Raw genomic sequence first — 53,724 nt, forward strand, 5'->3', positions numbered from 1 at the left:
ATGTACCGATCCTTGTTTCACATGGTCTGCCACTGCGAGGACAATCAGCTGTCCGTCCTGTCTCCCTGTAGGACACCCCCGGACAGGGCCAAACAGAGGACACCCCCGGACAGGGCCAAACAGGAAGGATATAACCCCACCCACTTTGCCAAAGCACAGCCCCCACACCACTAGAGGGATATCTTCAACCACCAACTTACCATCCTGAGATAAGGCCGAGTATAGCCCACAAAGATCTCCGTCACGGCACAACCCAAGGGGGGCGCCAACCCAGACAGGAAGATCACATCAGTGACTCAACCCACTCAAGTGACGCACACACACTTGCATACTGTCCTACATGTGCTAATTAGAGTTGATTTATTCATGTTCTTCATGTTCTTGTTTTGTATCTATTATCTTATTTTATTCTTATTTATTGTTGTTGTTTATACACCTTGTGGGAGGGGGCAATGGTTAAAAAATGGGAGAAGTATTTTGTAGTTGAATTCCTCATTGTACAGTATATAAGAATATATCAATATGTTGCCAAAAAAGTTCAAGACTTATTGTTTCCCTTCAATAAAATGCATTCAAAACTACTTTCTGCACATTTCTTCTCCTTTGTTAGACTATACAAGTGCCATCTCTTGCTCAAGAATGTATGTTTACACCTACACAGTACCTTTAGAAATACTAATAATAAGAATAAATCTAGACTTGTGTCCACTGATTAAATGCAGTCTTTATGCATTGTGAAGAGGGAAAACACAGATATTCACAAAGTTTGTGATGAATGACAGGTTGTTTCTTCATGCAAAATAGATTTGGGGTTTAAAATTCAATTAAGCTGCTTTATTTTAGGAGTTTAGTGAAGGCGCGTCATTTTTGACCCTTAGGACAAGGGCAGTATACAGAATGTTAAGACTACACAAGGGTTAATACATTTGGAAAATGTTCTAAAAACCTGTTTTCGCTTTGTCATTATGGGGTATTGTGTGTAGATTGCTGAAAAAAATACATATTTAATACATTTTAGAATAAGGCTGTAACTTAACAAAATGTGGAAAAAGTCAAGGGGTCTGAATCATTTCCGAGGGTACTGTCATTGTTTAAATCTATTTCACATTAAAACTCAACTACACCTAAATTCACAGTTTTGATCTGTTTTCAATACCGTAACCAATATTTGTCATGTCTTGAATGAACAAGTCTCAATAATCAGCCTAAAATAAGTTGTATCCACCACAAGACCCAGCACCTGAAGAGATAAAAAACACATTAATAAATAGAACATTATTAAAGGATATCCATGTATTAAACAATGTCAAGTTTGCAGAACTATGGAGTAGGGTCTAGTTTTAGAGGATGCTGTACATGCTGCTTCATACAACCTCCCTAGTTGGTCAACTGAAAACCAATTACTTCTGGACATGAGGAAGCACAGCTAAGATAAACGAAACCTTCACATTCAAAATGATCTCCAATAGAAATGGATCATTCGAGTAGAGATCTGAGGTGAATTTTGAAATTGGTTTACAAAATCATCAGTATATACATGTATAAATTCAAATAAATTGTAAAATCATGGAAAATAATGTAAATCGTGTCATTTCAATTTTGGAGCTCAACTGTTTGGAATGTGTTTAGCTCCCATATCAATCCATGCATTCATTTCGAGGTACATGTAGGCTGTAGAACGTCACAATAATTATATTCCATAATAATCAATAAATAATCATTAATTTACATCCATCACCACTCAGAATGGTCTCCAACGCAGTTGGGACATTCCAATAGATCTCTGAGCTGGGGTTCTAGTAGCCTCTAGCCAGGACCTAACTGCCCTCCTTAAGCTTCTTACCAAGTCATGCCACCCAAAAGCTAGCTATTCGGCAGCACAAGCAGGGTCACTTCAGGCTGAGGAGTGAGTTTCACACACGCCCTTCTGCTACAGAAGCACTTCAAAAGAACTCTGACTTGCCAAAAGCTCTGAGGTGGGATTCTGAGGTGTGGCTGTACTGTCCTGTCTACATTAGTCACCCAGTCGACACAAAACACAAAACAAAACAGGATACTTACTCTTAGAATACTTGAGGGTTTTGGGGAAAAGTGAGAATTATATATATACCAACAGTCTCTCTCTCTCTCTGTTTTCATAAAAGCATATTGGGTTGCAATGTTTTGATTTACAGGGTTTTTTATAGCAGCATGACGCCACAGTCGGGTCAGGGTGGGGCATTGGAGCATGAACGCGGACACACACACTGTTCAACTCTCCAACAAAGCCTACTGTTCACCCTCTGAATGGAGAGGTGTTTTGAACTAAGCAGAGTAACTCGACCCTGTGAGAGCCCATAGATATGATATTATTAATGTAGTATGGAGCTCACCTATTTGGTCAGTTTTTTTTTTGCAAAGAATTCCAGTTGCCTAAAACTGATATATCTGGTTCTACTTCTTTCTAAGTGAAAGACAGACAATTTATGGCATTTATTGTAGCCGGGCAAGTTGAGCCTGCTACATGTGTATGTTGTGTACATTGCCTAGTGAAAGTCTAAACAACTATTGCACAGGTTCTTCATGATGATACCACTACCAAGAACCTCTATCACCCCTCAGAACATCTCTCACCCCTTGCTGACCCCTCAGAACCTCTCCCACCCCTCTCTCAACGCCAGAGGAGGCTGGTGGGAGGAGCTATAAGAAGATGGGCTCATTGTAATGGCTGGAATAGAATAAATAGAGCATTTTCAAACACATCAAACATATGAAAACCACATTTGACTCCATTCCATTTATTCCAGCCATTACAATGAGCCCGTCCTCATATTGCTCCTCCCACCAGCCTCCTCTGCTTACCCCTCAGATGGAGACATATTCCACTTTAAAGGAGGCAGTGAGAATGAACAGTTGATTGGGGGAAATGTCCATGGCTAGGGCCCACAAATAACTCCTGTTTGACCAGTCTTTCAACAGCTATAACGTGATTAACTGGTACAGTTTCTGGAATTAGGTGAAGAGGTATTAACATAGTTTCATGATGTATGTGATGGCATCTCTCTTCACAGGTACCAGCCTTTCTCACATCAAGATTAGCCTCCTTGTCAACATGTTTTAGGTAAGTGAGGAACATAAAATAAGATAAAATCAGTAAGGAAAGTGAAGGTACAAAGGAGAGGATCAAATTTTTTTAAAAGCCCTTTTTACATCAGCAGATATCACAAAGTGCTTATGCAGAAACCCAGCCTAAAACCCCAAATAACAAGCAATGCAGATGTAGATGTATGGTGGCTAGGAAAAACTCCCTATAAAGGCAGGAACCTAGGTAGAAACCTAGAGAGGAACCAGGCTCTTCGGGGTGGCCAGTCTTCTTCGGGCTGTGTCGGGTGGAGATGATAAAATATTCTATGTTCGTCAAAAGAGATGAGAAGGTTGATCTGGGGAAATACCCAGCAGGCATAACAAAGGATGGATGTACTTCCTTTGAAGATGAATGACGGACACAGTTACTGACATCATTTTTTCACTACTATTTTTAAATATAACCAGGCAAGACAGTTAAGAACAAATTATTATTTACAATGACTGCCTAGGTAACAATGGGTTATCTGCCTCTTTCAGGGGCGGAACTACAGATTTTTACCTTGGGGATTCGATCCAGCAACCTTTCGGTTACTCGGCACAACGCTCTAACCACCAGGCTACCTGTCGCCCCTCAAGTAATTATTCTTCCCCATCCTAATCCTCTCTACTTGGGACTCAACTTGAGACTGACCTTGCAACTTGAGACTTACTTGTGACTCGAATAAGAGTGACTTGGTTCCACCTCTGCCTCCCTCACACCTCAGACTCTCTCACTCCTCTCTCACCCCTCTGATGAAGATTCCAGATAACAGAGGCTGTAAGGAATATAAGGACTGAGTAGAGCTGTAAGGAAACATTTAGGAGAGAATGAAAAGTGAATCTGGGGAAATGGCCATGTTCAACAAAGAACTCCTCTTTTGTGTGCTTAACCAGTCTTCACATGGGTAGAGTAGAACAGGTAGAGTAAAGCTAACAAAGAACTCCTCTTCTGTGTGCTTAACCATTCTTCACAAGGTTAGAGTAGAACAGGTAGAGTAAAGCCAACAAAGAACTCCTCTTCTGTGTGCTTAACCAGTCTTCACAAGGGTAGAGTAGAACAGGTAGAGTAAAGCTAACAAAGAACTCCTCTTCTGTGTGCTTAACCATTCTTCACAAGGTTAGAGTAGAACAGGTAGAGTAAAGCCAACAAAGAACTCCTCTTCTGTGTGCTTAACCAGTCTTCACAAGGGTAGAGTAGAACAGGTAGAGTAAAGCTAACAAAGAACTCCTCTTCTGTGTGCTTAACCATTCTTCACAAGGTTAGAGTAGAACAGGTAGAGTAAAGCCAACAAAGAACTCCTCTTCTGTGTGCTTAACCAGTCTTCACAAGGGTAGAGTAGAACAGGTAGAGTAAAGCCAACAAAGGACGTTGTTAAAGATGTTTAACCAGCCTTAACTGATACCACAGTTTCATGATGAGTTTACCTGATAGATGTACTTCCTTATATTATAAGTGATGTCACTGTTACACTATACACTGGCATCTATCTTCTCCCTCCATTCTGAGCATCAAGAATGCCCATCAAAATGCTTTACGTCTGTTTAACGTCACAAAAGCCAACCATTCGACTTGTTTCCTTGTCATCATTTCGCAGGTACCAATCTCCCGCTCATCACAATTCACCTACTTCTCAAATGTTTTATATACGTTTTACGTGAAGATACTATTCCCGAGAGCCTCTCTCATTGCCAACAATGTCAATCATGAAAAAATAATTATAGATGCATGGGAGCATGAAAATATGACTGCAATTTCCTGGCTCATGATAGGCCCATCTCAGTTTACTGCTTCTGGACCTATCAGTTAGGTAATAACCAGTAAGTCAGTGGCCTGTTTGTTTCTAGATGTAATTTACAGTCACATGAAATGATTTCAATAAAGCAAATCTAAAACACAGCTACAGACATTCTGTTCATCTGGAGCCTAATGAACATGTCTGAGTATGAAGTCTTTGAGGCGATCAGTTCAGGTCAACACCACTGAGTGACCTTTTAGAACGATCAAATACACTAAGGCATGAGTCACAAGCAACACAATGTAATAAAACGCATGATCAAATAGACTCTAGCCCTGGTTAGATGATACCTTGAATCAGGGCCATATATTTACAAAGCTAGGACATTGAGTCTTCTACATTATTACACATTTACATTACATAACACTACAACATTTTATGACATCCATGTTAGCTCCCCATGAACATTACATGAAAATATGACTGCAATATTTAAACAGTGCTACTGTACGTAACTCAATGTTTAGAAGTATGACAATATTCTAAATGCTAAAAGTTGTTGCAACATTCTAAAACATAAACTCAACATGCAATAATTTCAAAGATTTTACTTAGTTAGAGTTCATAAAGGAAATCAGTCAAGTTAAATAAATGAATTAGGCCCTGATCTATGGATTTCACTTGTCTGAGAATACAGACATTGCCACAGATACCTTTAAAAAAAGACAGGGGCGTGGATCTGAAAAACAGTCAGTATCTGGTGTGAACACCATTTGCCTCATGGACATCTCCTTCGCATAGGCTGTTGATCGTGACCTGTGGAATGTTGTCCCACTCCTCTTAAATGGCTGTGTGATGTTGCTGGATATTGTCGGGAACTGGAACACCCTGTCATACACGCTCAATGGGTGACATGTCTGGTGAGTATGCAGGCCATGAAAAAACTGGAACATTTTCAGCTTCCAAGAATTGTGTACATGATGATATCATGATGAAACATGAGGTGATGGCGGCAGATGAATGGCACAAGAATGGGACTCAGGATCCCGTCACGGTATCTCTGTGCATTCAAATGGCCATGTATGAAATGCAATTGTGTTTCTTGTCTGTAGTTCATATGGCATTGTGTTGTGTGACAAAACTGCACATTTTAGAGTGGCCTTTTATTGTCCCCAGCACAAGGTTCACCGGTGTAAGTATCATGCTGTTTAATCAGCTTCTTGATATGCCACACCTGACAGGTGGATGGATTATCTTGGCAAAGGATAAATGGACCTGGTCAGTCCTGGGATGGGAGACCACATGTTGCTGGAAGTGGTGTTGGAGGGCCAGATTGGGGACACTGCCCTGTGTAGAGTGCCGTCTTTCAGATGGGACGTTAAACGGGTGTCCTGACTCCCTGAGGTCATTAAAGATCCCATGGCACTTATTGTAAGAGTAGGGGTGTTAACCCCGGTGTCTTGGCTAAATTCCCAATCTGGCCCTCAAACCATCAACGTCACCTAATAATCCTCAGTTTACAATTGGCTCATTCATCCCCCTCCTCTCCCCTGTAACTATTCCCCAGGTCGTTGCTGTAAATGAGAATGTGTTCTCAGTCAACTTACCTGGTAAAATAATGGATAAATACAAAAAATACAAAAATGCTCACTAACAAATTACTGCAAAAATGTAAGAGAAAGAAGCTTTTTGTGCATATGGAATATTACTGGGATTTTTATTTCAGCTCATGAAACATGGGACCAACACTTTACATGTTGTGTTTATATTTTTGTTCAGTGTATATGGCTCTGACTTGAACTGTGTTAAACATGACCACACTGTTCTGATGGCAGCTGTCTGATGCGCTTTTGAGTCATTTCTTATTGTCATTTCTTATTGATACAGATCTTCAACAACAGGATCTACAGATCTACAACAACAGGAAATGTGGATTATTGTGTAGATTATAATTAATGGTCATTCCTATGGGGTGAATCAAGTCTGACAATTTAAAGTGGAAATTAGAAGCCTTTTTATACCTTGAATGCAGTACAAGTTAGCATTTCCTGCTGTGCCTGAAATGTACTGCAACAAAATGGTAAGCAAATTAAGATCCTACATCTCTACAGTACATACACATGTAAAAAATGCCCTTTAATTATCTACATGCACTGACAATAGCTTGTGGTGGTGATCCATTCCAAAAGGTGAATAGGTTCCAAGAGGTGTTATTAAGACGGTGCTATCACTGTTCAGCATCACTGCCATCACCCCCTTGCACAAGAAACCATTCCTTGATCAAGACCTCTCAAACCACAGCCTTTTTACAAACTCCCGTTTCTACAGTGCCTTGCGAAAGTATTCGGCCAATTTTTCAGTTTTTGATTTGTTAAAAAAGTTTGAAGTATCCAATAAATGTCGTTCCACTTCATGATTGTGTCCCACTTGTTGTTGATTCTTCACAAAAAAATACAGTTTTATATCTTTATGTTTGAAGCCTGAAATGTGGCAAAAGGTCGCAAAGTTCAAGGGGGCCGAATACTTTCGCAAGGCACTGTACACTAGATGACTGATTAAGGGCGCTGTGTTGAAGCCACTGTGCCTCCATCTTGGCACTCCCCACCATTGTAAAAAATATTTTGGAAGTTATAGAAATGCATTTATTAATGTCTACATTAGTTTTAGCCACATTTATTCTATTACAGACACATTCATGAGTACTTTTAAATGATATTATGTGAGCTAAAAATTAAACAGAAAACATCTCTCATACATACAAACAAGAATAATTTTTTGAGAATACAAATATTACTGTCCCAACTACAACAAAAATGTCCTTGAAACATTTTATATAAATAGTGTAGAATTCCATTAATTCCTATGGAGGACTGCTCCTACTGGGGAGTGCCAATATGACCAACCGGTGGCTTCAAAGCCTCTCAATGGCCAATACATACTGTAGCATCAGCAATCCAGGGTTTATATACATCATTCGTTATTTTATATTTCATCAAATCTGACTAACCCAGTGCACTGACTGCTATCAATTCTATCTGACGGTGTTTGCATCTTTAGGAAAAATACAAATAATGTTCCATTTGGAACACTGACAAGTAGAGAGCATGTCAAATATCAAACTCAAAACAAATTTTGGGGGAGCTTAGTCTTAGTCCTCTCAGGCCCACCCGTGCCTGCTCCCCTGCTGTAGCTACTGTATGTAAACAGGAAGCAGATGAGCGACACATGACAGTGTGGTTTCGTGAGGCGGTGATTAAGTAAAACATAGATCATGATTCATTCAATTTCAAACATGGGATATCCAACCAGCTGCCTTGAAGTCTGAGGGCACATCCCCTTCATTATCAACACATCGTGACAACAACATCAAAAGAACCTTTCCAGACTATGAAGTCTGGAGGATTTTGAGAGTTACAGTATGTGTTAGCCAGACTAGTTGTAGCTTGGGCAGTCTCATGGTTGTGTTGTTAGTGTAGAGGTGTCCATGTTGGCAGGAGACTGGGTAGGTGGTGGAACAGTTGAGGACTCTGTAGACTCTGTGTTGTCTTCTTCTGTGTTCCTCTGAGGGTCTGTGAGGTTAGGGTTAGGGTCAGGCTCTGTGAGGTCTGCTTCAAACCCTGGGTTAATCTGACCGTGAGAATGCCTCTTCTGGACCTCCTCAAAGATCTGGAGCACCTGGCAGAGACACACACACAGAATATTACAGACATTATACACACAGACACACAGAACATTACAGACATTATACAGACAGACACACACATAAGCGACACAGGCAGAACACGACCCCCCCCCCCCCCCCCCCAAAAAAAAAATGGGAGGTCTCAATTTAGAATAGTCGAAAACAAGGTGCAATTTCGAAATGTGTTTGTTCATCAGCAGTTTTCCTCTTGTTATATCCAGTCACTGACAGTCACTCCATTAACACATGTCAGCAAGCAATTATTAGATTGGTAAGTTAGTCTAGCCGACTATCTAAACTTGTAGTAATCATGTCCCAATTACAGACCGAGCCCAAAGTGCACGTTCCCAGGGGCCCTGACCTCCAGAGGGCCCCCATTGATTGTGTTAGTCACTCTCACTCAGATTTCATATTAACATGGCGTAAGTCATGGCAAAATGTGTAGAATTGCAGGAAATTTACTTCTTTCCCCCGACAATAAAGGGGGGCCCACTAAAATGTTTTGCACTCGAGGGTTTGGCGGGGGCCCCCAACCAAGAGCCGGCCCAGCATGCACGCCCATACACACACACACACACCACAACAACCATTACATACAGGACATGAGGTGGTGTTACTGTCATGTCATGTTAACGGTCGGTGCTAGTATTGAGGTTCTTGTCATGTTAGCCGCCTTGTTTTTACCTGAGACTTGGGAATGAGGCCCACTCGGAAGAATCCAATATGGCCGCTGTCTATCTTGGTGCAGTCAACCACAGTGGAGGCGATGTTCTCTGGGGAAGGGCCGTCACACAACACACCATCCACCTAGACAGACAGACAGACAGACAGACAGACAGACAGACAGACAGACAGACAGACAGACAGACAGACAGACAGACAGACAGACAGACAGACAGTGAGTGAGTGAGTGAGTGAGTGAGTGAGTGAGTGAGTGAGTGAGTGAGTGAGTGAGTGAGTGAGTGAGTGAGTGAGAAAATCACAATCTTTTTTTACATTTCCGATTGTAGTTTTGACTCAATTGAACTATGACATGTCTGTGTGCCTATTTCACCTTGTCTCCCAGCTTGGCATACACCTGGTTGTGGTGTGTGGTGTCTGCTTCTCCTGTGGGGTTGGCTGACGTCACAGCAATGGGACCCACCTACAGAACAGAACATAATATTATCTGGCAACAATGGCAAGCATCCATTTAGATGCTGTATAATGTATGTAGCGGTTCCCAAGTGGCGCAGTGGTCTAAGCCACTGCATCTTAGTGCAAGAGGCATCACTGCAGTCCCTGGTTCGTTTCCAGCCTGCATCACATCCGGCCGTGATTGGGAGTCCCATAGGGCGGCGCACAATTGGCCCAGCGTTGTCCGGGTATGGCCGGGGTAGGCCGTCATTGTAAATAATAATTTGTTCTTAACTGACTTGCCTATATAAAATAAAGGTTAAATAAAAAATAAAAATACATTTTATGTACTATATTTTGTATCTTTTGTAATTAATCCGTGATCGTACCAGGTTAATGAGGTGTGTTGCTACAGCACAATCAGGGTCAGGGTTAGAGGTCAGGGGTTAGGGATAGAGGTCATGGTTAGGGTTCATACCAGGTTGATAAGATGAGTAGCCACAGCACAGTTTGGGTTCCTGATAGCAATGCTCTGAGGGGTTCCGATGTGTTTAGCTGATTCCCCCAGACCAAACATCTCCATCCAAGGACCTGGTGAGGGAAGACAGGACATACTCATCATAATAACTAACAGACACGACACGACACCACACGACACCACACCACACGACACCACACGACACCACACGACACCACACGACACGACACGACACGACACCACACCACACCACACGACACCACACCACACCACACCACACCACACCACACCAGACACACACACACACACACACCACACACACACACAGTGTTAATAACCCACCCCTGGCTATGACCATGCTGATAGAGGAGGGCCAAGCTGCGCTCATGAAGTCCCAGAGCAGGGCAGACAGCAGGGATCTGACCGGTTCTAACTGGTTAATAGAGGACACCCACAGAGACATGGGCCGGTCCTGAGCCTGCTGTTTACACCTGCACAGGGAGAGACAAATATAATGTTATTAACATGCTGCTTACACCTGCAACACACAGTTAGAGACGAGTAGAATAAGTTATTAACAGGGTTGGGAAGTAACGCTTTACATATAATCCGTTACATGTAAGGGATTACAACAAAAAAAACAGTTACTGTAATCCATTACATTACCAGCAAAATATATTGTATTCAGATTACAGATACTTTTGATAAACGAAATTATCACTTTGAGGATTACTTTTAAATTCAGAAAGGATGTTTGCGGAAAAAAATCTTTGACATTTTTGTTTTCTCAATGACATTCAAATCAGCATTGAAAAAAGGGGCAAGTTTAAATTTGTTCCACCCGAGTGAGTCTGACCACAAGTCAGAGACCACTATGATGACACACCAAATGTGTTTGATGGATCACAGGAAAAGAGCAGGAATAGGCTTTTGTAGGCTACAGTCCAAGCTATGTCTTCCAATGGTGCCACTGCTGTCGGCATCCAAAGATCATCCAACTTGAATAAACGCTTGGAGGTGAAGATGACAGCAGTGGTGTAGTCTACAGTGATACGAATATCACGTATTATTGATATCTAAATAGTGCATTGATGTGAATCACACTTCTGCTCTCTCATTTAGCTATTTGCATTTTACGGATTGTGGTTGTTGTGGATGGCTATTCACAAATCTTAATGTGTATTTGAACCCAATAATGGTTGAATTCAAGAAGGTTAAGCTGCCTATCAGTCATTGTTTTTGAAACCAGTGGACAGCCAGTGAAAAATGTGCTCTTGCAACAGCTGCATAGTGTGGATCCCAGCCTACGGAACAACAGCTGCATAGTGTGGATCCCAGCCTATGGAACAACAGCTGCATAGTGTGGATCCCAGCCTATGGAACAACAGCTGCATAGTGTGGATCCCAGCCTATGGAACAACAGCTGCATAGTGTGGATCCCAGCCTACGGAACAACAGCTGCATAGTGTGGATCCCAGCCTATGGAACAACAGCTGCATAGTGTGGATCCCAGCCTATGAAACAACAGCTGCATAGTGTGGATCCCAGCCTACGGAACAACAGCTGCATAGCGTGGATCCCAGCCTATGGAACAACAGCTGCATAGTGTGGATCCCAGCCTACGGAACAACAGCTGCATAGTGTGGATCCCAGCCTATGGAACAACAGCTGCATAGTGTGGATCCCAGCCTATGGAACAACAGCTGCATAGTGTGGATCCCAGCCTACGGAGTAAAAGTAGGGCTTTTATTGCTCAATCTAATTCATGCTGATAAAAAAAATCCATAGTCCTAATGGACACATGCTCAAGCTCGCACACTTTTGATAGACTTAAAGGGACAATCTGTTGTTGCTACATTCTTTTTGGACGGCCTAGTACCTAACTGGGGCCAAGCTTCCTGACATCCAAGACCTATAGACTAGGCAGTGTCAGAGGAAAGCCAAAAAATTGTCAAAGACTCCAGTCACCCACGTCATAGACTGTTCTCTCTGCTACCGCACAGCAAGCGGTACCAAAAGGCTCCTTAACAGCTTCTACCCCCAAGCCATGATCAAATGGCCATCCGGACTATTTACATTGATCCCCCCCTCCCCCCTTTTGCTTTTACACTGCTGCTACTCGTGTGTTTATTATCTATACATAGCCACTTTACAAATTACCTCAACTAACCTGTACTCCGCACATTGACTTGGTACCGGTACCCCCTGTATATAGCCCCGTTATTGTTATGTACACTTCCTGTGTTACTTTTTGTTTGATTGATTTTATTATTTTTACTTCAGTTTATTACATGAATATTTTATTAACTCTATTTCTTGAACTGCATTGTTGGTTAAGGCCTTTTCCCAGCATGAAGCATGAGAATGCCAAGAGTGTGCAAAGCTGTCATCAAGGCAAAGAGTGGCTACTTTGAAAAATCTCAAAAAGAAAACTTTTTTTGATTGTTTTAGCACTTTTTTGGTTACTACATGATTCCAAATGTGTTATTTCATAGTAAAAATAATGAAAAACCCTGGAATGAGTAGGTGTGTCCAAACTTTTGACTTGTACTGTATATCCATTGATTCTTAAATAATATAACTTATAACTCTTGAGCTTAGCTCAACTGTCACACTCCATGAGATCCTAAAATATTATCTTGTTTTTCTCCAATGTTTGTAAACATTGTAAACGTAAACAAACCCTGTATAGCCTCATAACATGGTTAAAACAATAATTTGATATCATGGATGGTCAGTCCTTGAATTCATAGCTGTCTATTAATCTGAGAGTGGTTACATTTCTCCAGGCCCATCCCTCTGCTTTTTACCAAAACAGAGGCTGGGTGGTCATATTGTTATCGTTTCATCTGTGGATTTGTCCTTTAAACAGTTGCATGTGACCAAGTTATCAAAGTGTCACCAACAAAAAGGTAAACAATAGGCCTATAGCAAATTCAGTATATACTGACTTGCCTAGTTAAATGAAGGTTAAATAAAAATGTGTTAAAAAAAATGTAATATGGTATTCATTTTTCACATGTAAATAACATTTGCATTTATTTTTCAAATCAATGAGCCCAAGTGCAAGTGCTGGTTAAGTGGTTGGGGAGGAGGATTATCTAAGATACTGTTTGAAGAGGTAGGATTTCAGATGTTTTCGGAAGATGGGAGTTTTGGGTGGAGGACAGAGAAGAGCTTGGCCTGGGCTGAGTGGGAGCTGGGTGGTGGGAGGGCCAACAGACCTGAGGTGGCAGAACGGAGTGCTCAGGTTGGGGTGTAGGGTTTCAGCATAGCGTGAAGGTAGGGAGGGGCATTTCCTCTTGCTGTTCCGTAGGTAAACACTATGGTCTTGTAGAGGATGCAAGCTTTAACTGGAAGCCAGTGGAGTGTGTGGAGGAGCGGGGTGACATGAGAGAACTTGGGAAGGTTGAAAACCAGGCAGGCTGCAGTGTTCTGGATAAGTTGCAGGGGTTTGATGGCACAAGTGGGGAGCTCAGTCAAAAGCGAGTTGCAGTAGTCCAGACGGGAGAGGACAAGTGCCTGGATTAGGACCTGCGCCACTTCCTGTGTAAGGTATGGTGGTATTCTAAGGATGTTGTAGAGCATGAACCTGCAGGAACGGGTCAATATGTTGATGTTTGCAGAGAACGACAGGGTGTTGTCCAGGGTCACGCTAAGGTTCTTTGCACTCTGGGAGGGCGACACCGTGGAGTTGTCAATCGTGATGGAGAGGTCTTTGAGCGGGCAGGACTTCCCAGGGAGGAAGAGCAGGTCCGTCTTGTCAAGGTTGAGCTGGAGGTGGTGGGATAAGTTGAGATATCTGATAGGCACACAGAGATGCGTGTCGCCACCTGGGTGTCAGAAGGGGGGCAAGGAGAAAAGTAGTTGAGGGTCATCCACAACATGCTGCTTACACCTTCAGCACACAGGGAGAGACAAGGAGAATAGTTAGTTTAAATGCAGTATGATAGCCTGGTCCTTGATCTGTTTGAACTGTCTTGGTCGTGACAGAGGAGTTGTCGAGACAACTAAAATTGATCTGGGACCAGTCTACCACTATGAAGCATTGTGAGTACAAAGTTTATTAATTTCATCTAATGAAATGATATTTTACAATGTACGTATAACGACCTAGTATGCAGTGTAATTGAAACTCACTTGTAGGCCTTTTCCACAGCGTCCGGTCTGTTACAAGCTGCCACCAGTACATAGACCGTGTCAGTGGGCATCCCACATATACCTCCACTCTTCATGATCTCTGGAGACACAGAGGGATAGGGAGAGTTGGGTTGAGACACATCAATAACCCAACTAACTAAAGACCTAAAGAATTTGCAATGAAGTGGTCCTGTCAGCCTCAACACACACACACGCACACACACAAATATACACACACAGCCTGTTATTCATAGTGTTTTCATGAGAATGATGCATTAGACTAGACCAATGATTGTCATGGTTCTGAAGAGCTACTGGGTGTGCAGATTTGCTGTTTCAGTCCAGCACTGAGACCCTGCATTCTGCTCACCAGGACATTGAATCAGGTGTGTTAGTACTGGAATGAAGCAAAACCCTGCACCCACAGTATTTCACCAAGAGCAGAGTTGGTGACCAGTTCTTTGTCTCAAATTGCACCTTATGCCCTATAACATAAAGCACTACTTTAAATAAGATAGAGAAAAAGGTGCCTTTTGGGACTGAGCCCAGGAAAGGTACCCCCTTATGTTTCACCTGCTATCTGGTGGACGGCCGTGGCCTTGCGTGCAGGGACATGAAGACAGATGTCCTTCCCTCCTCCTCCCGTCCCACTCAGCCTGACTAACGCCCGTCCCAGGGGCAACTGGGGTGTCAGGAAGGTCAGGCTGAACAGACCAGACAGGAAACAGTAGAATGACATCAGGCCAAACACTATCGACACCCCGATGTCATACCCATAAGGCAGTGCTCCCATGGCGTCCAGGAGGAAGGAGATGATAATGAGGTGAAAGGTCGCGGCATAGACAACCCAGGCTACGCTCAGGAACAGCGCTCCTACCGTCACCAGACTGTTGAACAACAGGAAGCTGATGATGCCCACAGCCAGGTTGAATCCCCGTGTGTCCCCGTAGAGCCCGCCGTACCGCGTCAGCCCCCAGACAGACCACATGACACCATACAGGACAAACGCCATGCTCTCAAGGGTCTTACCTACCGGAAATGTACACATTTGTATTTGTATTTGTTATGGATCCCCATTAGCTGCTGCTTTCCTGGGGTCCAGCAAAACTAAGGCAGTTTATACAATTTTAAAATATTACAATACATTCACAGATTTCACAACACACTGTGTGCCCTCAGGCCCCTACTCCACCACAACCACATATCTACAGTACTAAATCCATGTGTATGTATATGTAACTGATGTGAAATGGCTAGCTAGTTAGCGGGGTGCGCACTAATAGCGTTTCAATCGGTGACGTCACTCGCTCTGAGACATTGAAGTAGTTGTTCCCCTTGCTCTGCAAGGGCCGCGGCTTTTGTGGAGCGATGGGTAATGATGCTTCGAGGGTAGCTGTTGTCGATGTGTGCAGAGGGTCCCTGGTTCGGGCCCAGGAAGGGGCGAGGAGAGGGACGGAAGGTGTACTGTTACATAGAGCGCGTGTGTGCGTGTATTGAGCATGTGTCTGTGCCAATGTTTGTGTTACTTCACAGTCCCCGCTGTTCCATAAGGTGTTTTTTTATCTGTTTTTTTTATCTGATTTTACTGCTTGCGTCAGTTACTTGATGTGAAATAGAGTTCCATGTGGTCATGGCTCTATGTAGTACTGTGTGCCTCCCATAGTCTATTCTGGACTTGGGGACCGTGAAGAGACCTCTTGTGCCATGTCTTGTGGGGTATGCATGGGTGTCCAAGCTGTGTGCCAGTAGTTGAGACAGACAGCTCGGTGCATTCAACATGTCAATACCTCTCAAAAATAAAAGTAGTGATGAAGTCAATCTCTCCTCCACTTTCAGCCAGGAGAGATGGACATGCATATTATTAATTTTAGCTCTCTGTGTACATCTAAGGGCCAGCCGTGCGGCCCTGTTCTGAGCCAATTGCAATTTTCTTAAGTCCTTTTTTGTGGCACCTGACCACACGACTGAACAGTAGTCAAGGTGCGACAAAACTAGTACCTGTAGGACCTGCCTTGTTGATAGGGTTGTTAAGAAGGCAGAGCATTGCTTTATTATCTTAGCTACTACTGCATCAATATGTTTTGACCATGACAGTTTACAATCTAGTATTACTCCAAGCAGTTTAGTCATCTAAGCTTGCTCAATTTCCCCATTATTTATTTCAAGATTGAGTAGCTGCAGGGGCAATATTGAGTAGTTCTCATTTGCAGCAACGACCTGGGGAATAGTTACAGGGGAGAGGAGGGGGATGAATGAGCCAATTGTAAACTGGGGATTATTAGGTGACCGTGATGGCTTGAGGGCCAGATTGGGAATTTAGCCAGGACTCCGGGGTTAACACCCCTACTCTTTCGATAAGTGCCATGGGATCTTTAATGACCTCAGAGAGTCAGGACACCCGTTTAACCAGTTAGAGCTCTAGGGGCGCTATTTCATTTTTGGATAAAAAACGTTCCCGTTTTAAGCGCGATATTTTGTCACGAAAAGATGCTCGACTATGCATTCTTGACAGTTTTGGAAAGAAAACACTCTGAAGTTTCAGAATCTGCAAAGATTTTGTCTGTAAGTGCCCCAGAACTCATTCTACAGGCGAAACCAAGATGATGCATCACCCAGGAATTAGCAGAATTTCTGAAGCTCTGTTTTCCATTCTCTCCTTATATGGCTGTGATTGCGCAACGAATGAGCCTACACTTTCTGTCGTTCGCCCAAGGTCTTAGCAGCATTGTGACGTATTTGTAGGCATATCATTGGAAGATTGACCATAAGAGACTACATTTTCCAAGTGTCCGCCTGGTGTCCTGCGTCGAATTCGGTGCGCAATTGCCAGCTGCTTCTACTTTACCATTTGATTCAGGGGAGAAAGCATGTGTCCAAGAACGATGTATCAATGAAGAGATATGTGAAAAACACCTTGATGATTGATTCTAAACAACGTTTGCCATGTTTTCAGTCGATATTATGTAGTTAATTTGGAAAAAAGTTTGCGTTTTGAGGACTGAATTTATGGATTTTTTTTGGTAGCCAAATGTGATGTATAAAACGGAGCTATTTCTAATACACAAGGAATCTTTTTGGAAAAACTGAGCATCTGCTATCTAACTGAGAGTATCCTCATTGAAAACATCAGAAGTTCTTCAAAGGTAAATTATTTTATTTGAAGGCTTTTATGTTTTTGTTAATGTTGCGTGCTAGATGCTAACGCTAATGCTAACGCTAAATGCTAACGCGAAATGCTAACTCTAGCTAGCTACTTTTACACAAATTATTGTTTTCCTATGGTTGAGAAGCATATTTTGAAAATCTGAGATGACAGTGTTGTTTACAAAAGGCTAAGCTTGAGAGATGGCATATTTATTTCATTTCATTTGCGATTTTCATAAATAGTTAACGTTGTGTTATGCTAATGAGCTTGCTGATAGATTTACACAATCCTGGATACAGGGGTTTTTTCATAGCTAAACGTGACGCAGAAAACGGAGCGATTTGTCCTAAACAAATAATCTTTCAGGAAAAACTGAACATTTGCTATCTGAGAGTCTCCTCATTGAAAACATCTGAAGTTCTTCAAAGGTAAATGATTTTTTTGAATGCTTTTCTGTTTTTTTGTGTAAATGTTGCCAGCTGAATGCTAATGCTAAATGCTACGTTAGCCATCAATACTGTTACACAAATGCTTGTTTTGCAATGGTTGAGAAGCATATTTTGAAAATCTGAGATGACAGTGTTGTTAACAAAAGGCTAAGCTTGAGAGCTAGCATATTTATTTCATTTCATTTGCGATTTTCATGAATAGTTAACGTTGCGTTATGGTAATGAGCTTGAGTCTGTATTCACGAACCCGGATCCGGGATGGGGAGATCAGAAAGGTTAACGTCCCATCCGAAAGACGGCACCCTACACAGGGCAGTGTCCCCAATCATTGCCCTGGGGCATTGGGATATTTTTTTAGACCAGAGGAAAAAGTGCCTACTGGCCCTCCAACACCACTTCCAGCAGCATCTGGTCTTCCATCCAGACACTGACCAGGACCAACCCTGCTTAGCTTCAGAAGCAAGCCAGCAGTGGTATGCAGGGTGGTATGCTGCTGGCATAAAAATGTGCCCAGAGGTGAAAGGTGCCCAGAGGTGCCCAGAGTAAATGGCCTGCTCCTCAGTCCCAGTTGCTAATATATGCATTTTATTATTAGTATTGGATAGAAAACACTCTGAAGTTCAACTAGTGAACGTAACACGCCAATGTATACTGAGAGTTTTTTATATAAATATGAACTTTATCAAACAAAACATACATGTATTGTATAACATGAAGTCCTATGCGTGTCATCTGATGAAGATCATCAAAGGTTAGTGATTAATTTTTATCTCTATTTGTGCTTTTTGTGACTCCTCTCTTTGGCTGGAAACCTGTGGTGACCTAACATAATCGTTTGTGGTGCTTTCGCTGTAAAAGCCTATTTGAAATCGGACACTGTGGTGGGATTAACCTTTTTGGTATAGGGGGCAGCATTTTCACTTTTGGATGCCCAGAGTGAACTGCCCCCTACTCTGTCCCAGATGCTAATATATGCATATTATTATCAGTATTGGATAGAAAACACTCTGACGTTTCTAAAACTGTTTGAATGATGTCTGTGAGTATAACAGAACTCATATGACAGGCGAAAACCTGAGAAAAATCCAACCAGGAAGTGGGACATCTGAGGTTTGTAGTTTTGCAAAGCTTGGCCTAACGAATACACATTGAGATATGGATAAAGTTGCACTTCCTACGGCTTCCACTAGATGTCAACCGTCTTTAGAAACTGGTTTGAGGATTCTACTATAAAGGAGGGGCTCATAAGAGCTCGTTGAGTCAGTGGTCTGGCAGAGAGCCTTGGTCTCATGACGCACGCTCCCGACAGAGTTACCTCTCGTTCCAGTGCTTTTCTGAAGACAAAGTCATTCTCCGGTTGGAACATTATTGATGTTTTATGTTAAAAACATCCTAAAGATTGATTCCATACATCGTTTGACATGTTTCTAAAGGACTGTAACAGAACTTTTCAAGTTTTTGTCTGGATGAAGTGCCTGCGCCTCATGAAGATGGATTACTGGGCTGAACACGCTAACAACAAGTGGCTATTTGGACATAAATGATGGAACTTTATGGAACAAATCCATGATTTATTGTCGAACTGGGATTCCTGGGAGTGCCTTCTGATGAAGATCATCAAAGGTAAGTGAATATTTATGGTGTTGTTTCTAACTTTGTTGATTCCAAAATGGCGGATATTCCTCTGGCTGTTTGAGTTCTGAGCGCCGTTCTCAGATGATGCTTTTTCCGTAAAGTTTTTTTGAAATCTGACACAGCGGTTGCATTAAGGAGAAGTCTATCTTTAATTCTGTGAAAAACACTTGTATCTTTTATCAATGTTTATTATGAGTATTTCTGCAAAATCACAGGATGTTTTGGAATCAAAACGTTACTCCACGTAAGGCGCCAACTGAGCCAACAAAATCACGTAAACTGAGATGTTTGGATATAAATATGAATATTATCAAACAAAACATACATGTATTGTGTAACATGATGTCCTATGAATGTCATCTGATGAAGATCATCAAAGGTTAGTGATTAATTTTATCTATATTTCTGCTTTTTGTGACTCCTATCTTTGGCTGGAAAAAATGGCTGTGTTTTTTCGACTTGGCTATGACCTAACATATGTTGTGCTTTAGCTGTAAAGCATTTTTTAAATTGGACACGATGGGTAGATTAACAAGATGTTTATCTTTCATTTGCTGTATTGGACTTGTTAATGTGTGAAAGTTACATATTTCAAAAAAATATTTTTGAATTTCAGCGGAATGTTGTCGAGGAAGGTTAACAACAAGATTACCTTTAAAACTATATAAGAGACATGTATGTTTTAATTATGAGATTTCTGTTGTTTTGAATTTGGCGCCCTGCACCTTCACTGGCTGTTGTCATATCGATCCCATTAACGGGATTGCAGCCCTAAGAAGTTTTAAGGTCTTACCACGGGAGAAGGCCACGGAGCCGACCAGCAGCTGGAGGACGCCGCCTGCCACCACAGCCCAGGGCAGGACCAGCACGCCCAGCGGGGCCCGGTCCCCCATGGATGCCGTGATAGAGAAGACAGCGAGGACAGAGCAGGCGTGACCTAACACCTCTGCGTCAGCATACCTGGAGTAGCCCAGGTAGGGAGCTTGGCTGTGTCTGTCGTGGGGACGGAGAGTCAGGCTGCTGACACGCGTCACCAGGGCCTTGAACACGCCCTCCCCCGTAGGAATCCTTTTGGCCGAGACGTTGTTGTAGGAGGTGACCAGTAACATCACGGCTGACACAACAAAGATGGCTGCCTGGACGCCCTGCGCCCCAGACTGGAAGGAGAGGGAGGGCTGGGCTGCAAGGGCGATAGTATACGCCACGTAGAACAGCTGGTAGAGACCCTCAGCTAGACTCTTCTGACAGCTGAACAGAGCCAGGATGAAGAATAGAACAGCGAAGACAACGGGAAAGGGGATAGGGGAGGAGGTGTGGATGGAGAAGGCTGTGAGGAGAGCGCTGTAGCCCTCAGCAAAGCGCAGGATGGAGGTGAAGCCGTAGAAGGTGGCGGTCAGGGAGTCCATGGATCTGTAGGAGAGGACACACACAACTAGCTGGAATACAGCAGCCGTCCAAAGCCAGGGGACGTGACCCGGGGCGAGTTGAGGAACCACAGCCAGTAGGGGGCAGGCTATTACACTAGCAGACAGCAGATTCATCACCAGGCCTACAGGCACCACGTCGTTACAGTCCTCTGGAGCTCTGACCCCTGACCCCTGACCCCCTGCCCTTCTTCTCAGCCCTGTACCAGGAGCCTCCACCCTTCCCTGGGTGATAAAGGAGAGCAGGCGGCCACAGCCGAAGTAAGCCCCCACCAGGGTGACCAGCAGGTAGCAGGCGGCCGTGGCAGACTGGCCGAACCCCGGGGAGGAGAGGCCGGCGATCTGGTGCCCACAGGCCAGGCTGATAGACAGGGAGATGATTAACAGGACCACCTACAATACAACAATACAACTTTATTTTCCATATGTTACAGCAAACAATGTAAAATGTGTCTTCTATTCGATTCTCAACTCCATTCAAATTGATAGACAGCTAGCTAGCTAGCTATATAGATAGAAAGATACAGATGTAGGATCCTAATTTATTCACTCTGTTATTGTTGCGAATTTTCCTGCACAACAGGATTCACCTAACTTCACAGAAAACCTGCATCAACACTTGGTTATGTTAGAGTTTTTCTCAATCGCTTTGGCTCAATTTTCGAATGACAATTTTTTTTCTCCAAAACAATAAGTTCAAATCTCTGAACAATTAGTTTCTTGCTCACACCAGATTTGAATTTCTTATTAATTTAAGCAAATTGCATGTTTTTTTGCACGTGTGCACAAGAGTAAGTACAATTGTCTACAATTTGCATAATAACTACATGCACATGACTGATCAAAACCGATGAGTTGATTCTCAGTGAAATTGTCATAATCTTCACAACTTCTAAACATTATTTCATCATGTGAGCCATCACATGCAAAATTATCCATTAAATTATCAAAATCTGTCAGGCATACATGTATATTCCATAAATATCTATGACATGGAATGTTTGTGATAAGAGTCCCTGATGAAATCAGAGTCTCAATTGTAGACCATGTCATAAACCATGGTCTGGCAATGGAAGAGGCTGGTCGGAGAGCACAGGCTAATGTAAACAGGTTCACAGTGTCATCAGTTGTGCAAACATTCCGTAGGGAAAACAGCATCTCATTCACAACAATACAGCAACTATTGTAAAGGTAAATGCAAGTCTGAAAATCACAATGTACCATAAGATATGTATGAGGAATATACAGTAATACAGTACAATTTGAATACAATATACTATCTGTAACATGATCTCTTTGTGAATCCTACATGTCATATATAGGACTGCACAACGACCTCATGCTGATGGCAGAGCAGCTCTACATGTCATATATAGGACTGCACAATGACCTCATGCTGGTGGCAGAGCAGCTCTACATGTCATATATAGGACTGCACAACGACCTCATGTTGGTGGCAGAGCAGCTCTACATGTCATATATAGGACTGCACAACGACCTCATGTTGATGACAGAGCAGCTCTACATGTCATATATAGGACTGCACAATGACCTCATGCTGGTGGCAGAGCAGCTCTACATGTCATATATAGGACTGCACAATGACCTCATGCTGGTGACAGAGCAGCTCTACATGTCATATATAGGACTGCACAATGACCTCATGCTGGTGGCAGAGCAGCTCTACATGTCATATATAGGACTGCACAACAACCTCATGCTGATGGCAGAGCAGCTCTACATGTCATATATAGGACTGCACAACAACCTCATGCTGATGGCAGAGCAGCTCTACATGTCATATATAGGACTGCACAACAACCTCATGCTGGTGACAGAGCAGCTCTACATGTCATATATAGGACTGCACAACAACCTCATGCTGATGGCAGAGCAGCTCTACATGTCGTATATAGGACTGCACAACGACCTCTACATGTCATATATAGGACTGCACAATGACCTCATGCTGGTGACAGAGCAGCTCTACGTATCATATATAGGACTGCACAACAACCTCATGCTGATGGCAGAGCAGCTCTACATGTCGTATATAGGACTGCACAACAACCTCATGCTGATGGCAGAGCAGCTCTACATGTCATATATAGGACTGCACAACAACCTCATGCTGATGGCAGAGCAGCTCTACATGTCATATATAGGACTGCACAACAACCTCATGCTGGTGGCAGAGCAGCAGTATTCAGTCATCAGCAAGAACAAGACATTTGCAACATGGTCATAGTCAACAATTCCATCAGGCTAAGAAATCTAAAGTGCAATCATAAATGACAACAATATCTTCGCAAATATCAATTCTGTCAGCATTTCCACTATAGACCGTTTTGGAAAAAAGTCAAATGACTATGAAACAACTCTACAAGGTGCCATTTGAGAGGAACAGTGACAGAGTGAAGTATGTCCAGGTAAACCATTGGGTTGCACATGGTATATTGTACAGAGAGTTTTACTGTACTTCAATGATGCCTGTACAGTGCATTGTGAAAGTATTCGGCCCCCTTGAACTTTGCGACCTTTTGCCACATTTCAGGCTTCAAACATAAAGATATAAAACTGTATTTTTTTGTGAAGAATCAACAACAAGTGGGACACAATCATGAAGTGGAACGACATTTATTGGATATTTCAAACTTTTTTAACAAATCAAAAACTGAACAATTGGGCGTGCAAAATTATTCAGCCCCCTTAAGTTAATACTTTGTAGCGCCACCTTTTGCTGCGATTACAGCTGTAAGTCGCTTGGGGTATGTCTCTATCAGTTTTGCACATCGAGAGACTGACATTTTTCCCATTCCTCCTTGCAAAACAGCTCGAGCTCAGTGAGGTTGGATGGAGAGCATTTGTGAACAGCAGTTTTCAGTTCTTTCCACAGATTCTCGATTGGATTCAGGTCTGGACTTTGACTTGGCCATTCTAACACCTGGATATGTTTATTTTTGAACCATTCCATTGTAGATTTTGCTTTATGTTTTGGATCATTGTCTTGTTGGAAGACAAATCTCCGTCCCAGTCTCAGGTCTTTTGCAGACTCCATCAGGTTTTCTTCCAGAATGGTCCTGTATTTGGCTCCATCCATCTTCCCATCAATTTTAACCATCTTCCCTGTCCCTGCTGAAGAAAAGCAGGCCCAAACCATGATGCTGCCACCACCATGTTTGACAGTGGGTATGTTGTGTTCAGGGTGATGAGCTGTGTTGCTTTTACGCCAAACATAACATCTTGCATTGTTGCCAAAAAGTTCAATTTTGATTTCATCTGACCAGAGCACCTTCTTCCACATGTTTGGTGTGTCTCCCAGGTGGCTTGTGGCTACCTTTAAACGACACTTTTTATGGATATCTTTAAGAAATGGCTTTCTTCTAGCCACTCTTCCATAAAGGCCAGATTTGTGCAATATACGACTGATTGTTGTCCTATGGACAGAGTCTCCCACCTCAGCTGTAGATCTCTGCAGTTCATCCAGAGTGATCATGGGCCTCTTGGCTGCATCTCTGATCAGTCTTCTCCTTGTATGAGCTGAAAGTTTAGAGGGACGGCCAGGTCTTGGTAGATTTGCAGTGGTCTGATACTCCTTCCATTTCAATATTATCGCTTGCACAGTGCTCCTTGGGATGTTTAAAGCTTGGTAAATCTTTTTGTATCCAAATCCGACTTTAAACTTCTTCACAACAGTATCTCGGACCTGCCTGGTGTGTTCCTTGTTCTTCATGATGCTCTCTGCGCTTTTAACGGACCTCTGAGACTATCACAGTGCAGGTGCATTTATACGGAAACTTGATTACACACAGGTGGATTGTATTTATTATCCTTAGTCATTTAGGTCAACATTGGATCATTTAGAGATCCTCACTGAACTTCTGGAGAGAGTTTTCTGCACTGAAAGTAAAGGGGCTGAATAATTTTGCACGCCCAATTTTTCAGTTTTTGATTTGTTAAAAAAGTTTGAAATATCCAATAAATGTCGTTCCACTTCATGATTGTGTCCCACTTGTTGTTGATTCTTCACAAAAAAATACAGTTTTATATCTTTATGTTTGAAGCCTGAAATGTGACAAAAGGTCGCAAAGTTCAAGGGGGCCAAATACTTTCGCAAGGCACTGTATATACTTCTTGAAATTTGTAGATACCCATAAGAACAGAAAGAATGTCTACTTTACTAAACTGTCTGATTCTAGAATAGGCTATGTAAAACTAACTTTATATTTTGTTTCTGTGTTACTATATAGAGCATAATGGAGCTGGAAGGGCATGAAATTACCCACATTCTTGTTTTTGTGAACGAAGCTGGGTTCAATCTGGCCAAAGGCAGGAGACGTGGCTGCAATCTCATTGGACACCGAGCCCCAATTGCCACACCAGGCCAATATTATAATGTGTGCTGCCATTTCTGAGAATGGTGAGAGCACACATATTCCACACATTGGGCCCTATCACACCCAACTTCTCCTGGCCTTCCTAAATACACTTTACAGAGACCTAATACCAGAACACGAAAGAGGTTTAGCTAGACCAGATTTGCCAAATTATGTAATTGTGTGGAATAATGTCAGCTTCTATCGAACCAACATTGTTAGTGAAAGGTTTGCTGCGCATGAAAGGATAACAATGGAGTTCTTCCACCATCCTCCCCATTCCTGAATCCAATAGAAGAGTTTTGTTCAGCATGGAGGTGGAAAGTATATGCCTATCGGGCACAAGATCAGATGTCTCTGTTAGATGCCATGAATGCTGCTTCTGAGGACATCACAGGCGATCTTTGCAGAGGATGGTTGTGCCACGCAAGGAGATTTTTCCCCCGGTGCATCACAAGGGAAAACATCAGATGTGATGTTGACGAAAATCTCTGGCCAGACCAACAAGAGTGACAGGATGTCCACCAAGAAGATAGGTACTTGTAGTGTTACGTACTGTGAGGAGGTACAATTTATTATTTTTTTACAGAACTACGCAGGTTTTTTCATTGTTGCAGGTTTTTTTTTTGGGGGGGGGGGGGCATTTTGTGGCTAATTTGCTATTCACTATACATGTAAGAAATATGTAAAAATGGACATGCAAATGTGAATTTTCTGTTACAAAAATGTACTGTTTACATACAAATGTGTATATCCTTTAAATTTTGGCGGCATTGGCCAATTTACTGTCACAATAACTAGGTTTTGAAGCATGAGTTAAATGTTTTGGGTGAGTTACACATTTTTCAGACATGCAATAGAGTTGTGATGTCCCATAAAACAGTGGTGGCAATTGCACTTAGAGTTCAGAGAATGTTAAGACTGTTAAAAAAAATGAGCCAAAGCGATTGAGAAAAACAAACAATAATGCACTTTTCATGCAGCCTAATGTTGGCCAGCTAATAGCCTAACCACCGATAAAGGAACATTACATCGGAGGAACTGTTTAAATGGACTGAATGTTAAAATCCTGTTGCTGCAGTTATGAGTCATTTCCCTGCAACAAAACTGGTCAAATTAAGAGTGTACATCTGTAGATATATACAGTGCATTGCGAAAGTATTCGGCCCCCTTGAACTTTGCGACCTTTTGCCACATTTCAGGCTTCAAACATAAAGATATAAAACTGTATTTTTTTGTGAAGAATCAACAACAAGTGGGACACAATCATGAAGTGGAACGACATTTATTGGATATTTCAAACTTTTTTAACAAATCAAAAACTGAAAAATTGGGCGTGCAAAATTATTCAGCCCCCTTAAGTTAATACTTTGTAGCGCCACCTTTTGCTGCGATTACAGCTGTAAGTCGCTTGGGGTATGTCTCTATCAGTTTTGCACATCGAGAGACTGACATTTTTTCCCATTCCTCCTTGCAAAACAGCTCGAGCTCAGTGAGGTTGGATGGAGAGCATTTGTGAACAGCAGTTTTCAGTTCTTTCCACAGATTCTCGATTGGATTCAGGTCTGGACTTTGACTTGGCCATTCTAACACCTGGATATGTTTATTTTTGAACCATTCCATTGTAGATTTTGCTTTATGTTTTGGATCATTGTCTTGTTGGAAGACAAATCTCCGTCCCAGTCTCAGGTCTTTTGCAGACTCCATCAGGTTTTCTTCCAGAATGGTCCTGTATTTGGCTCCATCCATCTTCCCATCAATTTTAACCATCTTCCCTGTCCCTGCTGAAGAAAAGCAGGCCCAAACCATGATGCTGCCACCACCATGTTTCACAGTGGGGATGGTGTGTTCAGGGTGATGAGCAGTGTTGCTTTTACACCAAACATAACATCTTGCATTGTTGCCAAAAAGTTCAATTGTGATTTCATCTGACCAGAGCACCTTCTTCCACATGTTTGGTGTGTCTCCCAGGTGGCTTGTGGCTACCTTTAAACGACACTTTTTATGGATATCTTTAAGAAATGGCTTTCTTCTAGCCACTCTTCCATAAAGGCCAGATTTGTGCAATATACGACTGATTGTTGTCCTATGGACAGAGTCTCCCACCTCAGCTGTAGATCTCTGCAGTTCATCCAGAGTGATCATGGGCCTCTTGGCTGCATCTCTGATCAGTCTTCTCCTTGTATGAGCTGAAAGTTTAGAGGGACGGCCAGGTCTTGGTAGATTTGCAGTGGTCTGATACTCCTTCCATTTCAATATTATCGCTTGCACAGTGCTCCTTGGGATGTTTAAAGCTTGGTAAATCTTTTTGTATCCAAATCCGACTTTAAACTTCTTCACAACAGTATCTCGGACCTGCCTGGTGTGTTCCTTGTTCTTCATGATGCTCTCTGCGCTTTTAACGGACCTCTGAGACTATCACAGTGCAGGTGCATTTATACGGAAACTTGATTACACACAGGTGGATTGTATTTATCATCCTTAGTCATTTAGGTCAACATTGGATCATTTAGAGATCCTCACTGAACTTCTGGAGAGAGTTTGCTGCACTGAAAGTAAAGGGGCTGAATAATTTTGCACGCCCAATTTTTCAGTTTTTGATTTGTTAAAAAAGTTTGAAATATCCAATAAATGTCGTTCCACTTCATGATTGTGTCCCACTTGTTGTTGATTCTTCACAAAAAAATACAGTTTTATATCTTTATGTTTGAAGCCTGAAATGTGACAAAAGGTCGCAAAGTTCAAGGGGGCCGAATACTTTCGCAAGGCACTGTATGTAGATAGATATGATAGATACTGTAGATAATTACACACACCTCTCTCTGGAGGACAGATACTGTAGCCAGTATGAGGAAGGCCAGGGTGAAGGCTGCTAGGCCAGGGACCAAAGAGGACCTCAGCTCTGTAGTCCCCACCAACCCCTCCCCAACGAGCAGGTAGACCAGTCCAGACCCACACCACAAGGCTGACACGGTCAGACACACACTGGAGAACAACTGGGACTGGGACAGGCTGCGACGCACCCCTAGTGGGAGGGAGGGAGGGAGGGAGGGAGGGAGGGAGGGAGGGAGGGAGGGAGGGAGGGAGGGAGGGAGGGAGGGAGGGAGGGAGGGAAAAACATTTATTGATCTCTGGCTAATACCACGTTCAAACACACAGTCAATACAATGAAATCATGAATGCATGCCTTAGTCCACGTTAGCATAGTTAATGGTGCTCCGCCATTTCCTGGATGCTAGAATTCTAATTGTTTGCCTAATATTTGTTTATATGACAAAACAAGAAATGTATAGTGTAGAGAATCATGTGTCCATCTAAACCAATATGTTCAATATATTGCATTTAAAGCTGTTTGACGCTGGTGAACAAAACCGAAAGAAAGAGACGCAACAACAAAACTCAAGAAATGGAAGCATAGAAATAGTGCACATAGAAAGGGTAACAGAGTATGGTTAACATTTATATGAGTAATAAACAGTAGGTAGGCTACCAGAGTATGCCAAAAGGGAAGCGATGATGAGCAGCAGCACCCCCAGTGCAGTATGGGGGATGAAGTCTTTGTCAGGAGAGCTGCCATAGTTATTCACCAACAGCAGCAGAGAACCTGTAGGAGAAACCAACAGAAAAGGTAAAAGTACAGCAGGCTTTAGACCAAACCAACTCAGAAAAAGAGCCAATTGTTTGACAAGAACCCATGAACACAGATCCAAGTTTCTGTACCGCAACTTGACTGAAGCACCTGACCACTTTCACTCAAATCCACAATGGGGGAGCAAACATGTTGCCTCGTGATTGGTCAACATACGCACAATTAGTAGCCTGTGGCCTATGGTCGAATTCCTGTGCGACTATATGCGTGTGCATTGTATTGCATTCAAACTTTGGTTGGCTAGGCTACCTAGGCCTTTTCAATCCAAAATGATTGACAGGAAAAATTAAATCAACTAAAAGTGATGACATACAGTACCAGTCAGAAAGTTTTTCTTTATTTTACTATTTTCTCCATTGTAGAATATTAGTGAAGACATCAAAACTATGAAATCATGTAATTACAAAAATGTGTTAAACAATTCAAAATATATTTTATATTTGAGATTCTTCAAAGTAGCCACAAAGCCACAAAGTAGCCACCTTGATGACAGCTTGCACTCTCTTGGCATTCTTTCAACCAGCTTCTTGAGGAGTGCTTTTCCAACAGTCTTGAATGAGTTCCCACATATACTGAGCACTTGTTGGCTGCTTTCCTTCCCTCTGCAGTCCAACTCATCCCAAACCATCATAATTAGGTTGAGGTTGGGTGATTATGGAGGCCAGGTCATCTGATGCAGCACTACATTCACTCTCCTTCATGGTAAAATAGCCCTTACACAGCCTGGAGGTGTGTTGGGTCATTGTTCTGTTGAAAAATAAATGATAGTCCCACTAAGCGCAAACCAGATGGAATGGCGTATCACTGAAGAATGCTGTGGTAGCCATGCTGCTTAAGTGTGCCTTAAATTGTAAATGAATGTGTCACCAGCAAAGCACTCCCACACCATCACACCACTTCCTCCATGATTCACAGTGAGAACCACACATGCAGAGATCATCCGTTCACCTACTCTGCATCCCACAAAGACACGGCGGTTGGAAAAATAAACTCATCAGACCAAATGACAGATTTCCACCTGTCTAATGTCCATTGCTTGTGTTTCTTTGCCCAAGCAAGTCTCTTCTTATTATTGGTGTCCTTTAGTAGCGGTTTCTTTGCAGCAATTTGACCACAAAGGCCTGATTCATTCAGTCTCCTCTTAACAGTTGATGATGAGATGTGTCTGTTACCAGAACTCTGTGAAGCATTTATTTGGGCTGCAATTTCTGAGGTTGAAAACTTAAATTAACTTATGCTCTGCAGCAGAGGTAACTCTGGGTCTTCCATTCCTGTGGCCGTCCTTATGAGAGACAGTTTCATCATAGTGCTTTGTGGTTTTTGCGCCTGCACTTCAAGAAACTTTCAAAGTTCTTGAAACGTTCCGCATTGACTGACCTTCATGTCTTAAAGTAATGATGGACTGTCATTTCTCTTTGCTTATTTGAGCTGTTCTTGCCATAATATGGACTTTGTCTTTTGCCAAATAGGGCTAGCTTCTGTTAACCAACCCTACCATGTCACAACACAACTGATTGGCTCAAATGCATTAAGAAGGAAAGAAATTCCACAAATTAACTTTTAACAAGATACAACTGTTAATTGAAATGTATTCCTAATAAGATAATTATGTTCTCCAGGTACAGCACCAAATGTAATTATATTACTCTCAGTCTGCAAACCAGAATTTGTAAGATACAGGTCGAATGAAACAGATGGAGGCCCAGCTAAATAGTCAAAAAGGTTTATTCACGGAACGTTCTGAAGTCAAGAATACAAAACAATTCATTTAATACTGACTTCTCACGCCCACACATTCACACAGCCATACGCACACACACACACAAACAGACACACATACACACATACCCACACACACATGCACACAAACCGAGACACACACATGTCCTGCTACACACACTGTCTGTCTCACTACCTAGCCGACAGAGAAAGTGACTTTGTCCTTGAGACGTACTCCCCGTTCTCTCCCAAATCTCTAGTCAGGTCAGCACCGAGCTCAGACAGTCTGTTTAAAATACCAAAGGCATATTGTTTTACCCTAATTCTGACTAGGACTACACATTTATTGATTATGATTTTATACATTCTAATCAATTCCATACAATTATATGTTTCAGGGCGGAATATTCTAATCATTCAATTAACAGACAATTTTCACCTATCAATTCCAGGTGACTACCTCATGAAGCTGCTTGAGAGAATGCCAAGCGTGTGCAAATCTGTTATCAAGGCAAAGGGAGGCTACTTTGAAGAATCTCAAATATAAAATATATTTAGATTTGTTTAACACTTTTTTGGTTACTACATGATTCCATATGTGTTATTTCATAGTTTTGTCTTCACTATTATTCTACAATTTAGAAAATAGTAAGAATAAAGAAAAACCCTGGAATGAGTAGGTGTGTCCAAACTTTTGACTGGTACAGTAGATTAAACTGTGTTAATGCACCAGTAATTGTTTTATTACAGATTTATATAGGCCTATGATGCAGCCCTGTTAGTTGTATTGTCTAATCGCAGTTATCTGTGTAATGGAAACCCCTGTTAGTCTTGCTTTAAAATGTTATACAAATGAACAAGTACATCAAGTAGTTCAGACAGAGTTTTCACTCTCCCTAGGGCCAGGAGTTTTTTCAGGAGTTTTTTTTTATTACTATGTGACCTGGTTAGAACAACTCTGGTCCTATCATTTCCAAAATGAACCCTTTTACAACTGATTACTCACTATGTCATATAGAGGTCGACCGATTAATCGGAATGGGCGATTAATTAGGACCGATTTCAAGTTTTCATAACAATCGTAAATCTGTATTTTTGGACACCGATTTGGCCGATTTTTTAAATGTTTTATATATATATTTTTACACCTTTATTAACTAGGCAAGTCAGTTAAGAACACATTCTTATTTTCAATGATGGCCTAGGAACAGTGGGTTAACTGCCTTGTTCAGGGGCACAACGACAGATTTTTACCTTGTCAGCTCAGGGATTCAATCTTGCAACCTTACAGTTAACTAGTCCAATGCTCTAACCACCTGCCTCTCATTGCACTCCACGAGGAGCGTGCCTGTTACGCAAATTTGGTAAGAAGCTAGGTAAGTTGCTAGCTAGCATTAAACTTACCTTATAAAAAACAATCAATCAATCATAATCACTAGTTAATTACACATGGTTGATGATATTACTAGTTTATCTAGCGTGTCCTGCGTTGCATATAATCGATGTGGTGCGCATTTGTGAAAAAGGACTGTCGTTGCTCCAACATGTACCTAACCATAAACATCAATGCCTTTCTTAAAATCAATACACTAGTATATATTTTTAAACCTGCATATTTAGTTAATATTGCCTGCTAACATGAATTTATTTTAACTAGGTCAATTGTGTCACTTCTCTTGCAACAGAGTCAGAGTATATGCAGCAGTTTGGGCCGCCTGGCTCGTTGCGAACTGTGTGAAGACTATTTATTCCTAACAAAGACAGCCAACTTCGTTAAACAGGGGATGATTTAACAAAAGCATATTTGCGAAAAAAGCACAATCGTTGCACGACTGTACCTAACCATAAACATCAATGCCTTTCTTAAAATCAATACACAGAAGCATATATTTTTAAACCTGCATATTTAGCTAAAAGAAATCCAGGTTATCAGGCAATATTAACCAGGTGAAATTGTGCCACTTCTCTTGCGTTCATTGCACGCAGAGTTAGGGTATATGCAACAGTTTGGGCTGCCTGGCTCGTTGCGAACTACTTTGCCAGAATTTTAAGTAATTATGACATAACATTGAAGGTTGTACAATGTCATCACGTTGGCCTGTGGGTAAGGTTTATGACCCTCCCCATAAATACCTTTCTCCCTTCCCTCTCTCTTGACTCTACAGAGGGACTCTTGAATAGCCTTTGTTAAACATAGAGAGTCTGGGAACATCAAACAAGTGGAGGGAAAGGAACCATATTTTGGTAATAGAACCAGTTGAAAATATGCGTTGTTACTTAATGAATATGATGTCAGTTCGGTTGTCATCTGAGACATTATGACCGATGACAGGACGACCTAAACTGTATCTGGGAAAGTCTACACATTATAGTTATCAGATACACATGGAATTGTTGTGCAATTTAAATGTTTAAATATACAATTATTTGTGAAAAGGTTAAATGTAATTTTAGCTGAGAAATGAGAGATTTGGGTTTTCATAAGGTTAGGGCTCTGCTCAATCAGTGGCCCGCCCCTGTGAAGAGACATGGGTTATAAACTATGAAACACACCCTTCTCCCTCCACTATATAAGCCCTTGATAAAAATGTAACATCTGTTCCGGGTACATTAGGACAACGGTCCAATGTCAGAAGGATTCAGATAATAACTACAGAACGAAGCCAACCTCAGCGTGAGCTTTGGTTGCGAATGGTATGAACTTTGAACTCTTATTCGCTACAGAAGTGATACCTCCTAGCCGTTGAGTTAGCAGCGCCCGCTGTAAACGTGGGCTAGGAGAGGACAGACAGAGTATCCCGTCTACCACACAACGACGACACTACAACATTTCCCGTTCACCACCAGGGACACTCTTCAAAGGACAAATGACTCTGGAAGGCAACATGGCCTTCCATCTACCACCAACCTATTGAAGCGCAGCTCAGAGTAAATACTTATTGCATTTTCCTTTTCCAAATGGGCGGTAATATAGAATGCATAAGATTCCGCTAGGGACGTTTTCCTTTATGACATAATTTGTAATCAAGGTATGATTCAATCTGTGTATATGTAATTCTGTGTGATTAGTTAGGTATTTAGTAAATAAATAATTAAACCTAATTTTGTATTGCTGATTCAACTTGTTAGCCAGGGTTCGTGAAGATAACCAAGAATTTACAAGAATTTATAAGGTGACGATTAATATTGACTGCTATTGATGTAAAATATTACTAGGTCTTTAAGAGTTTTTTCGGAAGATAACTGCTCTATAAATATTATTTTGTGGTGCCCCGACTTTCTAGTTAATTAAATTTACATGATTAGCTCAATCAGGTAATATTAATTACAGGGAAAGGATTTTATAAAATAGCATGTCATATCACTTAATCCGGCATAGCCAAAGACACGACAACAATGTAACTGCAATATTTAGACTTAGGGATGCCACCCCTTAGATAAAATACGGGACGGTTCCGATTTTCACTGAAATAATAAACGTTTTGTTTTCAAAATGATAGTTTCCGAATTCGACCATATTAATGAACAAAGGCTCGTATTTCTGTGTGTTATTATGTTATAATTAAGTCTATGATTTGATAGAGCAGTCTGACTGAGCGATGGTAGGCAGCAGCAGGCTCGTAAGCATTCAGTTAAACAGCACTTTCGTGCATTTTGCCAGCAGCTCTTCGCAATGCTTCAAGCATTGAGCTGTTTATGATTTCAAGCCTATCAACTCCCAAGATTAGGCTGGTGTAACCGATGTGAAATGGCTAGCTAGTTAGCGGGGTCCGCGCTAATAGCGTTTCAAACATAATTCGCTCTGAGACTTGGAGTAGTTGTTCCCCTTGCTCTGCAAGGGCCACGGATTTTGTGGAGCGATGGGTAACGATGCTTCGAGGGTGGCTGGGTTCGAGCCCAGGTAGGGGCGAGGAGAGGGACGGAAGCTATACTGTTACACTGCCAAAAGTAAAGTGCCTATAAGAACATCCAATAGTCAAAGGTATATGAAATACAAATGGTATAGAGAGAAATCGTCCTATAAATACTATATTAACTACAACCTAAAACCTCTTACCTTGGAATATTGAAGTCTCATGTTAAAAGGAACCACCAGCTTTCATATGTTCTCATGTTCTGAGCAAGAAACATAAACGTTAGCTTTTTTTACATGGCACATATTGCACTTTTACTTTCTTCTCCAACACTTTGTTTTTGCATTATTTAAACCAAATTGAACATGTTTCATTATTTATTTGAGGCTAAATTGATGTTTATTGATGTATTGTATTAATTTCAAATAAGTGTTCATTCAGTATTGTTGTAAATGTCATTATTACAAATAAATAAAAATAATCCGCTTTTTTTGGTCCTCCAATAATCGTTATCGGTATCAGCGTTGAAAAATCATAATCGGTCAACCTCTAATGTCAAATCCCTGCACATGGATTGTCACACAACACAATTCCACAGATGTCTCAAATTTTGAGGGAGCCTGCAATTGGCACGCTGACTGCAGGAATTTCCACCAGAGCTGTTACCAGAGAATGTAATGTTCATTTCTCTACCATAAGCTGCCTCCAACGTTGTTTTAGAGAATTTGGCAGTAAGTCCAACAAGCCTCACAACCGCAGACCACGTGTAAACATGCCACTCCAGAACCTCCACATCTGGCTTCTTCACCAGCGGGATCGTCAGTAACCAGCCACCCGGCAGCTGATGAAACTGGGGGTTTGTGCAACCAAAGAATTTCAGACAGTGTGTATGGCATTGTGTGGGCGAGCGGTTTGCTGATGTCAACATTGTGAACAGAGTGCCCCATGGTGGTGGTGGCGTTATGGTATGGGCAGGCATAAGCTACGGACAACGAACACAATTGCATTTTATCGATGGCAATTTTTATGCAGATTTCCGTAACGAGATCCTGAGGCCCATTGTCGTGCCATTCATCCGCCACCATCACATCACCTCACGCCACTCAGGCTCTCGAGTGGCGCAGCAGTCTAAGGCACTGCATCTCAGAGCTAGAGGCATCACTACAGACACCTTGGTTCGAATCCAGGCTGCATCATAACCGGCTCTGATTGGGAGTCCCATAGGGAGGCGCACAATTGACCCAGCGTCATCCGGGTTTGGCCGGTGTAGGCTGTCATTGTAAATCGTCTGAGATCCCTAAAGATTGGAAAGCTGCCGCGGTCATCCCCCTCTTCAAAGGGGGTGACACCCTAGACCCAAACTGTTACAGACCTATATCCATCCTGCTCTGCCTATCTAAAGTCCTCAAAAGCCAAAGTTAATAAACAGATCACTGACCATTTCGAATCCCACCATACCTTCTCCGCTGTGCAATCTGGTTTCCGAGTTGGTCATGAGTGCACCTCAGCCACGCTCAAGGTACTAAACGATATCATAACCACCATCAATAAAAGACAGTACTGTGCAGCCGTCTTCATCGACCTGGCCAAGGCTTTCGACTCTGTCAATCACCGTATTCTTATCGGCAGACTCAATAGCCTTGTTTTTTCTAATGACTGCCTCGGCTGGTTCACCAACTACTTTGCAGACGGAGTTCAGTGTGTCAAATCGGAGGGCCTGTTGTCCGGACTACTGGCAGTCTCTATGGGGGTACCACAGGGTTCAATTCTCGGGCTGACTCTTTTCTCTGTATATATCAATGATGTCGCTCTTGCTGCGGGCGATTCCCTGATCCACCTCTACGCAGACGACACCATTCTGTACACTTCTGGCCCTTCCTTGGACATTGTGCTAACTAACCTCCAAACGAGCTTCAATGCGATACAACACTCCTTCCGTGGCCTCCAACTGCTCTTAAACGCTAGTAAAACCAAATGCATGCTTTTCAACCGTTCGCTGCCCGCACCAGCCCGCCCGACTAGCATCACTATCCTGGACGGTTCTGACCTAGAATATGTGGACAACTATAAGTACCTAGGTGTCTGGCTAGACTGTAAACTCTCCTTCCAGACTCATATTAAACATCTCCAATCCAAAATCAAATCAAGAATCGGCTTTCTATTTCGCAACAAAGCCCTCCTTCACTCACGCCGCCAAACTTACCCTAGTAAAACTGACTATCCTACCGATCATCGACTTCGGCGATGTCATCTACAAAATAGCTTACAATACTCGACTCAGCAAACTGGATGCAGTGAATCACAGTGCCATCCGTTTTGTTACCAAATCACCTTATACCACCCACCACTGCGACCTGTATGCTTTAGTCGGCTGGCCCTCGCTACATATTCGTCGCCAGACCCACTGGCTCCAAGTCATCTATAAGTCTATGCTAGGTAAAGCTCCGCCTTATCTCAGTTCACTGGTCACGATAACAACACCCACCTGTAGCACACATTCCAGCAGGTATATCTCACTGATCATCCCCAAAGCCAGTGACTGGAACGAATTGAAAAATCGCTGAAGTTGGAGACTTTTATTTCCCTCACCAACTTTAAACATCTGCTATCTGAGCAGCTAACCGATTGCTGCAGCTGTACATAGTCCATCTGTAAATAGCCCACCCAATCTACCTACCTCATCCCCATACTGTTTTTATTTTATTTACTTTTCTGCTCTTTTGTACACCAGTATCTCTACTTGCACATCATCATCTGCTCATTTATCACTCGTGTTAATCTGCTAAATTGTAATTATTGCTCCTATGGCCTATGTATTGCCTACCTCCTCATGCCTTTTGCACACACTGTATATAGACTTTCTTTTTTCTACTGTGTCATTGACTTGTTTATTGTGTTATTGTCTTTTTCATTGTTTACTCCATGTGTTGTTGTCTGTGTCACACTGCTTTGCTTTATCTTGGCCAGGTCGCAGTTGTAAATGAGAACTTGTTCTCAACTAGCCTACCTGGTTAAATAAAGGTGAAATAAATCAAATAAATAAAATAAAATAATTTGTTCTTAACTGACTTGCCTTGCCTAGTTAAATAAAGGTTAAATAAATAAATGTAACAAAAATGTATGTTTCAGCATTATACTCCACAGCCTGTCGTAAGGATCTGTACACAATTCCTGGAAGCTGAAAATTAACCAGATCTTCCATAGCCTGCATACTCACCAGACATTTCGCCCATTGAGCATGTTTGGGATGCTCTGCATCAACATCTACAAGAGCGTGCTCCAGTTCCCGAGAAATTCCAGCAACTTGGCACAGACATTGAAGAGGAGTGGGACAACATTGTACAGGCCACAATCGACAGCCTCATCAACTCTACAGTATGCAAAGGAGATGTGTCGCGCTGCATGAGGCAAATGTTGGTCACACCAAATAAATAATGACTGGTTTTCTGATCCACACCCCTACCTTTTAGTTAAGGAATCTGTGACCAAAATATACATGTGAACACCCCTTCAAATTAGTGGATTCGGCTATTTCAACCACACCTGTTATTGACAGGTGTCTAAAATCGAGCACACAGCCATGCAATCTCCATAGACAAACATTGGCAGTAGAATGGCCTTACTGAAGAGCTCAGTGACTTTCATAGGATGCCTTTTCAACAAGTCAGTTTATAAAATGTCTGCCCTGCTAGAACTGCCCTGGTCAACTGTAAGCGCTGTTATTGTGAAGTGGAAACATCTAGGAGCAACAACAGCTCAGCCACAAAGTGGTAGGCCACACAAGCTCACAGAACGGGACAGCCAAGTGCTGAAGCGTGTAGTGCATAAAAATGGTCTGTCCTTGGTTGCAACACTCACTGCCGAGTTCCAAACTGCCTCTGGAAACAATGTCAGCACAATAATTGTTCGTCAGGAGCTTCATGAAATGGGTTTCCATGGCCAAGCAGCCACACACAAGCCTAAGATCACCATGCGCAATGCCAAGCGTCGGCTGTATGGGTATAAAGCTTGTCGCCATTGGACTCCGGAACAGTGGAAACGCGTTCTACAGAGTGATGAATAACGCTACACCATCTAGCAGTCCGAAGGACGAATCTGGGTTTGGCAAATGCCAGGAAAACACCACCTGTCCGAATGCATAGTGCCAACTGTAAAGTTTGGTGGATGAGGAATAATGTTCTGGGGCTGTTGTTCATGGTTCGGACTAGGCTCCTTAGTTCCAGTGAAGGGAAATCTTAACGCTACAGCATACAATGACATTCTACACGATTCTGTGCTTTCAACTTTGTGGCAACAGTTTGATGAAGGCCCTTTCCTGTTTCAGCATGACAATCCCCTGTGCACAAAGCGAGGTCTATACAGAAATGGTTTGTCAAGATCGGTGTGGAAGAACTTGACTGGCCTGCACAGAGCCCTGACCTAAACCCCATCGAACACCTTTGGGATGAATTGAAACACAGATTGCGAGACAGGCCATATCACTCAACATCAGTGCCCAACCTCACTAATGCTCTTGTGGCTGAATGGAAGCAAGTCCCAGTAGCAATATTCCAACATCTAGTGGAAAGCCTTCCCTGAAGAGTGTTATATCAGCAAAGGCGGGACCAACTCCATATTAATACCCATGATTTTGGAATGAGATGTTCAACGAGCAGTGTCCACATACTGTTGGTCATGTAGTGTATCTGTATTCCCAGTCATGTGAAATCCATAAATTAGGGCCTAATTATCTTATTTAAATTGACTGATTTCCTGATATGAACTGTAACTCAGTAAAATCTTTGAAATTGTTGCATGTTGCATTTATATTTTGGTTCAGTGTATGTTTTCTAAAAACCTTCCAGAGAAGTAATGGCAGTGAAAATTCAGTATCATATCAAATGTTGTATCATACTGTACAACAGCTAACAATCACCGCAGGTATTTGCTGATAGTTGCTGGTTGAAAATACAATCAACACAGGATGTCTTAATCAGCGGGTTTAGTATAAATGAATAGACCAGTTCCAAACCTCTCTGCTAATAACAGCTAGTTTTCAGGTTAGGCTACATTTCCCCCCCATTAGGCTCTTCTTCTCTGGTGAATTGATCACACTGTGGTTAATGCACCACTTTGTTGCCCTTCCACTCCCCACTCAACATTTTTTGCATGAGAATATTTTTTTTGCAAAGAAAAACTAGTTTTGTTTCGTTTTGATCACTTTAATGGAAAACTATTACAGTAAGGTATTTAATTGTTGCCCAGAGATGATTTGATATTGAGATAAGTTGTTTTTTTACAGCTGCATTGGGCCTTTAAAATTCAGGAAATGTATGTATGTATGTACGTACGCCTCTGCTCCTATTTATTTCACAGAAACCTGGGCGTGGTTTGTACTCCAGTTTAGCGGGAAAGGAGAGTATAGCTCCAAGTCCTATGTTAGTCTACTGAAATTGTTTGCTGATCAGTTTTTATCACCTGGCTAATGTGGCATCCCCCAGAGCAGGCTCAACCTGCCCGGCTGCCATGCCATAAATTGTCCATCACTTACTTATCAATGCGGATTAACCAGAAAGATCAGTTTTATGTTTACTGGAATTCTTTACAGTTGTGTTGTTTTCAGTAATAAAAAAATCACCTGGGGCAACTTTAGAGCAAGCTCAACTTTCCAAATACCCAGTTTACTTGCCCCAGGCAATAGGACAACTCCTGAAACAACCAGTCCCTGAAACAACCAGTAGTTTTACCTGCTTACCATCAGAAGGAAAAAAATCCCCACTCTGGGACCTGTGGTGCCATCTCTGCTCATGTCTCTTATTAAGCCATTTTGAGAAAACCAAATAAAAAAATAAGCGAATTAATTTATAATCTACATTAATGTATACTATAATACATATACTATCGTCGCTGTCTGATGAAAACCTCGTATTTCCAAAACAGAAACTTTGTAGGATTTTTTTTCCTCCATATTTTCCCAATAACAAACATGCCACTATTTTGAATAAATGTTCTTGGTCCTAGAGTCATGAAATGTTCAGAGTACATTGAGTTGAGTTACTTCAAATAAATGTACAAAAAATAGAATTGCAACAACGGAGTTCATCAGACAGCGACTATATAAACCTTCACAAAAAAATGTGTGATCACAATATGAGACATATTAGGATAAATAAAACCAAAAATAACAACAAATAAAAGTTCCCACTCCTTTTCTTATCGAATGTGATTCGATTGTCGATCAATGAACTATTATGAAGTCGTCAATAGTTGGTTATCCATGCTAGGTATTGTTTTATGATAAACTTCTCATAGCTCAATAAACTCAATAATATATCGCAATACAGGAATACTTCTTTAGACGGCTTAAAGCTATAAAAAAAAGTATTGGAAATAGAAATGATCAGTCAGAATTCAAAATTTTCATCTGGACTTACCGCCGGAGATCCCGAGGATACCCACGGAGAAATGCAGCGACTCCAGCTCAGCCATCACCCGAGCATCTGATGCACGCGCCACGGAGCGCTGAGGTTATAAATACATTTACGGTTTTCTTACGTCAGTCTCTACCTGTTACAGGACACTGCCGGAGGATAGTCGGGAAAGTTACCTCATAAACAACAACACAGGGACAACAAGAGATCCTTTTTGTCAGAACTATTCAGGAAGTTCTGCCTCGTGAAATGAATTCTATTTTCCAATGCCGTACACTCATGGATATGCACATCGGTGCACGCCTATCTTGTAGCCTGATGTTTGACATGCATTAAATAAACCGACATTTCAAAGCTAGACACATCCTTCTTATCTATGAAAATTATGAACATCTGAAGTTGCAGAAATTTACCCTAGACACCTTTTTTTAATATTGTCTTTTGAAGGGGCAATCTGCGATTGCTACATTCATTTTTAGACTTTTAAATTAATGATATATAGACATTGATTCTTCAGGAATATAGTCTAACTTATACATGTTTTATACGTTTTAATTTAGCTGTAACCCCATCAAAACCAAAAATATATGCTTGTTTTTCTCTATTGTTTGTAAACAATCTATTTTAAGAGTTCATTCCAAAACTCTATTTATACATTTTCAGAAATGTTGGTAAATTAGCTTTTATTGTTTGAAGAAATTATTAAAGAGATTGGTGTGTTTTTACATGATCTAATCATGGCATGGGGTTGTTCAATGACAGGCATATACTGTATTTGTTTAAAATATATCACTTGATGGTTTCATTTCAGAGAGACAAATAATCATGTTTTTTTGCAAAAGGCGTCACTGCAGTCCCTGGTTCGTATCCAGGCTGTATCACAACCGTCCGTGACCGTGAGTCCCATAGGGTGGCGCACAATTGGCCCAGCATCGCCCGGGTTAGGGGAGGACTTGGCCGGGGGGGGGCTTTACTTGGCTCATTGCACTCCAGTGACTCCTTGTGGTGGGTCGGGCACCTGCAGGCTGACTTCAGTTATCAATTGTTTCCTCCCACACATTGGAGCAGCTGGCTTCCGGGTTAAGTGGGCGGGTGTTAAGAAGCATGATTAGGTGGTTCATGTTTAGGAGGACGCATGACTTGATCTTCAGCTCCCGAGCCCGTTGGGGAGTTGCAGCAATGAGACAAGATAGAAATTAGTGGGTTCACAAAAATATTCAATACATCTTTATGTAAAACATTTGCATTCTACATTTGAGTCATTTTGCAGATGCAGAGCGATCTTACGACAGCTAGGTGAGAAAACCACATATCACAGGACATCACAGGACATGAACATTCCATTCCAACTAAACAATGGATATTTAGCATTTTGCAAAAATGTTTACAAAAAAATCTACACATCTAAAATCTATGAATAATAAAGCAATATTTTAGCTAAACGATTGATGTTCTTTAGGTCACTGTACCCACCTTCCGACCAAGGCTCAGACTTTCCAAAAAGCAGGCAAGGCCAGCAATACAGGCGGCTTGATGGCTCCCTGTTAAGGTACCAGACCGAGGTAAAATTGGTTTTATATTCACACATTCGGACATTCAACAGACATTCATCAGACATTCGTCAAAAACCATATAAAAATCAATAACTAATTAATAGTTTGTCACAGAATCATCAAACTAGGTATGATTTATTCTATAAATGTCTAGCATACTTTTACAACGTTTTTTAGTAGAAATTCCAGTTTTGACTTGATAGAAATATATAACATCTATAAAATACAATTTAAAGCGGTATAAATCAATAACTAATTCACTGTTTGTCACAGAAACATAAACCTAAGTATGATTTATTTTATAAATGTCTTGCATACTTTTACAACCTTTGTTTTGAGGACAAATTCCAGTTTTGATTTTATAGAAATTCACTTCAACAAGGCTGTCCCTATGCACTTTGATCTCTTTCTCTCTTAAACTGCTAGCACAAAGCCTACCTGAGAATTTGTTTCACAAAAGATCATGAAAAAAATATAAACTGGCCAAAATCACCATAATTCAGCAGGGAGGTGTGCAACTACCACACATTATACCCATTATACCAGTGTAGAAACTACATCACCTACATAGGTATTACCAAATCCCTTTCAATTCACATTACTTGCAGAAAGATCTATTTGCAAACCTTTTGAAACGTCCAGAAAGACAGTTGTCTTAGAAAGGGATTTATACTTTAAAATACATATTTTATGTGAATGGATGTGGATGAAAGAATTCTGGCAGTGTTTTAATGTCCTAGTTTCATATGTACAGTGGGGCAAAACAAAGTATTTAGTCAGCCACCAATTGTGCAAGTTCTCCCACTTAAAAAGATGAGAGAGGCCTGTAATTTTCATCATAGGTACACAAAAAAAATCCAGAAAATCACATTGTAGGATTTTTAATGAATTTATTTGCAAATTATGGTGGAAAATAAGTATTTGGTCACCTACAAACAAGCAAGACTCCTGGCTCTCATAGACCTGTAACTTCTTCTTTAAGAGGCTCCTCTGTCCTCCACTCGTTACCTGTATTAATGGCACCTGTTTGAGCTTGTTATCAATATAAAATACACCTGTCCACAACCTCAAACAGTCACACTCCAAACTCCACTATGGCCAAGACCAAAGAGCTGTCAAAGGACACCAGAAACAAAATTGTAGACCTGCACCAGGCTGGGAAGACTGAATCTGCAATAGGTAAGCAGCTTGGTTTGAATATACAGTGCCTTGCGAAAGTATTCGGCCCCCTTGAACTTTGCGACCTTTTGCCACATTTCAGGCTTCAAACATAAAGATATAAAACTGTACTTTTTTGTGAAGAATCAACAACAAGTGGGACACAATCATGAAGTGGAACGACATTTATTGGATATTTCAAACTTTTTTAACAAATCAAAAACTGAAAAATTGGGCTTGCAAAATTATTCAGCCCCTTTACTTTCAGTACAGCAAACTCTCTCCAGAAGTTCAGTGAGGATCTCTGGTCAGATGAAACCAAAATTGAACTTTTGGCAACAATGCAAAACGTTATGTTTGGCGTAAAAGCAACACAGCTGAACACACCATCCCCACTGTCACACATGGTGGTGGCAGCATCATGGTTTGGGCCTGCTTTTCTTCAGCAGGGACAGGGAAGATGGTTAAAATTGATGGGAAGATGGATGGAGCCAAATACAGGACCATTCTGGAAGAAAACCTGATGGAGTCTGCAAAAGACCTGAGACTGGGACGGAGATTTGTCTTCCAACAAGACAATGATCCAAAACATAAAGCAAAATCTACAATGGAATGGTTCAAAAATAAACATATCCAGGTGTTAGAATGGCCAAGTCAAATTCCAGACCTGAATCCAATCGAGAATCTGTGGAAAGAACTGAAAACTGCTGTTCACAAATGCTCTCCATCCAACCTCACTGAGCTCGAGCTGTTTTGCAAGGAGGAATGGGAAAAAATGTCAGTCTCTCGATGTGCAAAACTGATAGAGACATACCCCAAGCGACTTACAGCTGTAATCGCAGCAAAAGGTGGCACTACAATGTATTAACTTAAGGGGGCTGAATAATTTTGCACGCCCAATTTTTCAGTTTTTGATTTGTTAAAAAAGTTTGAAATATCCAATAAATGTCGTTCCACTTCATGATTGTGTCCCACTTGTTGTTGATTCTTCACAAAAAAATACAGTTTTATATCTTTATGTTTGAAGCCTGAAATGTGGCAAAAGGTCGCAAAGTTCAAGGGGGCCGAATACTTTCGCAAGGCACTGTATATATATCCAAGTGAGCCTATGAGGACCTTGGGGATCAGATTTACCATTATACCCATTGATGAAACGTATAACAGACAGACACTGCTCAAAAGGAGTTGTTTGTGATATCTACACTTAGTTGCCACTTTATTAAGTTCACCACCTCATTCACAAAAATAAACTGCTCCTACATACACCAAGTCCAGTGGGCTTGGCTTGCTAGAAACTAAAGAATGCTAAGAAGTATTCAGGTATTCTGTTACTGTTTGTTTGAAATTTAGAATATGCAAAATGACAGCACAGTCTGTGATGGTAACTCAGAAAAGTTCCAAAACTGTTTTTTTAATCATTCCAACACTCAGCTTGTACTGACTGTAATAAACTCAAACTAGACTTAAATACTTAAATACACTCCATCTCCTTTCCCAGTTTCATCAACTTTTTTGAATTCATGCTGTTCCAGATGCAAGGGGGGTTGTACCTAATAAAGTGACCACTGAATCTATAGACTTTCCAGAATGTGTTCTGGGAATACCCGGGGTATTAAACTTTTGGCTGTAAGTGTTGAACAGTTGAATCCATTACTTCAGGAATAAAGCATGAAAAAGGAAATACTGATACTGGAAAATACATTTTGGGACGTTTAATGTACTTTGCTGTAGGTTTGATGTACCTACTGTAGTTATTGTAATTCATGTTACATATATTTCTAAATCCCACATGGTGATCTCATGGAACCTTGCTGTTTTTATGTCTTAGCCATTAGGAGGAGATGTTATTTTTATTCTGCATTAAGCTAACAGGAAATACAGAAAAAAGGAGGGAAATTCAGACTTACAGTAGCTTACAACAAGGTTGACTCTGTGTTTTCGAGGTAAACTTTTGGCTCCAATGAGTTGTGTACAGCAGAAAGACAAGCTTTGGGAAACCCTTTGCTACAGGGTGTGGGAAGGGGGTAAAGCACAGTGAGAGAACAATGTAGTATGCAACTGTGAGGGACATATTTTATCTTTGAAGCACAACCTTTAGAACTATGGGTTCCAGAAAGAGTCTTTAAATGTGTCAACAATGCATAAAAATATGGTCTTCTTTTTTTTCCAGTCTTCAATGCGAAGCAAGACTGCTCAATGTGTGCTTTGCATCCTCCAGAGAAAAATGATCATCATCTGACCAACTGGGTTTGTCTTTGTGTAATATAACAGTAGGCTATGAAAACTCATGTAGTTTCATCCTTCAAGACATTTAGAAGTATGAAACTTTGTCTTTAAACATTTTTATGATGGTTATTCTTGTGTTATTGCTAGGGTTGCACATTTTGAAGAATATTTAGAGGCAGAAACTTTCCATTGGAATTAACGGGAATATATGGGAATTAACAAGAATATATGGGAATTAATGGCAATATATGCAAATTAATATTAATACCATTTAAAGTAATGTTTTTTGCTTTGGAAATATTTGCCATATCATATGGAGACAGAAACATAAACCTTTTGCTGTATCATAATTAGACAAATTGCAAATTATTAAATCCTTCCAATAGAAAAAAAAATGTAGTTACGAATTTAACTTTAATTAAATGAGTTGACTCTTCACATGGGATGATTTTACCGAACAACAAAAGAAAGGGAACATTGAATGATTCCCAATGATCCACCGCATCTTCCAAAAATGTTTTCAACATACATCTGTAAAATGCTAGTCTAGAAACTAAAGCTTTGGTTGTCTTCCTCTCAGGCTTCCATGTCTTCTCCCTGGACCTCCTCAATGTCCACCTCTTGAACATTAGACTCTGAGGCCTCATCTTCACTGTCACTTCCAACCTTGTTGAGGAAGGCTCAATATCAGGCTCAATATCAGGCTCAAAAAGCCTCAAATTTGCCTGTATGGCCAATAAGTTTTCAACCCTAGTATTGGTCAGCTTGTTGTGTTCTTTGTTGTGTGTGTTCCCAAACAAGGACCAGTTGCGCTCTGAGGCGGCTGACGTTGGTGCGATTTGGAGGATGATGGAGGTAATAGGGGAAAGAGCCTCAGATCCACAAAGTCCCTTCCACCAGGTGGCTGATGAGATATGTTGAAACGACTGCCATATTGCATCTCCATCCCAAAGCCCTTGCTTGGAAGTGTACTTCGCCAGACTGCCAAGAACCTTGCCCTCATCCAGGCCAAGGTGGCGAGACACTGTTGTGATGACGCCATAGGCCTTGTATATCTCCGCACCAGATAGGATCCTCTTGCCAGCATACTTGTATTCTGCGGTGTTTATGGACTTCAGTCAGAAGTCTTCACGCTTTTTGATGTATTTCAGAACTGCAGTTTCCTCTGCTTGGCGCAACAGTGAAGTGGGCAGGGCAGTACGGATTTCTTCTCTTACATCTGCAAGCAATTATCTCTGGCCCTGTGCCGTCGCTGGGTCGCGGCTGTGAAAGGTTCAGCAGGCTCTTAACACTTCATATATGGCTTAATGACTATGACTTTTACTGATAATTTCATCACCTTTTGGGAACAAAAAATGCTCTACAGAGATGGACTCCACTCAAACCATCTAGGAGCCTGGACTCCCACAGAGACAGACCAAGCCCCAATCAGGTAATACCTCCCATCCTTTCTAAGCGTTATCGTCAAACTGTTATCAATACTGCCAGAGGTGTTGTCAGTTGTAATCATGTATCCATTAGTTTGAACTCCACTATTATATCTGCTATTGTTAGCCCAAAAGAGAAGCCCACCGTGGTCTGTTTTATTTCAATTTGAATTCCATAAACTTGAATACCCCCTCAGTTTTCAAATCATGTAGAGGGCCCATGTAAGTCAGTTTATAACATTCCATCATTGGTTACAGTGGTGGCAGGTAGCCTCGTGGTTAGAGCGTTGGGCCAGTATCTGAAAGGTTGCTGGATCTAATCCCTGAGCTGACAAGGTAAAAAAAAAACTGTTTTTCTGCCCCTGAACAAGGCAGTTAACCCACTGTTCCCTGGTAGGACATCATTATAAGTAAGAATTTGTTCCTAACTGACTTGCCTAGTTAAATTTTAATTATTCTGTGCATTCCTCATATTGACTGAGGCCTATGGCGCTAACCTTGAAAAGCAATTCCAATTTCTACCCTTTCCTATTTTACTAATAGGGATAGAACAAATGGTGCAGTTCTATGCAATCGTATAGCCACTATATTAATATCAACCATCAGACAGGGCCTTCAACTGCCTTTTGAACGTAGCTTGTTTGAGTTGGATACTCAGTGGGCTAAGTCAGGGTCACACAGTGTTTCTTGGTAGTCTTATACAAATCTACTTTGAAAGAAATGTACATACCTCACTCACATGGTTATGGGTTATAGAGTTGAAATGTATTCCATTTAGAATTTGCATCCCAATATTACATGTTCTGTACATCATCATTTGACATAGAAACACTGCATTTTCCGCGGGTTTAAAAAAAAGAACGCTGATTTATTATGGAATTATGAAAAATATTAATAACATTCCACTCATGAGGCCACTAGGTCATTTGACTGCAGGAAAGGGCTAAACATTGTAAAAGACTGGCATCTGAACATTAGTAGCTTACTTCCTAAACTGGATTACAGTGCCTTGCAAAAGTATTCACCTCCTTGGCTTTTTTCCTATTTTGTTGCATTACAACCTGTAATTTAAATGGATTTTTATTGGATTTTCATGTAATGGACATACACAAAATAGTCCAAATTGGTGAAGTGAATTTTTTTTAAATGCTCAAAAATAAAAAACTGAAAAGTGGTGTGTGTGCATATATATTCACCCCCTTTGTTATGAAGCCCGTACATAGGATCTGGTGCAACCAATTACCTTCAGAAGTGACATAATTAGTTAAATTAAATAAAGTCCACCTGTGTGCAATCTAAGTGTCATCTGTCACATGATCTCAGTATGTATACACCTGTTCTGAAAGGCTCCAGAGTCTGCAAAACCACTAAGCAAGGGGCACCACCAAGCAAGCGGCGCCATGAAGACTAAGGAGCTTTCCAAACAGGTCAGGGACAAAGTTGTGGAGAAGTACAGATCAGGGTTGGGTTATAAAAAACGTTATAAACTTTGAACATCCCACAGAGCACCATTAAATCCATTATTAAAAAATGGAAAGAATATGGCACCACAATAAACCTGGCAAGGAGGGCATTAATCATAGAGGCAACAAAGAGACCAAAGATAACCCTGAAGGAGCTGCAAAGCTCCACGGCAGAGATTGGAGCATCTGTCTATTGGACCACTTTAAGCCGTACACTCCACAGAGCTGGGCTTTACGGAAGAGTGGCCAGAAAAAAAAGCCATTGCTTAAAAAAAATAATAAGCAAACATGTTTGGTGTTTGCCAAAAGGCATGTGGGAGACTCCCCAAACATGTGGAAGAAGGTACTCTGATTAAAATTGTGCTTTTTGGCCATCAAGGAAAACACTATGTCTGGCACAAACCCAACACCTCTCATCACCCCGAGAACACCATTCCCACAGTGAAGTATGGTGATGGCAGCATCATGCTGTGGGGATGTTTTTCATGCCGCTAAATACAGGGAAATTCTTGAGGGAAACCTGTTTCAGTCTTCCAGAGATCTGAGACTGGGACGGAGATTCACCTTCCAGCAGGACAATGACCCTAAACGTACTGCTAAAGCAACACTCGAGTGGTTGAAGGGGAAACATTTCAATGTCTTGGAATGACCTAATCAAAGCCCAGACCTCAATCCAATTGAGAATATGTGGTATAACTTAAAGATTGCTGTACGTACACCAGCGGAGCCCATCCAACTTGAAGGAGCTGGAGATGTCTTGAAGAATGGGTAAAACTCCCAGTGGCTAGATGTTCCAATCTTATAGAGACATACCCCAAGAGACTTGGTAAAAGGTACAAATCTGTCATTCTGCCCCTGAACAAGGCAGTTAACCCACTGTTCCTAGGCTGTCATTGAAAATAAGAATTTGTTCTTAACTGACTTGCCTGGTAAAATAAAAAACAACACAACTGGATGGCTCACATTAAGAAGGAAAGAAATTCCACAAATTAACTTTTAACAAGGCACACTTGTTAATTGAAATGTATTCCAGGTGACTACCTCATGAAGCTGGTTTAGAGAATACCAACAGTGTGCAAAGCTGTCATCAAGGCAAAGGATGGCTACTTTGAAGAATCTCAAATATAAAATATTTGTACATTTTTTAACACTTTTTTGGTTACTTCCATTTTTGATATTGCAAAGCTTTAATGTCTTCACTATTATTCTACAATATACAAAATTGTGAAAATAAAGAAAAACCCTGGAATGAGTAGGTGTGTCCAAACTTTTGACTGGTACTTTTCCTTAAAAAAACATATCTCTCTTTTGACGAACATATCAAGAATATTTAAAGGACAGCTTTTTTTCATCTTCGTAACATTGCAAGAATCAGAAACTCTTCAGTAGGTCCTATGATTGAGTGTAGTCTGGCCCATGGGTGTGAAGGTGAACGGAAAGGCACTGGAATGACGAACTGCCCTTGCTGTCTCTGGCTGGCCGGTTCCCCTCTCGCCACTGGGATTTATTACAGGGGCTGAGTCACTGGCTTACTGGTGCTCTTCCATGCCATCCCTCGAGAGGTGCATCACTTGAGTGGGTTGAGTCACTGACGTGATCTTCGGGTTGGCGCCCCCCTCGGGCTTGTGTCGTGGGGGAGATCTTCGTGGTCTATACCCGGCCTTGTCTCAGGGTAGTAGGTTGGGGGTTGAAGATATCCCTCTGTGCTTTGGCAAAGTGGATGAGGTTATATCCTGCCTGTTTGGCCCTGTCCGGGGGTATTGTCGGGCAGGTCCACAGTGTCTTCCGAACCCTCCTGTCTCAGCCTCTAGTATTTATGCTGCAATAGTTTATGTGTCGGGGGGCTAGGGTCAGTTTATTATATCTGGAGTGTTTCTCCTGTCTTATCCGGTGTACTGTGTGAATTTAAGTATGCTCCCTCTAATTCTCTCTCTTTATCTCTCTTTCTCCTTCTCTCTCTCTTTCTCACTCTCTTCTCTCGGAGGACCTGAACCCTAGGACCATGCCTCAGGACTACCTGGCCTGATGACTCCTTGCTGTCCCCAGTCCACTTGGTCATGCTGCTGCTCCAGTTTCAACTGTTCTGCCTGCGGCTATGGAACCCTGACCTGTTCACTGGACATGCTACCTTGTCTCGGACCTGCTGTTTAGGACTCTCTCTGTCTACCGCACCTGCTATCTCTAACTCTGAATGATTGGCTATGAAAACTCTCATACTCATACTCTTCCTAGGGTCTGCAAAAAAAAACTCATACTCTTCCTAGGATCCGGCAAAATTAAGGCAGTTATACCATTTTAAAATCATTACAATACATTCATAACAGATTTCACAACACACTAAGTGTGTGCTCTCAGGCCCCTACTCCACTACCACATGTATGCAACACAAAATCCATGTGTACGTGTGTGTATAGTGCGTATGTTAACATGTGTGTCACGACTTCCACCAAAAGTGGCTCCCCTGCCTGTTCGGGCGGCGCTCGGCTGTCGTCGTCGCCGGTCTACTAGCTGCCACCGATCCCCTTTTCCTTTTCTGTCTTATTGGTTACACCTGTCTCAGGCCTATTTAAGCCTGTTAGGCCCACCTGTTTTTGTGCGGGCTTGTTTTCTGTTAGTCGAGATTGTTGCGTGTAGTGTTCCTGTCTGTTTGTGCCCTGTGTCGGGTTGGACATTTTTTTGATATTCGCCTGTTGTTTTGGGCGTTAGTGTCGGATGCCGCAATAAAGTCCGGTTTCCTCCATTATCCTCTGCTCTCTGCGCTTTACTCCGCACCCACCACTCCAGGCTCTGTGACAATGTGTGTGTATGCATGTGTCTGCGCCTATGTTTGAGTTGCTTCACAGTCCCCGCTGTTCCATAAAGTGCATTTTTATACATTTTCTAATCTGATTCTACTGCTTGCATCAGTTACCTGATGTGCAATAGAGTTCCATGTACAGTACTAATGGCTGTAGTAATGTGCGCCTCCCATAGTCTGTTCTGGACTTGGGGACTGTGAAGAGACCTCTGGTGGCATGTCTTGTGGGGTATGCATGGGTGCCTGAGCTGTGTTCTAGTCATTTAAACAGACAGCTCTGTTCTTTCAACATGTCAATACCTCTCAAAAATACATTTAGGGATGAAGTCAATCTCTCCTTTGAGCCAGGAGAGATTGACACACATATGATTAATGTTTGCTCTCAGTGTACGTCCAAGGGCCAGCCGTGCTGCCATGTTCTGAGCCAATTGCAATTTTCCTAAGTCCCTCTTTGTGGCACCTGACCACATGACTGAACAGTAGTCCAGGTGCAACAAAACTAAAGCCTGTAGGACCTGCCTTGTTACTGTTAAGAAGATAGAGCAGTGCTTTATCATGGACAGACTTCTCCGCATCTCCGCTCCGGTTGTATCAATATGTTTTGACCATGACAGTTTACAATTCAGGGTTACTCCAAGCAGTTTAGTCACCTCAACTTGCTCAATGTCCACATTATTCATTACAAGATTTAGTTGAGGTTCAGGGTTTAGTGAATAATTTGTCCCAAATACAATGCTTTTAGTTTTCAAATATTTATGACTACCTTATTCCTTTGCCTCCCATTCTGAAACTAATTGCAGATCTTTGTTAAGTGTTGCAGTCATTTCATTCTCTGTAGTAGCTGACGTGTATAGTGTTGCGTCATCTGTATACATAGACACACTTTACTCAAAGCCAGTGGCATGTTGTTAGTAAAGATTGAAAAAAGTAAGGGTCCTAGACAGCTGCCCTGGGAATTCCTGATTCTACCTGGATTATGTTGGAGAGGCTTCCATTAAAGAACACCCTCTGTGTTCTGTTAGACAAGTAACTCTTTATCCCCAATATAGCAGGAGGTGTGAAGCCATAACACGTTTTTCCAGGGGCAGACTATGATCGATTATGTCAAAAGTGTCACTGAAGTCTGTCAAAATAGCACCCACAATCGTTTTATCATAAATTTCTCTCAGCCAATCATCAGTCAGTTGTGCAAGTGTTGTGCTTATTGAAGTTCCTTCCCTATAAGCGTGCTGAAAGTCAGTTGTCAATTTGTTTACTGTAAAATAGCATTGTGTCTGGTCAAACACAATTTTTTTCACAAAAGTTTACTAAGGATTGGTAATAGGCTGCTTTGTCAGCTATTTGAGCCAGTAAAGGGGCCTTTACTATTCTTAGGTAGCGGAATGACTTTTTCTTCCCTCCAGGCCTGAGGGCACACATTTTCTAGTAGGCTTAAATTGAAGATATGGCAAATAGGAGTAGCAGTATCATCCACTATTATCCTCAGTTATTTTCCATCCTAGTTGTCAGACTCCGGTGATTTGTCATTGTTGATAAACAACAATAATTTTTTCACCTCTTCCACACTCACTTTACGGAATTCAAAATTGCATTTCTTGTCTTTCATAATTTGGTCAGTTAAACATGGATGTGTGGTGTCAGCATTTTGTTGCTGGCATGTCATGCCTAAATTCGCTAATCTTGCCAATTAAAAAAATCATTAAAGCTTTTTACTGTCATTCTTTTTATGTCATTTATCTGTGTTTCATAGTGTAGTTTCTTTTTCAGTTTAGTCACGAGTTCTCAATTTGCAGTACATTTGCCAATCGGTTGTGCTTATTTACCATTCCTTTTCCCTCATCCCTCTCAACCATACACTTTTTCAATTCCTCATCAATCCACAAGGATTTAACAGTGTTTGCAGTCATTTTCTTAGTTACTGGAATAAGCAATTTCGTAAATGTGTCAAGCGTCTGTTTGCTCCTTGTTACACACCATGGACCAACAAATATTCTTTACATCAACAACATATGAATCACTGCAAAACTTATTGTGTGACCTCTTATACACTATTTTAGGTCCAGCCTTTGGAACTTTGGTTTTCCTCGATATGGCTACTATATTGTGATCACAACATCCGATGGATCTGGAGAGTGCTTTCAAGCACATTTCTGCAGCATTAGTAATAGCAGGAGTCCCGCAC

At 41.6% G+C, this 53,724-nt stretch overlaps 1 protein-coding gene across 1 annotated transcript; it reads right to left on the bottom strand.

The window, feature by feature from the left end:
- Nucleotides 1–7,472: 7,472 nt before the first annotated feature.
- LOC110507151 (uncharacterized) lies at nt 7,473–41,228 on the bottom strand. Its single transcript, XM_036965627.2, has 11 exons — nt 40,922–41,228; nt 28,777–28,890; nt 28,103–28,311; nt 20,280–21,303; nt 14,831–15,286; nt 14,258–14,357; nt 10,460–10,608; nt 10,118–10,230; nt 9,578–9,667; nt 9,208–9,330; nt 7,473–8,516 (listed from the first exon to the last, which is right to left on the bottom strand). The coding sequence occupies exons 1-11, from the start codon at nt 40,974–40,976 to the stop codon at nt 8,295–8,297; spliced, it is 2,655 nt and encodes an 884-aa protein (XP_036821522.1). The 5' UTR covers nt 40,977–41,228; the 3' UTR covers nt 7,473–8,294.
- Between the last annotated feature and the right edge of the window lie 12,496 nt (nt 41,229–53,724).

This window comes from Oncorhynchus mykiss, chromosome 27 (assembly GCF_057628025.1).
Source record: "Oncorhynchus mykiss isolate SJ-2025 chromosome 27, ASM5762802v1, whole genome shotgun sequence".
In the NCBI taxonomy this organism is placed as follows: Eukaryota; Metazoa; Chordata; class Actinopteri; order Salmoniformes; family Salmonidae; genus Oncorhynchus; species Oncorhynchus mykiss.

What these genes read in the sequence shown, in the direction of transcription:
- LOC110507151 (XM_036965627.2), bottom strand. Translation starts at nt 40,976, where the DNA reads ATGGCTGAGCTGGAGTCGCTGCATTTCTCCGTGGGTATCCTCGGGATC. An exon ending in GGCCGTCCACCAGATAGCAG is followed by an intron (nt 14,358 to 14,830) that starts GTGAAACATAAG and finishes CTGTGTCTCCAG; the next exon opens with AGATCATGAAGAGTGGAGGT. An exon ending in GCCTCATTCCCAAGTCTCAG is followed by an intron (nt 8,517 to 9,207) that starts GTAAAAACAAGG and finishes TGTCTCTGCCAG; the next exon opens with GTGCTCCAGATCTTTGAGGA.